At 53.8% G+C, this 62,369-nt stretch overlaps 5 protein-coding genes and 1 long non-coding RNA gene across 8 annotated transcripts in view; 2 read left to right on the forward strand and 4 right to left on the reverse strand.

The window, feature by feature from the left end:
- Positions 1 to 4,349: 4,349 nt before the first annotated feature.
- Positions 4,350 to 14,951, forward strand: LOC116436748 (keratin, type II cytoskeletal cochleal). The gene is made up of 9 exons (XM_032094118.1): positions 4,350 to 5,201; positions 5,927 to 6,135; positions 8,574 to 8,634; positions 9,261 to 9,356; positions 10,038 to 10,202; positions 10,656 to 10,781; positions 12,140 to 12,360; positions 12,872 to 12,906; positions 13,782 to 14,951. The coding sequence occupies exons 1-9, from the start codon at positions 4,815 to 4,817 to the stop codon at positions 13,967 to 13,969; spliced, it is 1,488 nt and encodes a 495-aa protein (XP_031950009.1). The 5' UTR covers positions 4,350 to 4,814; the 3' UTR covers positions 13,970 to 14,951.
- A 2,196-nt stretch (positions 14,952 to 17,147) lies between these two features.
- On the reverse strand, positions 17,148 to 18,983 carry LOC116436778 (keratin, type II cytoskeletal 8-like). The gene is made up of 4 exons (XM_032094166.1): positions 18,795 to 18,983; positions 18,248 to 18,371; positions 17,741 to 18,074; positions 17,148 to 17,479 (listed from the first exon to the last, which is right to left on the reverse strand). The coding sequence occupies exons 2-4, from the start codon at positions 18,338 to 18,340 to the stop codon at positions 17,187 to 17,189; spliced, it is 720 nt and encodes a 239-aa protein (XP_031950057.1). The 5' UTR covers positions 18,341 to 18,371; positions 18,795 to 18,983; the 3' UTR covers positions 17,148 to 17,186.
- A 19,880-nt stretch (positions 18,984 to 38,863) lies between these two features.
- LOC116436736 (keratin, type II cytoskeletal 6A-like) lies at positions 38,864 to 42,773 on the reverse strand. The gene is made up of 9 exons (XM_032094097.1): positions 42,211 to 42,773; positions 41,626 to 41,840; positions 41,285 to 41,345; positions 41,081 to 41,176; positions 40,671 to 40,835; positions 40,278 to 40,403; positions 39,666 to 39,886; positions 39,390 to 39,424; positions 38,864 to 39,270 (listed from the first exon to the last, which is right to left on the reverse strand). The coding sequence occupies exons 1-9, from the start codon at positions 42,694 to 42,696 to the stop codon at positions 39,062 to 39,064; spliced, it is 1,614 nt and encodes a 537-aa protein (XP_031949988.1). The 5' UTR covers positions 42,697 to 42,773; the 3' UTR covers positions 38,864 to 39,061.
- Positions 42,774 to 46,862: 4,089 nt separating this feature from the next.
- LOC116436734 (keratin, type II cytoskeletal 6A-like) lies at positions 46,863 to 51,625 on the reverse strand. Its single transcript, XM_032094094.1, has 9 exons — positions 50,963 to 51,625; positions 49,819 to 50,033; positions 49,245 to 49,305; positions 48,956 to 49,051; positions 48,548 to 48,712; positions 48,243 to 48,368; positions 47,781 to 48,001; positions 47,506 to 47,537; positions 46,863 to 47,394 (listed from the first exon to the last, which is right to left on the reverse strand). Exons 1-9 carry the CDS (start codon positions 51,455 to 51,457, stop codon positions 47,198 to 47,200), a joined length of 1,608 nt encoding a protein of 535 aa, XP_031949985.1. The 5' UTR covers positions 51,458 to 51,625; the 3' UTR covers positions 46,863 to 47,197.
- On the forward strand, positions 49,312 to 56,118 carry LOC116436787. 3 transcript variants are annotated; one of them, XR_004237064.1, is made up of 5 exons: positions 49,312 to 49,790; positions 52,923 to 53,087; positions 54,097 to 54,141; positions 54,497 to 54,610; positions 54,683 to 56,118. It is a non-coding gene; the product is annotated as an uncharacterized LOC116436787 (long non-coding RNA). The 3 variants fall into 3 exon arrangements; XR_004237062.1 differs by having other exon boundaries at positions 54,497 to 56,118; XR_004237063.1 differs by lacking the exon at positions 52,923 to 53,087 and having other exon boundaries at positions 54,497 to 56,118.
- Positions 56,119 to 58,333: 2,215 nt separating this feature from the next.
- Positions 58,334 to 62,369, reverse strand: part of LOC116436737 (keratin, type II cytoskeletal 5-like) — a 6,536-nt gene continuing 2,500 nt past the window's right edge. The window contains 8 exon segments of the mRNA XM_032094098.1: positions 58,334 to 59,181; positions 59,330 to 59,364; positions 59,672 to 59,892; positions 60,090 to 60,215; positions 60,590 to 60,754; positions 61,012 to 61,068; positions 61,070 to 61,108; positions 61,727 to 61,787. Of these exon segments, the coding sequence (XP_031949989.1) occupies positions 58,907 to 59,181; positions 59,330 to 59,364; positions 59,672 to 59,892; positions 60,090 to 60,215; positions 60,590 to 60,754; positions 61,012 to 61,068; positions 61,070 to 61,108; positions 61,727 to 61,787 (979 nt within the window). The 3' untranslated portion in view covers positions 58,334 to 58,906.

The raw sequence follows: 62,369 nt of genomic DNA on the forward strand, positions 1-62,369 counted from the left end.
TCCCTGGGAAGGATCCCAGTCTGGGCTGGGTTTCCTGGTGTGTCCAGGAGCTCCTGGCGGTGGGCAGAGCAGTGGGGGTGGAAAAGCTGCTCTGCAAATAGGGCAGGAGGAACGTGGGGCTCCATCCGCGGGGGAAGGGCAGCCCCATTGCTGCACCGAGCACTGGAAGGGGCTGGGGGGAGAGATTCCAGCAGGAGCAGCTCCTTGGGGGGGTCCAGGTTGTTCACAGAATCATGGAAAAACCTGAGATAAAAGGGACCCATGAGGATCATCGATTCCAACTCCTGACTCTGCACAGGACACCCCAAAATCCCCCCAATCCCAAAATCCCGATCCTGAGAGTGCTGTCCAAATGCTGCTGGAGCTCTGGCAGCCTCGGGGCCGTGCCCATTCCCTGGGGAGCCTGGGCAGTGCCCAGCACCCTCTGGGTGATGAACCTTTTCCCAGTATCCAGCCTGACCCTCCCTGGCGCAGCTCCGGCCGTTCCCTGGGTCCTGTTGCTGCTCCCCAGTTCCTGGCCGTGCTGGTGACTGGTTTTGTGCTGTATCCAAACCTTTGGGATTTTGGCTGATCGCCTTCTTGGGCTGCAGCAAACAGGACAAGTGTGGGCAGCTCTGAGCTCCGGGAGCTCTTCCCCAGGGATGGATTTCAGGGCCAGCAGCTTCCAGGAGTGGCCAAGAGCTGAGCCAAGAACTTCCCAGGCCCAGCAGGGCGGGCAGAGCCAGAGGAGAGGTGAAACGCAGCTCCTGGAGGGAATTTGGAGCTTGTGGGAAGCCTTGGGAACATGGAGCTGGATCTGTCACCCCAGCCAAGCTGAGACAGTGCCCTGGGCACCCTGAGGGGCCTCGGGACTTAGGGAGAATATTGAATGATTTAGGACGAAATTTCTCCCTGTGGGGGTGGGGAAGCCCTGGAATGGATTTCCCAGAGCAGCTGTGGCTGCCCCAACCCTGGAGGTGCCCAAGGCCAGGCTGGACAGGGCTTGGAGCAGCCTGGGACAGTGGGAGGTGCCCCTGCCCCTGGCAGTGGTGGCACTGGATGGGCTTTAATGACCCTTCCCACCCGAACCACTCCACGATTCCATGATCCCATGATTCTGTTCCTAGTGGTCCCTGCGATAATTGATTTTTGGGTTTTGCTGTGTTGCAGCAGAAGGAATTCCCGGATGAAGAGTTCCTGGAAGCCTTGGAGCCGTTTGGGTGAGTCTGGACCTGGCAGAGCCCTGATTCCTGTGCCGGTGCAGGGCTGGAAAAGAGGGGAGGAAAATGTGGTTTCCATGAGTAAATCCGGATGAAGTTGCAGCCTGAACAATCCAAGGGCCTCTGCCAAAGGCACTGGAGCAGGGAGAGGCCATGGCAGGGAACGCGGGTCCTCGGAAAAGGCGCTTCATGGACCGTGAGGGTTTTGGCCGTTCCGTTCCTGCAGGATAAGACCGGGAGGGCGGTGACTGCATGGTGGAAGGTGTCCCTGTCCCTGTCCCTGTCCCTGTCCCTGCCCGTGCCAGGGGATTGCCCTGGATAATCTCTGAGGCCCTTCCAACCCAAAGATTCCATGATTCCCATCACTGGGGGAATCCCACTGGGCTCACAGGAGTCACTGCAGGGCTTGGGGAGCGGCCGGGGCAGAACACGGGATCAGGCCCCAGTTAAAGGACACCCACTGGGACACAGGGCCCCGACTGCCGGCAGGAAGGAGGCACCAACCTTTGGAACAGGTGATCCCTGCGGATCAGCAGCTGTTGCCAGGCTGGAAAGGGCACTCCCTGTTGCTGAGGTCTGGGCTGGAGCTGTGTCATTCCATTGCCTTTATGGCCTGGTGACACAGGAAATGGGCCTGGAGTCAATAAAACCCTGATAAACGGCCACCTCATCCCGATAATCCATGCATCAGGTTGTGCCTCTAGTCGTGGAATATCCAAGCTGGATCCCAAGGGCCACCAAGGCCAACTCCTGCCTGGTGATGTCCAGCGCCTGCCTTTGGGACCCAGGAGAACAAGTTCCCTCTGGACCGGTCTCTATTCACAGGAATTAGGATGAGCTGGAGATTCTGATTAGTGAGGCTGCTTTGATCCTGGGAGAGGGAGCCTTGGGAGATCTTCAGGATCTTGGGAAATGTGCTCTTGTGTTCCCATTGATTTTGGGTGGCTTTAGCAGGAATCAGAGCTTGGCAGTGCCGCTGGACGTCAGGAGAGTTTCGTTGGACATCATGAGGAACTTTTCCATGGAAAGGATGGTCAGGCACTCCAGTGGGGGAGTCCCCATGCCTGGAGCTATCCAAGGAATAATGATGTGGCACTCAGGGCTCTGCTGGGGATCGGTCCCAGGTTGGACTCCATGATCTGGGAGGGCGTCTCCAACCTCCGTCATTCTGGGATTCTGGGATTCCGACAGCCCCGAGGGCCCCATCCAGAGGTCACCATCTCCCAGAGCCTCCTGCTTCCCCTGAGCCTGGAGACTGATCCCCATATCCCACACCCACTCCCCAGCCATGAGCCCGCCCAGACGCTGCGAGGTGTGGGGACAGTGGATGTGGGATCCAGGGCCAGAGCCCTTTGGATCAGGAATCAGAATCACCAGCAGGGCCTGTGCAAACAGAACCTATGGACGCTCCTGCTCCCAAACACTTTCAATCCAAACACAGCAGTCCAGGCAGGCAGCAGGAGGGATCCCCTGGGATAACACAGGAGGTGTGGAAATCCCACCAGAACCCGTTCCCAACACATAATTTCACTCACCTGCAAAGGTTTTCCTCTTCCATGACAATATTTGATTTTGTTAATTTTTTTTTTTGGCACTTTCCAGCTGGAATTGTGAGCCTGGTTTGTTTTCCCAAGGATTCATGGAGGGATTGGTCGTTTGTGGGAGTTTGGCTGCTCTGGGAGCGTCGGAGCCAGTCCTGGGTGTGCAGGGCCAGGCGGGATGTGGCTCCCAGCGTGGCAGGCAGGGAATTCACTCCCCAAAAAAGTCAAAAGTGAGCTCGGTGCCACCAAACCCCAACCCCTGGGGTCACCCACGAGGGCTGGGAGGAATTTACCGGTCAGAGCGGTTGTGGAACAATCCCGGGTTGCCATGGAACAACAACACAACAAAGCCTGGGACACCTCTGGTGGCCACGTCCTGCCCTGCCCCACCTGGCTTCAGCCGGGGCTCAGCCGGGGAAAATCCACCTGGCAGGGGGAAGGGAGCAAAACGGGGAACAGCGGGCAGGGGATGAGGCGCTCTGATCGCACCTGGGTTGCTCGTGGTGCACGGAAGGCAGGTTGGGCTTTGGAGGAAGATGGGCTCACCCTCACCCAAATGCAGGGTGCAGTCCAGCGCCCCAGTGCCGAACTGGGATTCCTGGAGGCTGCTGGGAGCAGCTGTGGGATTCAGGCTGGGATTCACCTGCCTGGATTCACCTGCCTGGATTGATTCACCTGCCCGGACTGCTCCTCCTGTGCCTCTCGTGGTGTGTAAAAGTCCCTGTGTGCTGATCCCGGCTGGAACCCAGCCTGGTAACACCCGGAGCCGGGTGGGAGTTGTTGCCTGACCCTCGGTCCCACGCTCAGCTTCCATCCCTGTTTTCTCGGGACATCCCGGCGCTGTTCCAGGAGCAGCCTGTCCGTGTGAGGCTGGACGCTGCCTCTGTGGATGGACAGAGTGACCCCTGTCCTGTCCCCCAGCCCCAGGAGAGGTGCAGGGCATGTCTGGAACACTCCACTTCTTTTACACTCAGTGGATTATTTTTATAATCCCAGGATCGATCTAGGCTGGAAAAGACCCTGAGATCATCAAGTCCAGCCTGTGATGGGAGCCGAGCCAGGTGCAGGACTGGCAGGAATCCTGCAGGAATCCTGCCCCATCTCTCTCTTCCTGGCTCGAATTCCCCCTTTTCCCTCTTTAAAAAGAGAATTTCCCGTAGCAGCTGGGCTTCTCCTCTCCCCCAGAGCAGGAGGGGTGGATTCTGAGCAGGCTGAGTTTGCAGCCAGCCTTATCTCCCTGTCCTGGGGACAGAAAAGCTGAAGAGTGACACTTTCAGGCCAGACTTTGAAATCTCCTGGGGAATTTACGACCTGATAGCCAAGAGCTGAGGCTTGCTGGGACTATTTGGAAATGCTGAAAGCCCTGAAACCCAATTTTTTCTCTGCTTTTTCTTCACAGAACCCCAGAATTCAAGCAGGGACCCAGAACGTTAAACCAGGATTTTATTCCTGTCTCCGTTTGAGTGTGGACTAAATGTTGGGTGGGATGCAACCCTCCTTACCCCCCTCGGTTTTAAGGGTTTATTTGAGGGTTTAGCAGGAGAGGGAAGGGCGAACAGATCCCCCCGGGCGGGCGGGCGGGCTCTGGTGCCGCTGGCAGGGCCCGGGCAGTGCTCTGGTTTATATTAAACAGGCAGGACCTGGCGCCGGGGCCCCTTTATCAGCTTTGGGCCGTGCCCAGGGGAGAACCCGCCCGCAGCACTTCCAAATCCGTGTGCGTTCCCTGTGTCCCCCCTGCTCGTTGCAACAGCCCCGTCTGGGCACGGGGAATCCGTAGGGAACGGGGGCCAGAGCTCGGCGTTCGCCCCACGGGCGGCACCGAGCGGGGACACGGCGCCAGGTGTGTCCTGTCCCCTCCCGCGGCCCTTCCCCTCTCCTGCCGGAGGGTGGGAATGCAGCCAGGCACACCCAGCTCCGAGCAGTAAAATGATCCCTGCTTTGCCCTTGGGCCAAGCCCAGCTTTTCTAACGGATAAAAGGGGAGGCAGCGGGAGCGCTCTCACTCCCCTGGGCTCCAGCACAGCCTCCCTGAGCTTTGGAAGAGTTGAGGGATCCCGACCGGCCCTTGCAGCACCATGTCCCGCTCCGTGACCTTCAGCTCCCGCTCGGCCGCCGGGCCAGCCCTGAGCCAGGTGCGGGTCAGCTCCGTGTCCACCTCCCGCAGCTCCGGCCTCGGCCGCGCCGGCGGCTTCGGCAGCGCCAGCCTCTACAGCCTGGGCTCTGCCGGCAAGAGGGTCTCCCTGGGAGGGGGCAGCTCCTTCAGCGTCCGCTCGGGCTATGGCTACGGGGGAGCGGGATTCGGGGGCAGCCTCAGCCCCGGCGGCATCCAGGAGGTCACCATCAACCAGAGCCTCCTGACGCCCCTGAACCTGGAGATCGACCCCACCATCCAGAGGGTCCGCAAGGAGGAGAAGGAGCAGATCAAGACCCTGAACAACAAATTCGCCTCCTTCATTGACAAGGTGAGGACTTGGGCTGGCTCAGAGCTCTGGGGGTGCTGAACGGCAGCTGGGACCCAGAACTGGTTGAATCACGAACGGGCTCAGGATCAGTCCTGGAGAACGGGGTGGGATTTGCCCACTGCAGCCAAATAATTCTTATTATTCGATGTATTAAAGGCCTGCTGGCATCGCCAACAGAACAGCTATTTGCCCTGCTCGGGCTGCCTTTGCAGCCCTGATTCACCTGGGATTGCCCAAATGGGGGTGCAGGCTCTGCACCCCCACCCCAGCACCCAACCCGGGGAGGAAGAGGCTCCTGGAGGGAGCTGTCCCCGGAGAGCAGCTGGAACCAGGGCCTGCCCTGGGTGTTTATGCTGCCCTGCACAACCTGGCTCTCTTGCACTAATTGACCTTGTGTAAATCCCGCTCTGGCATCCCCAAAATGTGAGGAATCCAGCCCTGGAGTTGGAGCAATTGGAGGCTTTGAGATCTGGAGCCGGTTTCTGTCAAGTGTCAGCCCAGCAGAATCTGCTTTTCTTTAATTCTTCCAAAGCCTCAGGGTCACAGGCCAGGTCCCAGAGCAGCCAGCCTCTTCCCCATGGTCTCCATGACCCTCCTCTGGTGCTTCCCACGAGCACCCCAATTCCTGGGATAGGGTTACCACCTGCAGCCCAGTCCTTCCATCCCCTGTAGTGTAAGCTCCCCTCTCTCCCACCATCCCAAATGATCCCTGCGCTCCCTCCCAGGTGCGGTTCCTGGAGCAGCAGAACAAGATGCTGGAGACCAAGTGGAGCCTCCTCCAGGAGCAGAAGACGACGCGAAGCAACATCGCTCCCATGTTCGAGGCCTACATCAGCAACCTGCGGCGGCAGCTGGACGGGCTCCTGGCGGACAAGGGGCGCCTCGAGGGAGAGCTCAAGAACATGCAGGACCTTGTGGAGGACTTCAAGACCAAGTAAAGTATCAGTGTCCCCCTGGCAGGGTGGTGAAGCTGCCAGCAGCGCTGGGCACGGATGTCCCCGGCTCCCCTGCCAGGGAGGGAGATGTTTCCTGGCCAGGAATGAGGTGTTTCGTCCAGGGGAGCTGCCTGGATTCTTCTTGCTCGTTGTTTCTGGCACCTTGTTCCTGCCTGGGCCAGTGCCCCCGTCCCCTTGGCTTTGCTTTGGGGCCTCGTCAGGGTTGGAAGTGGTGTTTTGGGGCCTCCTCAGGGTCACACGTGGCTCTTCGGGGCGGCCGGAGCCCCGAGAGTTCCGCAGGAGCTCCTGGCTCATTCCCTGGGCAGGGAATGGAGCAGCTGCCCTGCAATTCTTCAGTGACTTTTCAGTGTCACCTGGGAGGAGCCCCAGAAGAAAGGTGGCCTTTGTCCCAGCCCAGCGGGAAATGCCTCTGAGGAGGGAAGGGAAGAATAGGACGGAGCTGGCAAACTGGATCAGGCAGGAACTGCAAACAAACAGAGCTGATAATCCCGGGGTGTGTTTAGGGAGAGGCAACACCCAGAGATTCCTGAGGAGCTGCTCGGGAACGATGCTCCCCCAGCCCTGCCCGGTTATTGCATCTCCGTTATTTCATCCGCAGCTGGCCTTGGGATCTCTGCAAGGAGCTGGTTTGCACCCAGAGGGATGAAACCCCAAAGCTTGGTTACATTTCCCATGGATTCAATCCATGGACTCATGGATTTATTCCTTCAGCCTACAGATCCATGGGAAGCCAAACCCTCTGTGTGCTGAGAGAAGGGAAGCAGGAATTAGGAGCAGAATTAGGATGCAATAACTGGAATGCAGAACCTGCTTCTCCCCATTTATATGGAGAAAATCTCATTTATAAATGGAAAACCTAAACCGTGATGTGCTCTGGGGGTGCTTGTGGCCTCTTTTACGTAGGTCTGGTTTCCACAGGAATTCCCAGGGGATATTTAGGGGAGGAAAGGCTCCAGGGATGAGACCCAGCCCCTCACTCAGGAATTGCAGTGGGAGAGGGTGTGGTGCCAGCCGGGATTGTGCTGCCCACGGGGCTCAGTGCCGAGGGCTGAGAGTGTCCTGGGCTTCCAGAGGGGTCTCAGGACAATATTGGATGATTTAGGAAGGAAATTCCTCCCTGTGAGGGTGGGGAGGCCCTGCAATGGATTTCCCAGAGCAGCTGTGGCTGCCCCTGGATCCCTGGCAGTGCCCAAGGCCAGGGCTTGGAGCAGTCTGGGATAGCAGAAGGTGTCCCTGCCCTGGCAGGGGTGGGATGGGATGGTCCCTACAAACCCAAATCATTCCATGATTCCATGGTTTACCAGTTCATTGACCAGCTTGACCCCAGGAAATGAGGAATTTGATGATCCATTCCAGAAGAATTCAGTGTTTTTACCTCTCTCTGCTGATCCCTCGTGTGCGGAGGTGGTGCCTCTGCGTCATTTCCCGGGATTTATTCCTCTGGAATAGCACTGGCACCTCACTGACCTCCAAAGGGGCAACGTCCATTGATCCCGGTGTGGACGGGCACGATTCCAGGTCGGAGCAGGAGGGAGGGGCAGGGAGGCCGGGAAGGTGAAGCACCTCCTGCTTTGGAAGGCAAATTCCAGCTCTGGCCATGCAGGGCCCATGTAAATAAAGAGCCTTAACCTGGCAACAACAATTCCCAAACAGCCCAAGTGCCTCCTGCTCTGCTCTTGGGTTCCAGGTCCCCAGAGCAGGGTGGGGCTGGAGGTTTGGGCTGGTTGGGAGTGCACAGACAGGTCCAGGTGGGCTCCAAGATCCAGGTTTGCAAATCAATGCTGGTCCTGTTAAGTCCATGGAGAGGGATTTTTATCTGCTGGAGACCTTTAGGTGAAGTCTTGGAGATTTCAGGCGAACCCCTCATCTGAGGCTGAGCTCCTAAAGAAGGGGACTCAGCAAGACTGGAATTTGGTGAGGCTTTGGAGAAGAACGAGGGTAATTGATCACCTTTGGCTCTTCCCAGGACAGTGCCGTGTGTTCAACACCTGCAAAATGTTCCCAGCAGTCTGGAATAGGGAAGTGCAGAGTGGAAGCAGCTCCAGCAGGTGCTGGGATCAGCCCAGAGGAGTTTGTGGGATCTGTTTGTGTCTCTCCTGCTTTGTACTGGCTCCCTGAAGGGTTGGTGGGGGCACAGCCTGGGCCCTCCCCGAAGGAGGAGCAGGAATCTTCTGAAGCACAGGAATTTCCGGGGTTACGGAAGGCAGGGAGGGGATGCTCTCCAGGTGGTGGTGGTGGTGGGGAGCAGCTCCTCCAGAGCGGACCTGGGGCACCTCCGGCACACCGGCCTTGGGGAATTGCTGGGCTGGCTCCCAAGAAATGGAGGGATGGGGAAGAGAACTGGGATAACGTTCCACTGGCATGTTTTTCCTTTTATCCAGGCTCTAACTTCACAAAAATCCCTCTTTTTTGGCAGGTACGAAGATGAGATCAACAAGCGCACGGCGGCCGAGAATGAGTTCGTGGTGCTCAAGAAGGTACCGTGGGTCAGGGAATCCTCAGAGGGCTTGGGTGGGAAGGGACCTTAAAGTCCATCCCCTGCCCACCCCTGCAGGGACACCTTCTGTGGGCCCAGGGTGCTCCAAGCCCCGTCCAGCTTTGGACACTTCCAGGCACGGGGCAGCCACAGCTTTTCCCTGGGATTGATCATCAGCCCTTCCTCCCCATTTCCCCAACTCGCAGTTCGCTCTTTGCCCTACTCGCAGTTTCCTCCAGCTCTGCTGAAGCTCTGAGGGGCAGAATTCCATCCCACACCTGCCAAAGGCAGCTCAGGGGAGGCCCTGAGGTCTCCACACACGCAGGGAAGCGGTGTTGGATGCCAGAGGAGTTGGAGATGATGCCAGATCTTTCTTTAGGATCTTTCCTGAGGTCTCCATGTCCAACCTGACACTGAACTGACGATCAGGGATCCAGGGGATCCCCAGGACTCTCAGGACCTGCGCTCCAGCAGCGTTCAGTGGCCTGGGAGATGAATTGTTGCCCCTGGGGTGTCACTGGGACACCGGAGCTGGTTTGGGGACTCTCCTGTGGAAGCCACCAGAGGCTGGGTGGGCTCAGACATCCAAGCTCCCCAGTCTCAGTGGGTTATCCCTTGTTTTTCCAGGATGTGGATGCTGCCTACATGAACAAGGTGGAGCTGGAGGCCAAGGTGGATGCGCTGACGGATGAGATCAACTTCCTGAGGGCTTTCCATGAGGCGGTGAGGACCCTTCTGCTCCTTCAGAGGGGGAGAACAGGGAATGCTGGCTGGGAAAATGAACGTGGGACATGCGATGGGTTCATGGAGTCTTTCCTTCCATGAGCAAAACTAAACCTGCAAGTGAAGCGATTCCTCTGAATCCCCATGGATTGTCACACGGACTTCTCCCTGTCTGGGATGTGGGGTGGATGGATTGCAGACATAACGGGACAGACGTTCTATTTGGGATGCTGTTTGTATGAAAACAAGGAAAACGAGTGGTTAGCGGGGATTTGGTGCTGGGGGAGGTGGTGCTGTGGGAGAGGAATGAAGGAAAGCGGCTGTTCCAGGCTCCTTCCTCCGCCCCGTTGTTGGCAAGATCAGGGATTGCCTGAGCTGGACACATCCTTGGGAGAGGTGCTGGAATTTGGCCCCTCCAGGTTCTGCAGCCAGCTGGGCTGTTGTCTAAGGAATGGGGTGACAGTGGGATAAGCAGCTAAAGCAGGGATAAGCAGTTCCAGCTCTGCTGTTGGTTGTTGCTCTGGGCTTTGCAAGGTTGGTTCTCTCCTAATTAATGATTATATTGATAAAATTCCTCTTATCTGCCTCCCTTTCCCTTCTCTCCTTGGTTTCCCTTTTTAATTGGCTTCCAAAAGAGGAGCCCTGAAACCTCGCTGATTAATGGGCTTGGTTTTCCTGCAGGAACTTAACGAGCTGCAGGCCCAGATCTCCGACACCTCGGTGGTGCTGTCCATGGACAACAGCCGGAACCTGGACCTGGACAGCATCATCGCTGAGGTGAAGGCGCAGTACGAGGAGATCGCCAACCGGAGCCGTGCCGAGGCCGAGTCCTGGTACCAGAGCAAGGTGAGCTTTGGGAGGGGAGAAGGCTCCAGGGAGACCTTGGAGCCCCTTGCAGCACCTAAAGGGGCTCCAGGAGAGCTGGAGAGGGCCTGAAGTGATGAGACACAGGGAATGGCGTCCCACTGCCAGAGGGAATGAATTCCTCCCTGTGAGGGTGGGGAGGCCCTGGAATGGATTTCCCAGAGCAGCTGTGGCTGCCCCTGGATCCCTGGCAGTGCCCAAGGTCAGGCTGGACATTGGGCCTTGGAGCAGCCTGGGGCAGTGGAAGGTGCCCGTGCCATGGCAGGGGTGGCACTGGATGGGCTTTAAGGTCCCTTCCCACCCAAACCATTCCATGATTCCCTGATCTCCAGCTCTGTAAGCACCTGTGGCCCCTGTGCCATGGGGGGGGGCTCTCTCCCGTTCGTTCACTGCCATCCTGACCCCATCACGCTGTGTCCCGCTGCTCTGTCCCAGTATGAGGCGCTGCAGGTGACAGCCGGGAAACACGGGGACGACCTGAGGAACACCAAGAACGAGATCACGGAGATCAACAGGGCCATCCAGAGGCTCCAGGGGGAGATCGAGAATGCCAAGGCCCAGGTGAGGAGCGGCCCCTCTCCTGCCCTTCTCCAGCCCCGGAACTGGGATCCCTCTGGGGACCAGGGACAGCATCTGAGGGAGCAGCTGGAGCTGTGCCAGGGGAGGTTTAGGTTGGAGATCAGGAAAGGTTCTTCCCCAGAGGGTGCTGGGCACTGCCCAGGCTCCCCAGGGAATGGGCACGGCCCTGAGGCTGCCGGAGCTCCAGGAGCGTTGGGACAGCGCTGCCAGGTGTTGAATTTCGGGGTTAGGGGGATTTTTAGGGCTGTCATGTGCCGAGCCATGATGGTCCTTGTGCGTCCCTTCCAAATCCAGACCTTCTGTGATGTTAGGAACGTGTCAGGGCTCTGGGTGTCACACAACACCTTGAACGCGGTGATTTCGGAGATCTTTCCCAACCTTTGCAATTCCATGGTCTGTAAGAACCATTCCAGGGTGGCTGCACTGCTCGTCCTGAAGGGTTTCAGTTCTGCTGGGGAGGAGGAGCACTGGGAGCAGGGTGACCCTGCCAGGAAGGTGGATTTGGGGGAGGACAAGTGGAAATCGCCCCTGGAACACAGAGGGGCCCCCGCACAATCCTCGTGCCCTGCTGTTCCTGGGATCACTGTCCACTCCCTTTGCCCAGCAGAGAACACCATCTTTGGGCACACACAGGGATTTGGGGAGCTCTGTTTGCTTTCACTGGGGTTTTATCGCTTTATCAGGGCCGTGGCTCAGGCCTGGCCTGGAGCTCCCAGCGCTCCAGATAAGCCCAGTGATTCATCCCGGAATATTTGGTTTCAGGGCAGGGAGGCTCTGGCAGAAGCCAAGAGCTGCCCGGCAGCAGCTCCCGTGGACAATGGATGGGAGCACAAAGCCTCTTTGGAGCCCTTCCTGCCAAGCACGGCGGCTTGGGAGCTGTGGGGGCACAGATGGGGGCTCCCTGGGGCCCCACAGGGCTGGTCTTGGGCTGGGTCTGGGTGTTTGGTAGCTCCAGGTGTGGTCCAGTCCACACCCGCCCACATCTCAGTTGGCCGGAGACTGCCCGGCTCTCAACAAGCTCCAGGGAAATCGGGAGAGAAAACCTGAGCTTTGGTGAACCCCAAGGGATCTGTGGGATGTGGGGGACCGGGAAGCTGAGGATCACCTGAAAAAAGCGTAGCCAGTGGACAGAAACCTGGTCTTCCTTCTGGGAGACCTGGAAGGAGATGAGTTTCCATCTCCATCCAGTGCCCAAAAAGCCAGGCAGGGATGAAGTCCCAGGGATCCAGTTGGGCTCCAGATCCACGAAGGGGGGCTGGGCAGCAGAGCCAGAGGTTTGGGGTGCAGGATCCTCCTCCAGGGATCAGGAGCCCCCTGACGTGGCCGCTCCATCCCCGCAGCGAGCGAAGCTGGAGGCGGCCGTGGCCGAGGCCGAGGAGCGCGGGGAGTTGGCCCTCAAGGACGCCAGGGCCAAGCTGGAGGAACTGGAGGCCGCTCTGCAGAAAGCCAAGGCCGACATGGCCCGGCAGCTCCGGGAATACCAGGAGCTCATGAACGTCAAGCTGGCCCTGGACATTGAGATCGCGACCTACAGGAAGCTGCTGGAGGGCGAGGAGAGCAGGTGAGGATGGGTGGGGTGGTGGTGAGCAAAGATTCCCTGTGTTCCCCCCAGGAAGGATCCAGCCCTTTGCTGCCTTTGCCTGGGGACTCTGTGAGAGCCCAATTCCCATTTCCACAAGGAAATGCAGGCAAGGAAGCCTTTGAAAAACTGAGTTCTGGTCCTGGAAACGCTTTGGCTGAAGAGCCAAACTGGCAAATTCTGAGGAAAAAAAACCAGGGAAAATAAGCAAAGAAGGAAAAAGTTGGTTTCCATCATGTTTTGTGCTATGGCAGAACATTTCCAAGTGGAAATCCCTGTGGAGTTAGGACAGAACTTCTGTGCTCTGTCCCCCCCGCCGTGGGGATAACAGAGCTGGTCAATGCAGGGCTGGACAAAGCCTGGGGGCCCAGGGCTCTTCCTGGGATTAGGTACAGCTGGAGTAGTAAATCCCAGCCTTTGTCCTCCTCCTGAACCCCGAGGCCCAAGGAAAGCTGGGTCTGATCCCTCCTTTTCCCTTCGTCTTTTCCAACAGGTTGGCTGGGGATGGAGTTGGCAACGTCAACATCTGTGAGTGGATTTTGTTGTTTGTAGCGGTTCCGCCTCATTCTAAACCCATGGAAAAGGGGGCTCAGTGTGCCCCAGTTCACCCAGTTCAGCCCCTCCTTAGTGGGAGCACCCTGAAGCTGGGGGTGGTGCTGGGGCTCCATCCCGAGCTCAGCCTCGACTCATCCGGGCGGAATTGCGCTTGGGGCAGCGCTGATCGTCCTTTCCCCCATTTGGACACGGATAGAAAAGCACTGCTGGGAAATGCATTCCCTGCCTTGGGAATTGGTGATGGCAGAGGGTGTTTGTGCAGCTTGGGAAGTGTTGGATCCTCACCTGGGCAGGAGCTGCTCTCTCAGGGATGCTCCAAACCAGCGGCTCCGATTTCCAGCCACTTAATTCCTGCTGGGAAGTGGGGAACCACGTTCCCACAGCTTTGGGGCACCAGGAGATGAGCTGAGGGTGTTTGTGAAATGGGATTCTCCATGGATTTTCTAGGGGTTCTCCATGTGTTCTCCAAGCTCAGGGGATCCTGAGCCAGGTTGGGTGATGGAGTGGGAAGACAAGAAGGAAGGACTTTAAACTGAAAAAGGGGAGGTTTAGATGGGATATTGGGAAGAAATTCTTCCCTGTGAGGGTGGGGAAGCCCTGGAATGGATTTCCAAGACATCCAAGAGGATGCCCCATCCCTGGAAGTGCCCAAGGGCAGGCTGGATGGGACTTGGAGCAGCCTGGGATGGTGGGAGGTGTCCCTGCCCATGGCAGGGGTGGCTCTGATGGGCTTTAGGGTCCCTTCACCCCCAAACCGTTCCATGATCCCATGGGAGCCTTTCCTGAGGGTGCCCAGCTGGGTGCAGGTTCCAGGTGCTCACGTTCCCTTTGCTCCTCTCCCATCCCAGCCATGGTCAGCTCCAGTGGCGGGGGCGGATATTCCAGCTCCAGCGCGCTCCTGGGAGGAGGGATCGGAGGCGGCCTCAGCCTGGGATCGGGAATGGGCAGCGGGGCGCTCGGATTCTCCTCTGGAGGCTCCTCCAAGTCCTACACCATCACCACCACCTCGTCCAGCCGGAGAAGCGTCAGGAAGTAACTCCAAGGATGGAGCTCGGCACTCCCAGCACCCGAGAGAGGGAAACGATGGAAAAAAAGTCTTGGTGCCTTTTGTAGGATGAATTGGCTGCAAAACTCCTGCAGTGCTGAGGCCCTGCCCCTGCCCTGCCTGGGCTTGATCCTGCACTCCTGGAGTTGAACCATTCCTCTGGGAGCAGGATCAAGCCTGAAGGGGTGAAATTTATCCCGGGATGCAGGTGGGGTATCCCTGCTGTTACCCTTGTGCTTCGTACCCCCCTGCTCCGGGCTGGATTTCACCCTTGGAAAGGCAAATCCCACGTTTCTGCAAAAGACCAGAAGATTCTCTCCCTCCTGACAGGATTTGGAAGACTCCAATCCCTCAGGCTCCTCAGCCCCCACCGAGGGCTCACCCTGGGTTGGGTTTTTTAAATATACCAGGAAGAAAACAGGTTTGGGTCTGCCCTTATTTTCTGTGGAGATGGGCTCAGGGTGGGGGTTCAACATTCTCCTCTGACTGGAGCTGTTTCTGACCAAAGGCAGCACTGACAGATTGATTCCCAGCTGTTTGTAGCAAAATAACTCCTCAAGAACCTCCCCCACCCTTTCCCTCTCCTTAAATGAAGCCCAAAGCTTGAGGGATCTAAAACTGCTTCAAATTCCACGTGTCCCACTGAAATGGGAGATCAATTCCCTATTTTTGGATGTCTCTGTTTACCACCCCCTGTTTAAGGGTATTTAGTGATATCTGGAGTCTCCTGCAGTGAGGGTTCAGTTGATGCCCCATTCCAAAAACTCCTTGTTCCTGCCAAAATGGGTCTTCAACATGCCAGGGAAATTGTTGTTACTGCAGTAGGAAGAGTTTTTAGGGCAATAACTCCAAGGACCTGCTCCCAGTTGTTGTGCTGATGTTCAGCCCTGTCCTGGCAGTGTGGTTTGGGTTGGATTTTTATGCTTTTTGTGTCTCTCATGAGTCCTTTAATAAAGTTTCCCTTTTAGCTGCATGTCCAGTCTTAGCCAAGTTCTTCGTGCTGCCCTGGATGCTCAGGAGCTCTGGAAAATATCCAGGGATCACTTCCTGTCGTGTCTGGAGCCCGCCCCAGCTCTGTCACCTGGAGCAGGCCCTGGGCACAGTTTGGGGTTTGGGGTTTGGGGTTTGCTGCTGCACATCTCATTCCGGGCTGGATTTTGCCTGCCTGAAGTCTGGGCAGAGGGACGGGGGGAGTTTTCTCAGTCGTGGTTTGAGCTCAGGTCTGAAATGGAATCTGGTTTTAATGGGAGGGAGGAGAGGGATTTTAGCCCTTCTTGCTCCTGGATTCCCTGGAAAAACCCAACAAAAATCCTGAGCTTGGAGAAGACCCTTTTGTGTCCCAGGGAAATGTGGGGAGCTTTGTTTCCAGCTTTGCCATGATCCTGTGTCCCTCTCCCAGCCCCGGCTCCCTCATGGGAATGTTTGAGCCTCCTTGGAGCTGGGAGAGGGGATCTGGGTCATCCGGAACAAGGACACAATTCCTTGTGGGGCTCCGGGGGAGCTGGGCCCATCCCAGGCCCATCCCAGGCCCTCTCCCAGCCCAGGGGGGACAAACCCTGGCTGGAGCCGCAGCTCTGTGGAGCTGGGGCCAGAGGCTTTGGGGTCACTTGGGAATGCTGATTCCTCTGGGATGGGATGAATCCTTGATGGATTCTGCCACTGCCTCTCACCCAGCCCCCCACGGCCCAGCACCCCCCACCTGATCTGTTCTGAGCCAGTTTGGGGAGAAGGTGCCACCGATTGTCATCCTTTGGGTGGCTTTGGGACGCTTGGGCAGGAACTGTGTGGTTTTGGGTACTTGTGGGGGGAATTGTGGTCTCTGCGCGTTACCAGGGATTCCCAAGGGCTCCAGTGCTGCTCCTTGAATTTTTGGGTGCCAGGACCTGGGAAGGGCGGTTGGTCTGGGGGGCTGCAGGTGACACCTCTGAAGGACGGGGCCATCCCGAGGGACCTGCGCAGGTGACACCGAGCTGAGGGTCAGGGACACCCCTGAAGGACGGGGCCATCCCGAGGGACCGGGACAAGCTGGAGCAGGGCCCTGTGGGGATCTCCCGAGGTTTAACAGGGCCGAGGGCAGGGGCTGCTCCTGGGCCGGGACAGCCCCCGGGATGGATCCAGGGGGATGAGCAGATGGAGCAGCCCTGGGAGAAGGAGCTGGGGGTGCCGGGGCTGAGAGCTGGACCTGCCCCAGCCCAGAGACCCCCGAGCCTGGGCTGAGCCCCAGCGTGGGCAGGGGGGAGGGGGGGTTCTGCCCCTCTGCCCCTGTGCTCAGGTGAGACCCCACCTGCAGAGCTGCCCCAGCCCTGGGGCCCAGCACAGGGAGGACCTGGAGCTGCTGCAGAGATCCAGAGGAGGCCCCGGAGCTGCTCCAGGGCTGGAGCCCCTCTGGAGCCAGGCTGGGAGAGCTGAGGGCGTTCACCTCACTCTGGGGAGAGCTCAGAGGCCCTTGCAGGGCCTAAAGGGGCTCCAGGAGAGCTGGGGAGGGACTGGGGACAAGGGATGGAGGGACAGGACACAGGGAATGGCTTCCTGAGGGCAGGGCTGGATGGGAGATTGGGAACCCTGCTCCAAGGTTGACTCAGGGAATTGTTAAAGATCATCAAGTCCTGGCTGACACTTTCATCTGATGCTTCAAAGGAATGAAATGGCCTGAAAGCAGCAGGGCCTGGGCTCAGCTCCCCTGAGCAGGGGAGAGTGAGGTGTGGGAAGGGGGAAACTCACATCCTGGGAAGCCTGATTGGCTGGGTGAGGTTATAAAGGGCAGCACCGCAAGGAGAGGACCTTTCCCAGCCTCTTGCTGGAGATGGTGGGATCTGGAGCTCTTGTCCTCATCCTGGGAAGAGGTGAGTGGAATGGGCTGGGGTGGGGTGGGGTGGGATGGGGTGGGGTGGGTTGGGATGGGATGGGATGGGATAGGGTGGGATGGGATGGGATGGGGTGGGGTGGGATGGGGTGGGGTGGGGTGGGATGGGGTGGGATGGGATGGGGTGGGTTGGGTTGGGATGGGATGGGATGGGGGTTGGGATGCCTTTGCTGGGGGATCACCCCAATGAGCTGAGCAGGACCGGGTCAGGTCCTGGGACAAGGAGCTGCCTCCCCTCCCTCCCACCTCATTGCAATCCCTGCTCTTGTGGGAATGGAAGGACAAGGGAACTACACCGAAGGATCTGGTTTTAATGGGAGTGACGAGGGATTTTAGCCTTTCTTTCTACTGGATTCCCCAGAAGAAATAACAAAAATCTTGAGCATGGAAAAGACCTTTTTGTGTGTCCATGCAATGGGAAATGTGGGGCTTTGTTCCCAGCACTGCCATGAGCCACAGTTCTTCCTGGACACCCTTCCCGTGGGAGCTGCTGCTGCTCCTGCTGCTCAGATTCCACTGCTCCAACCCCAGCCCTGCTGGTCCAGTGGGAATTTCTGGGTGCTGATCCTGGGGCACTTCCAAATCCAAATTCCAAACCTTTGGGACGTAGGAGAGACCTCGCTGGGAGTGGAAAGTGGCTGCAAAAGGCAGAGAAAAGGAATCCAGCTTAGGAAATTCCTTGGAGAAGAGGCGGATTTTGGTAGGTGAATCCTCCAGCTTACGGGTGTTGATGAGAATGCACCTTCCCCAAGGAGCAGTGGGAACAGGGTCCCGTTATTGTCTGAAAATTCCAACCCCTTTGGCCTCCAGTGGGAGCCTGATCCTGTATTGCACGGTCGGGACAGTGGGATTGGCTCCTGGGGTGCGTTTGCAGCTCTGTTGGGATGGGATGAGCTGACCTGTGCAGGACTGCCTGGTGGATTCACAGCTCTGGGACTGCTCTGTGCAGGAGTTTTCCCTCCCAGCCCACGGAACGGAAGCAGCTGAGGAGTCCTGGAGTCCTGTCCCCCGTCTGCTCTCTGCGCCCTCCAGCAGCTCCCTGAAGGTGACAATCTCCATGGCCAGGGCCAGCTTGAGGTTCCTCAGCTCCCGGAACTCACAGAGCTGCAGAGCCAGGTCAGCCTCGGCCTTTTCCAGAGCCGCTTCCAGCTCGGAGAGTTTGTCCTTTGCATCCATGACGGTGCTTTCCCCAAACTGCTCCGTGTTGGCCGCGGCGGCCCCAAGCTCGGCACTCTGCATGGAATGGGACACGGCCGGTCCTGGCCGTCAGGGATGGCAGGAGTGGGGCTGTCTCAGCCCTGGGTGCAGCAGCAGCTCCTGAAGAGCCTTTACAAGTTGCTCCAGCACCAGGAGCGATGGCTGTGGAATTCTCAGGAGCAGCAATTCCCACACATGGCTGTGCTCACCTGGCCCTTGGTGATCCTGATTTCTCCCTCCAGTCTCTGGACCATCTGTGCCAGCTCAGCTGTCCTGGATTTTGCCTCTCTCAAGCTCTCCATGTTTCTGCCTGTGACGACTGAGCTCCTCCAACTCAAATCACGATCATGGAATGGTTTGGGTTGGAAGCTCATCCTGTCCCCCCCCTGCCATGGCAGGGGCACCTCCCACTGCCCCAGGCTGCTCCAAGCCCCAATGTCCAGCCTGGCCGTGGGCACTGCCAGGGATCCAGGGGCAGCCGCAGCTGCTCTGGGAAATCCATTCCAGGGCCTCCCCACCCTCACAGGTGTGGAATGGGAGGAATTCCTGCCCAATATCCCATCTAAATCTTCCCTCCCTCTGCTTAAGGCTGTTCTTTGTCTCATGGACAAAACAGCTCAAAAGGTGCTGTTGCATAGCCCAAAAGACATCTTGAGTTAAACCAGAGCAGATCTGGGAGGACGGGGGTGTTTCTGTGGGGTTGAAGTTGTTCTGAGGAGAGCTGGGCCCCACCCCGCCCTTTCCAGGTGTTCTCACCTTGTTTTCCTGCCGGGCCAGGGCTCGTGCCCAGCTCCTGCAGGCGATGTCCCTGTGCCGAGCCCTCATGTCCTCGATGGTTCCATCCAGGTGTGGATCTTGGCTGTTGCCCCTCTGCAGGACCACAGACGTGTCCGGGATCTGGGCCTGCAGCCGGTGGAGCTCCTGGTGGGGACATGGGCTGCTCGTGCTGCGCAGCCAGTCCAGCCCCAAACTGGTGCCTCCCCCACCATCCAGCCAGGTCCCCCTTTGCGGTGATGGTTTCACAATGAATCACCCGTGAGCCCTGGGTCACGCCCTGTTTCCCCAGGATAATCTGCTTCTAAACCCAGCTGGGAAATGGGAATTACTGCTGGAGCCCTGGCGAGGCCGCTCACCTCTTTGTAGAACATTCTCAGGAATTCACCCTCTTCTTTCAGCCTTCCCCCCTTGGCTTCCAGCCCGGCTTTGTCCAAGAGAACTCTCTCTGTGTCCTGGAGACACACTGGGGATGGAAAGAGGAATTCTGGAGGGAGAGCAGACTCGGGGCTGCCCTCAGGGTCGGTGCCGTGACCACGCTCCAGCTCCTGGGATTCGGGGTCTGGAGTTTGAGCAAACCCAGCTTCTGCTTGTACTTGTTTCCTGTGCTGCCTCGGGGAAAGAAGTCACCACAACCACCCAAAAACCCGAACCAGGAGGGGAAAGTTCAGCCAGTGAGTCCCTCACTCACCTTCCACAGGACAAGTAGCTCCTCCTGGGCATGTGTCCGCAGGCTCTGCTCATCCCCGGACCTGTGTGGGAAAATGGGAGGTTTTGCTGGAGTTCAGCACAATTCCCTCTTTCTCTGAGTTCCTTCAGGCCACATGTGAAACAAATGAAGCTGATTTTTTTCCCTCTCCCCAGACAGTGTTTTGGGATACTTCGCTCGTTTTGTAGCTCATGGGAAAACAAATGTGTTTTCAGAGAGGTTTCTGCAGCAGAACTACTTTTGTGAGACCTCAAATAGCTGCTGAACACTTGGAAATCTGAATTTCTGAGTCAGGAAGGTGAGAAAGCAAATGTGGAACAGGGATATTCTGCTTCCTCCATGTATCTTTAAATATGGATGTTGCTTTCTGTACTGAGATCCTGGGAGATCTTTCCATCTTCTTCACTCCACCGTGGAATCTACTGGAGGTGAATCTACTTCATCTCCACCTACAAGTTCTCTGGGAACCATTTACTACCCTAAAAATCCTGTGTTTCTGCCTGTTAACAAATTTCAAGCAACATTTTGAGCCCTGAACTTGCATTTTTCCGGTTTTTACTCACATTTTCCTGTTGATTTCCAAACCCTGCTTTGCTGCTCTCAGGCCTGTTTGTAACTGGGCTCTGCTGTTCCTGAGGGCTCCCAGTTTCTCCCTCAAATTCCAGATACAAGCCCTGAGCATCCCCTTGTGACTCTGCAGGAAGCTCCACTTGGTCTCCAGCACCTACTTCTGCTGCTCCAGGATCCAAACCTGAATCCCAGAAAGGAAAATGGGAAATGGGATGAGGATTGTGAAGATGATGGTGAAGGGTCTGGAGGACCCACGTGAGGAGCAGCTGAGGTCACTTGGTTTGCCCAGCTGGGGAAGAGGAGACTGAGGGGAGACTCATCGGGCACAGTGGCTTCATCCCAAGGGACAGCTCCCATCTCTACTCCAGGGACCAGGGACAGGACCCAGGGAGCAGCTGGAGCTGTGCCAGGGGAGGGTCAGCCTGGAGATCAGGGTGGTTGGGCACTGAACAGGCTCCCCAGGGAATGGGCACAGCCCCGAGGCTGCCACAGCTCGAGGAATGTCTGGACAATGCCCTTGGGCATGGAGTGGGATTTTGGGGTGTCTGTGCAGGGCCAGGGGTTGGACTGGATGGTCCCTGTGGGTCCTTTCCCAGGTATCCCATGGTGAAGTGCTTGTGGAAGCCAGTGCTGATGCCCCAGCAGTGGGACACGTTCCTGCTCTTGGCACACCTGGCAGCGTTTCCCAATTCAGCAGCTTTTGTTTGGGGGCACCTGTGTGGAAATGCACAAAAAGGCAAAGAAATTCCTGAAACCAGCTCTGCAACAAATTTGGGCTGTGCAGAGAGGGCTGAGAGGGGACTGGAGGGCGGCTGGAACTGGTTTTAGCTTGTTCCCTGCCACAGTCAGGCCCAGAGGTCAGAACAGCTCTGCCTGGACACTGAGGCCTCGTAAACCCCAAGGTTCTCCCTGGCAGCTTGTGCAAGTTCCCTCGATATCTCTAATGAGTTGTTCTGCCAGGATTCCGTGCCCTTTCCGTGCCCTTTCCATGCCCAGCTCTTCCCTTGGACTCCAGACCCTGGAAACTGGAGCTGGGGGGGTTCTCAGCTCACCTGGCCAGTGAGGGAAGGAATTCATTGTTGGGGCTCTTGAGCTGCTCCTTCTCTTGGTACTTCACCGTCTGCACACCGGGATCGAGCTCAGGCCAGAGCAGCTGCTCTGGGGCCGTGCAGGGGGCGATTGGTGGAGAGGATGAAAGTTGGGTAAGAAAGTTCCACAGATATGTAGGTGTTACAGTGGGGATACTGCAGCACAGCGTATCAGACAGCGAGGCCCGTGGAAAAGAAATAGATATGGACCGATTCTTGATAGATGCTTCAGAGATGTTTATTTCTCTAGCCGCATGGCCGGGACCTGCCGAGGAACTGCGGCAATCACGGGACCTGAGGGTCCTTCCCGCGCAGGGGAACACAAAACAACCAATGGGGAACGAGGTTGACCAGGGTCAGGGAAAACCCGGGTCTCCCCCCAGGGCCCGTCTCCCAGGACCCCACAGCAGGGGGAAGGGACCCCGACATTTCACCCATTTATTTTTTACAAAAAGAGATTTAAAACTTAACATTGAAAACAACTGGATAAACACAACAAGAACAGTTTCAAAACAAAACAAGCCACCCTCCTGAGTCCTTAAATGTCCAGACAGCTCCTCTGGAACATCTTAAGGCTGGCAGAAGGGAGACAGGACTCTCCGGGCATGCTTTGTGGGGAAACTGAGGCAGGAGAGGGTTTAATTTCTTCCCTCCCCCTTTTCATCTCCCACTCAGCATTGGAAAGGGATTTTTGGGGAAACACTGGGCAAAGGTATGGTTTTGTGAGGGAAACCATGGGTGAAAAAATGGATTGGGAATACACTGGGGTTAATAGGATATAGGATAAAGGGGAAAGGTGGGATTAGGAAAGGGAGACTGTAGGGGAGATACTGTCTAACATGACTACAATTTTTAGCATATATATTGCCTTTTACAGAAATACCATCAGGCCCAGTGACCTCTACTGCTTGTAACCCTCTTCTACCTTGCACAAATTTGAACTCTACCACTTCTCCATCTCCTAAACTTGGGACGTATTTTTCAGGGTTATTCTTTTTAATGGCAGTTCTATGAATGAGTATGTCTTCTTGGTTGTCACATCTCGTTATAAAACCATAATTTTGTTCAACATTATACCATTTTACTATTCCTAAAACCTTAGCTACGATGATATTTTCCTTTTTCCGAGTGGCTGCTGTTTTCTGTCTCTCTGCATTTTTGCTTTCTCTTTCGCTCGCTCCCGTGTTGGAACTGCCAGGGTTGTCAGTGCTGCTGGGGCTGTTGGAGCTGCTGGTGCCTGCGCGCTCTTCCCGGGGTTGCATTCGGGGCCGCACGGGCCAGGCTGGGCCGCGCCTCTCAGCTCTCTGTGCGTCGCCTCCTCTGCTCTCAGCTGCGCTGCCGCTGCCTGCATCTCGGCCGGGCCCCCGAGCGACGGCCCCCCTGTGCCCTGCTCCAACGCGCGTCTCAGCTGGGCGCGGCTCCGCTCCACCGCCACCGCCGCCAGCCGCTGCCCGTGCGCTGTTCCTCTCACAGGACTCGCTCCACCACGCGCTGCACGGGGCCAGGCGGGCACCGCCGCTCCTCGCTCTGCCGCCGACACTGCGGCTCGCGTCGCTCCTCCCACGCGCGGGAACTGCCTCGCTGCTGCTCGCAGAGCGCTCAGTCCACGTGGCCTGGGTTGCACGGACTCTGAGGCACACTTCCCTTTGCCAAGACACAGCTGATATTGCTCAACAGTCTCGGTAATTAAACAATATTCACGAAAATATTCTTCCATCGGCATATATTTTGACTCAAAAATTAACTGGGTCCAAATGGTGTTCCAAAAGTCTTTGGTAAGAATCAAATCCCAAGAAACGTAGAAAAAGTTCTTAAACAACCATGCCAGGAAGTGTTTCAGTTCCTTTTGAGCTTGAATTAAGCTAAAATTTACAAATCGTTGTTCAAGAATATTTTCAAGTTTAAGATACATGTCCATATGTGGCTCTGAGAGCCAGGAGTCTTTCCACGGTTCCTCCATAGTTTAGAGATGGAACAGCAAAATAAAAACAAGAAGAGAAATCCAGAGTTTACTCACAAATCAGTTGCTGTTCTTAGAGATTGGGGATCATTCTGCTCACATAATCCACCATTTGTTACAGTGCGGGGATTACTGCAACGTGTATCAAACCAGGAGTCCCGTGGAAAAGAAATAGATATGGACTGATTCTTGATAGATGCTTCAGAGAGATGTTTATTTTCCCAGCCGCATGCCCGGGCTCTGCCGAGGAACTGCGGCAATCACGGGACCTGAGGGTCCTTGCCCGTGCAGGGGAACACAAAACAACCAATGGGGAACGAGGCTGACCAGGGGCAGGGAAATCCTGTGCCTCCCCCCCAGGGCCTCTCTCCCAGGACCACACGGCCGGGGGGAAGGGACCCCGACATGTAAGCTTGGCATAAAGATCTCTGGATGTAGAAACTGAGGATGAGATAGAAATGAAAGCAAGTTTTGATATAGAGTAAAAGATGTTTTGCTGAACCAGTGAGCACTGAATAGCTGAGAAGGCAAAGGTCGGAGATGAGTTGGAAGGAGATTTTTATGATTAGGACAAAGGTATGTGACTAAAAGATATGTTTTTCACCAAGTAAATATGTCTCAAGAAGAGCATAAGTAAGTAGAAAACATGTTTTCACCAAAAAGAGAGATATCGCAGGCAAACAAGAAATGTCGATGCAGCAAGAAGAAAAGAGGTTTTAGAATTTTCCACTGTAAGCTTAAATCGTAACTTACTTACTCCTGTGATTGGATAATAATGATTATAATATGGGATGGTAGTAGTTATGATAGGCTATAGGCAAATGTAAAGGTATTGTGTGTGGTGCTTATTGGTTGTTACGTATTAAGATACTCTGCAAAGAAAGGTATAAAATGCTTTGTAACTTGAACAGAAAGCGGCTTCAGGTATGCCTACAAGCTGGAGCTGGCAGCTGTAGGGCTGGCTCTGGATACCGACTCCCTGAAATGCTGTAACTTCGCCTATGCAAGAAACAGCTTTCAAGAGAGCCGCCTGAAGTCCAGACATCCTTCGTGAGCCTTTCTCCTATAGCGATGGTGATGGGGCGATGGTGATGGGGAGGATGGTGATGGGGGCGATGGTGCAGGGGATGATGGTGATGGGGCGATGGTGATGGGGTGATGGTGATGGGGCGATGGTGATGGGAAGATGGTGATGGGGCAATGGTGATGGGGATGATGGTGATGGGGCGATGGTGATGGGAAGATGGTGATGGGGATGATGGTGATGGGGGCGATGGTGATGGGAAGATGGTGATGGGGATGATGGTGATGGGGATGATGGTGATGGGATGATGGTGATGGGGATGATGGTGATGGGGCGATGGTGATGGGGATGATGGTGATGGGGATGATGGTGATGGGGCGATGGTGATGGGGATGATGGTGATGGGGGCGATGGTGATGGGGGTGATGGGGATGATGGTGATGGGGCGATGGTGATGGGGATGATGATGATGGGGGCGATGGTGATGGGGGCGATGGTGATGGGGATGATGGTGATGGGGGTGATGGGGATGATGGTGATGGGGCAATGGTGATGGGGGCGATGGTGATGGGGATGATGGTGATGGGATGATGGTGATGGGGGCGATGGTGATGGGGCGATGGTGATGGGGATGATGGTGATGGGGCGATGGTGATGGGGATGATGATGATGGGGGCGATGGTGATGGGGACGATGGTGATGGGGGCAATGGTGCAGGGCTGGGAGGCTCCGCCCAGCCTGGAACCAAAGTTGGCACTGCTGTAACCGAACCCTGCTCTGGCTGCACCAAAACCATGTCCACGTCTTGGAGAAGGACAACTTCCACCAGCCCTTCTGGGCCCAGACCATGGACCATCACAGCTTCTGCTGCTGGAGCAGCCCAGAGCACCCCAGGGACACAGGGCAGTGCTGAAGGCGCACCAGTTCCTGGGAAGAGCTACAGAGGAAGAGACAAAATTCCTTTTGGCATGGCCGGAGCTGGTGCAGTAGGAGCAGCAGGACATGGTGAGTGCTGGGAGAGGGGTTGGTGCTGGCAGCAGATTCCTGGGTGCTGTTCCCTCTGCAGGGCACCTTTTCCTTTTATTTATGTGGAAAACAGGGCGAGGCTGCATGAAACTTCCACAAAATGTTTGTGATGCAAAGAATGGGGACTAATTAACATTTATTGTGCTTGGCAGCCAGAGCAGCACCTGGTCTGTCCCATTCAGGTTTGAGGAATGCTTTAAAAACACAGGGGCCATAGTTAGGCCTTGTGTCAGGACAACAAAAATTAGGGAATTTGGGTCAGGTGAATTATTTTCAGGTGAAAATTCCCCTTTTTTACTGGTTGGGTAAACTGAAATTGAGACTTTGAAGGTGTAAAATGCTTTTTATCCAAGGAGATCCTGATTTTTTGCTGATCCCTCTGCTTTCGAGAGAGATTTGAAGGAGAGAGTGACTCAACCTACTGGTTAATAAAACTCTCAGCAATAAATGTGAATTTCCTGGGAATTAAGAAAGTCTGACTGGCAGGTTAAGGGTAAATGACCATTTTGTTGTTGGTTCTACCTAGAAAAACATAGAACGCTGCGTTTTAATGCTGGGAAACATCTGCAGGGCCAAATCTATTTTGCAAGATGGTTTTCCTGCAAGTTGCTGATCGGGGTGTTTTCCAACATGTTCATTAATTTGAGGAAATTGCTGATTAGTTGAAACTGAAACCAATGCCTGGAACATTGGTGGCTTTTTCTGGACCCTCATTGGCCAAATCCTTGGAAAAGCAGCATCTCCTTGTCCCTCACTTGAAGCTTGGTCCCACCTGATTTGGGGTAGGGCCTTCCCCTCTTCCCTTTTGCCCTCATTGTGGTGTCGGGATTGGGTTCTTCCTGCTGCTCCTGCGCGTGTTGGGTCCCTGGAAGGACCAGATGGCGTTGGAGCCATGTCCCTGCATGGAAGGGTGGTGTTTTGTAGGGAAAGGTGAAGTTTCAGATGAAGGGTTTGGTTTTGTTCCACATGTTTCTTTCCTCTTCCCTGTCCCGTGGTTGGTTGGGATTGGAGCCACAATCCCCAGCTTTGTTGGAGGTATTTGGGAGCTCTTGGATGCTCCGGCTCCAGGGCTCTTGGACATGCTGAGGGGATCTGGGCAGGAAAAGATCCTGAGCTAACCTCATGGTTCTCCTCAATCCTCGTGTTGCTCCAGACTTTGGTTGTGTTTTGGGGCTCTGGCTGCAGCTCCTTTCTCCACATTTTCATTCTCAGGAACTCCTGCTTTGGATGAGCCAACCAACACAGCCATGCCTGGGAATGGTTTGGGGCAGGAATCCCAGGGAGGGGTTGTGGGAGGAGGGGTCTGCAGAGGTCTGATCCCAGAGGAGAAGGGGGCAGTGGGTGAAGCTGCAGCTTCTCCAATGCAACAGGGAAATGTGTTGGAAATGTTGTCGAATAGACTCCAAAGAAACCCCGCCCAAACCTGAAATGTTTTGAGTGAATAAAGCCAAATAGAATTGTGGAATCATGGAATGGTTTGGGTTAGGAGGGACCTTAAAGCTCATCCTGTTCCACCCCTGCCATGGGCACCTTCCACTATCCCAGCTTACTCCAGGCCCCATCCAACCTGGCCTTGGACACTTCCAGGGATGGGGAATGTTCCAATTCATCTTGGCTGGGGTGGCGAAGGCGCTGGACACAGCTGTGGCTGAGCCTGCAGTTGGATGAGACCTGAGGCTGCACAAAACCTCATCTTCATTCATGGGAGGTCTCCCATTTGGGGAAAACCCTGGGGATTTAGGATCTTGTGATTGGAGAGGCATTTGGGTCCTCAAATGCCTGGATTAAATGCTGGAAAGTGCTTTGGAAAATGCTTTGGAAAGTGTCACACCCTGGGACGCGGGGTGTCGGTGGGATTTGCTGCAGCTCCAGAGGTGATGGTCTCTGCTGTGCCCTCACTGATGTTACAGCTGGTGGTAGCTCAGCCATTGGCTGTACCAGACCCTTTACTCGGTGCTCAGGTTACTCACAAGCCTGAGAGGGGCAGCTCAACCCAATCCCATCAGAACTGCCTTTATTGTTCCCATGCTCTGGAAGAGGTTTGGAAAACCACAACTTGGGCTTGTGATGGACACCTCAGTGTCCTGAGTCACCTTCCCTGGGCTTCGGTGGTTCCCTGTTCTGGGCAGTCTCTGGATCACCTCTGCAGTTCAGTCTTTGTGCTCAAGGAGCTGCCAGCATTCCAGTGGTTTCTCTCAGTTCCTCACATCGAGGAGAGCAGGAACATGAGGAATACAAACAGAGTGAGGAGATGAGTCACTGATCAAACCTTCAGGGGGATTTTGGGGCCGCAGTCCCGGATCTGGAGCTTTAAGGCCAAACCTTTGTTTCTTGGGACACGAGTGACTCAGCAGCAGCAAGGAGTGGACAGAGGATGTGTTGCACACAGGGAGACCTGGCAGGGGCTGGGAAAACCAACCTTTAAAAAGCCTTTTGAACTCAGATCTGGAAATCTGAAGAATGGAGCCCCAGGCATCTCTCTTCCCCATCAGGACGGAACAGATTCCTTGGGATCTTGCCCAAACAGCGCAGGAGTAACACCTTTGAAATCCAGAGCAATCGACTGACATGCGCTTGGAACACCAAAAACCTCTGGGATTTAGTGATGGGTTGTGGGAGCCCAATTCCACAGAGGCCCTGGCAGGGAGGAAAAGCAAAGGAAAAGCTGCTACCACTTTACCGAGACTCTTCAGTGCCCTTGGATGAGGCACTCCACCTTGGCTTTCAGCTCAGCTTTGCTCACGGAGGCACAACCCATGTCCTGGAGCATGTAAAGGATTTGGGAAATGGAAGAGAAAAGTGTTTAATGCCAGCAGATAATGAGGTTACAAACTCCCAGGGCTGCTCTCTTCAAGGACACACATTTTCCTACGCTATTAAAGCCTTTTACTCCCTTATCCTCTCAGGAAGATGACAAATGTCACTGGACACAGAGAGGAGAAGGAAGGGTTTGGGCCAGCTGGGGTGTCCAAACATCCTAAATGAACACACTCGGCTAAAGTTGATCCATTGAAGGTGGGATTCTACTCTAATTAAAATCTGCCCAAAAGTTGGCCTTTAGGTCCCTCTAGAGTCTCTGGAGAGGGAGAGGCCTCACCTTCCTTCTGACAACATTGGCTGCTGTTCTCCATAAAAGCCTGGAATAAATGTTATGTTTGGTTTATAGAGCTCAGAGCACAACAAACTCCTCCTCTGCACAGGCCTGGGGCGGGGGGGCTGCTCCTCATGGCTGTGAGAGGAGGAGAAAACATCACTTTGCTCCTCATCATTCAGCTTAAACATAGGCACATGGTGGGATCCTTGGGACTGTCCTGGGCAGGGCCAGGAGCTGGACCAGATGATCCTTTGGGTCCCTTCCAGCTCAGGATATTCCATGATTAAACAGGAACATTAATCTAATCCCCCTCTTCCACCTCCAAGTGCCCAACCCCAGCAGCTGCTGATGGAAGTCACCCATGAGCACCTGGAGCAGATCCTGATCCTTGTGCAGCCTTTGCCATCCCAAAATCAGCTGAGATCCGTTCCATAGAGTGACACCTCTCATCACCTGCAGAAGTGTCTTCCACGGGGAATTGCTGCCAGGAAAACCAGACCTGGGCATTCTTTCAGCTGGAATTGTGGGGCAAATCCCTGTGAGTTTGGACTGTGCATGTATTTATTTTTCAGTGGAAGAGGTGGGTTCAGAGGGACAAAAATGCAGGAAAGGCAGGTAAATCTTTCCTGTGGAAATGAAATAGGTGATTTTCAGTCCCACCCTTGCTGGAATATCAACAGGGCTCTGTGCCATGGGTGGGAACACTCTTAATTCCTTTGGCTGCAATGGGATAAGGCTTAGCCCTGGAAATCCCTCTTCTAAAGGTGCTTTTATGTGATTTTCTTGGCATTCCCATGGCCTGGGAACGTGTTCTGCTCCATGGAGGAGAAGTTCCTGCACGCAGCCCCAAAAGGCACTGATGTTTTAGGGTGAAGCTGTGTGGGAGTTCTGAGAGTTGAGCACGTTTTTTGGGATCCAGCCTAAAAGGAGCTCAGAGAGCTCAGCATTTTCCTGGTTGGGCCCTGGGTGCCTGGGAGAGTTGGCATCTCCTGGGAAGCGGAAGGAGCGGGGTTGGCTCGTTGTCTCCGGGTGTTTAATTGTGGAGCTGGGCTGATCTCGGCACCTCCAGCCGGGCTGACCCAGCCCAAACCTTGGCTCAGGAGCTTCTCCCTGCCCTGGAATCACATCCTTGGCAACTCCTGGCCTGGTGGCTCTGCCAGCCGCTCCAGAGAGGGGATGAAGATAAAGCCCAACTGCTTTCCTTTGTCTGGAATGAGCCTTTCCAAAAGTTTAGCTCTGATCCATGGGATCCATCTTCCTTGGTTTTAAACCCCCTTGGAGCATTCCTGCTGTTCTGGCATCTCCAGGGGCTGCCTGAAGCGCTCTCAGTCCACGACAGAGGGAGATGCTTCTGGGGAACAACTTTTGATCCCAAACTGTCTTTCTGCTCTTTGGCTGGTTGGGGTGGTGGTGTTTCTGGCCAGGTGAAAGCAGCCCCACCTTCTGGGCTCTGTGGCTGTTAAACGTGGAAAACCTGCCAAGGTGCTGCTTTGGGATCCCTCTCCCGATGCTCCAGTGCTCCCCCTCCTCTCAGGACACAGACAGGGAGGAGCAGGGGATGGGAAGGCTCTGAGCAACAGCCGGTGATGAGACCAAATCTTCTAAAATGACTCTAAAATGACACTTGTAGGGGGATTCCGTGGTGGCACAGAAACCCCACACTGCTCGTGGTTTGATTGCAGTTTATTGAAGAAATTTCATAAAATCCATATAAAAAGTTCAGCAGGAGCAGAAAATGGGAGGAACGAGCTGGTTACATTTTGGCACAGAATTTCCCAACCCTCTTCTTTGCCTCCCTCCACTTCCCATAAAAAGAGAAGGAAAAAGAAAAAAAAAAAAAGAAAGAAGCTAAACCAGAGATGTTTTTCCAAGTTATGTAAAATTTATGGTTTGGGTTCAACAATTGTTGTTCCTTCTTTCTTTTTTTCCCCCGCTGGGTTTCTAACCCGTCTCCAGCTTCTGGGAAGGGGAATGACTTTCTGCTGGGACACCTGTGGGTCACATGGGCTTTGGGCTTGAAATTATCCCTTCTGGGTGGGTGAGGAACTAATTGGACATTAGAGAGAGCCCTTTCACCTATGGAAAATTAAGGCTGAATTTTCAGATGTAGGTAGAGCAGGAGAGCCCTGGAGTGAGCCGGCAACGCCAGAGGAACTGGGGAATGGAGAAACTGCCCGTGGGAAGACGTTTTGTTTTCAATTCCTTAGGAATGTGGGGAGTGAGGGAGGGGTAGCAGGGAGGGAGCACCACGGGCTCAACTCTCCCGGAGCAGGTGAAGGAACAGGCTCTGCTTCCATGGACCAGAGGTAAACCGAATTCTTGCCCCTCCTCTGGATTGGCACCGGGGCACTGGGAAGGTGCTAGCTGAGCCCTGACGTTAATGAGACTCGTTAATGAGACAGCTGATTAATCACTGACAAGCTGCACTGGCCAGCTGGGGGAGGGATCGCTCCCAAGCCGAGAAATAGCGCTGGGAAGGTTTTCCCTTAATGGCAAAGTGACAAGCGGGGATTTTGAGATGATTCCAGGCTTTGTGCTGGCAGGTGACGGCGCTGCTCGCCCTCCCCCGCTCCAGGTGAGTGGCTCAGCTCCGGTGGCTCTTCAGGGTGGTGCTTTTCGACACAAACCTGACGCTGGAGCTGCTTCCTGCTCCGGAGCCGAATCCCCCGGCCCGGCAGCTGGAGCCGGCGCCGCTTCCCCCGGTCCAAGCCCGTTGTTGAAAGCCGAGCCCAGCCCCAGCGTGTTCCCACCTATGCCGCTGCTCCCAGATGAGACCACGGCTGCGAAGGGCAAGCAGGGGCACTGGGTTTGTTTGAAAGAGTACAAAGGAACTTCAAGCTTTAGTTTCACACATTCCAGTTATTTCTCGGACGGTCTGTCACTGCCTGGATTTCACACATCTTATTCTCCAGCCTTTCTTCCTGGTCTCAGACATCGGAGTCTCCCAAGGGACAATCTCAATGTACAAATCCCTTCAAATCAAGATCAAGGAAAATGTGCCTCAGGCTCTTTGGTGTCCCTAGTCCCACCTAAAGGGCTGAAAAAATTAGGCAGCAAAACCTAATTATATTAATTTTTGTGCCGATAACTACAAGCTGCATCTTCCTTGTCTTATCCTCAATTCCAGGTACAATCAAGGAATCACTTCATATACTGTTTGTGAGATGAACTACTTACAAATATTCACGGCACCAAGGCCTTCTCCAGCCAGCCTGGAAGAAAGAGAGGATGGAGAAGTCAGGGCTCATTATTTAGGATAATTTCAAGCAAGATTTTGGCACCAGGGACCTTGGAAAACAGACCCAAGGGGGGCTGGGTCTGATGGGGAGCATCCAAGAGGATTTGGAATGCCCCCTGTAACTGTGTAGGATGGGGGTGAGTTTTCTCTGCAAGATTTGGTGGCACTTTCAGTTCCTTGCAAGGCAAAGGTGAGAACATTTCTGGATTTGGACATGATTTGGTTTGCAGGGGCAGCTCCCACGTGCTCTCCTCGCCCTCCAGCAGCTTCCTGTAGGTCGCGATCTCGATGTCCAGGGCCAGCTTGATGTTCATGAGCTCCTGGTATTCCCGGAGCTGCCGGGCCAGGTCAGCCTTGGCTTTCTGCAGGGCTGTCTCCAGTTCCTCCAGCTTGGCCCTGGTGTCCTTGAGGGCCAACTCCCCGCGCTGCTCCGCGTCAGGGGTGGCCGTCTGCAGCCCGGCCACCTACAGGGACGGGAACAAGTCCAGTGATCATGTGGTGGGTTTGGATACCGATTCCCAGGCCCCCTCCAGCCAGGGGTGGAGACGGGAGTGCCCCACGTTTGGGGAGGTCCTGTGCCTGTACCTGTTTCTTCACGCTGTCCATGTCCGAGTGGAGCCGCTGGACCAGGCTGTTCATCTGTGAGATCTCCACCCTCGTGTTCTGGAGGTCATCCCTGTGCCGGCCGGCTGAGAGCTGCAGCTCCTCGTACTGGGTGGGCGGGGAGGTGGCTTACGGGGACAGGCAGAGACTCTGATCCTCTCTTGACCAGGACCACACTCATCCCCTTGAGCTTCAGCGCATTTCCTTCCTCCTTCTGTCTCCTTCTGCTCCTCCATCTCTCATTATCAAAGCAGCATTTTCACATGGAATTGTGAAGGATCAGGGATTCGTTAAGGTTGGCAATCAAGTCTAACTGCCAAACATCTCCAAGGAACTATTTGAACTCCTCTCAAATCCACTTCATTTTACACCTTTTCCCCCTGTTCTCGCTGTTTGTTCTCTCCAGTATAAATCACCCTCTGGGAAATGCTCAACAAAAATCTCATGCTTGTTTTCACCTCCTCACTTTCTTCTGGTACCAGGACTCGGCCTCGGTGCAGCTCCGGTTGGTGATGTCCTCGTACTGCGCCTTCACCTCGGCGATGATGCTGTCCAGGTCCAGGTTCCGGTTGTTGTCCATGGACAGGATGACAGAGGTGTCAGAGATCTGGGAGTGCAGCTGGGACAGCTCCTGTAAGTCAAACAAATTCATTTTCTGTCCCAAATGCTTTGCTGTTTGTTTGTCCTGGACCAAGGTGTAGAAGAGGGATGGGGAGGAGCTGCAGCACTGACTGGCTCTTGGGCTCTTCGAGCCTCTGGACACCAGGAAAATGGGGGAATAGCAGACTGGGAAATTTGGGATACTCTTACTGCTTCATAGAGGGCTCACAGGAAGTTTGTCTCCTCTGCCAGGGCATCCACCTTGGTCCCTAGATCCACCTTGTTCACTTAGGCAGCATCTGCATCCTGGAACGGTGACAACGGAGGTTGGACCAGGCCTTCTCTGGGTCCTTGGATGAAGTCTTTGTATCTAACACAAACCTTTGGATTTTCAGATTAAATTAAGAACTGAAATTCCATATTAAACCAGAAATTGAGGATTTCTTGATCTCTGTGCCTTTAAACAGAGCCAAGAGCAAACTGATTTCTCCCCTCCACCTTTTTTTGGGAGGGGAGGAGGGAGGGTGTCCATGGATCCAAGCACTGAATTTCCCTTTCCTTGCCAGGGCCCAGACAGATATTTTGCATGATACTTGAAGCAGCAGAAGCTTCTTATTGTCTCCTGCAGGTGGGACCAGGGGGCTGTGGGGGTCGGGGACGGACACAGACAGGCTGAGGACTGGAGGAGCATCTGGTGAAGCGACAAGGTCTGGATGACCCAGAGCTGATCTGGAGGACCAGGACACCCCTGAGTTTGGGATGAGGGACCTGAAACAAGGAGGAATTATGGCCCAGCACTGCCCCACTGGCACAGCCGGGCGTTTCTGCTTTCTGGGATGACTCCACTTGTCTTGGTGCTCTGGGCCTGGCATTGCTGGGTACAAAGGGTGATTTGAATGTGGTTTGCCTTTCCAAAGCTGTCCCTGCTTTGGTGGCGGTGCCTTCTCACCTTTTTGAGCACGACAAAGTTGTTCTCCGCTGTTGTGCGCTTGTTGATCTCCTCCTCGCACCTGTGGGGAGGGAGAGCTCAGAATCCCTTCACAGCCTCCCCCAGGGGCTGTGCAAACCCCCTCTTCACACGAGGAGAGACCAAAGGGTCTCCTCCTGGGGGCGTTTACCACCAATCCACAGATTTTTGGAGGGAACAGCGCTGGACCAGAGTCCTTGGTGGAGCTTTATTGTTTCTACTTCTATGTCACTGATCATGATGGACAAGGCAGCACCCCTGGGGAGGCGTCTAGAAAAGCTGCAGGCCCTCATTAAAGGCACCTTTTGTCCCATGAATGGGAGCCTGGTGCTCCCGAAACATTCTGGGTGGAGCCGGGGGTGAGCTCATCGCCACACCTGGTTAGTCAGGAGAGCCGGGATCTCGCCGCGGCTCCCGCGGGATGGCCGGGGAGGAGGGCGGGGTGGCCTGGGCAGGGAGAGCCAAGGCTGCGCTCTTGGGAAAGGTCAAAACCCAGCGGGAGCCTGGACTGATGCCCAGCTCCCATGTAATGATTAAATGGGGGAGATGAAAGAGAGAAAGAGAGAAAGAGAGGAGTTCAAAGGAAGGAGTCCGTGCAAGTAATAAACCATCGGCCTCTCCTGGCCCTTTCATGGGGGAAGATTTATTCCCATCAGGAATATCCATCCCTGAAAATCATTTCCATTAAGCAGAGCCTCAGCTTTGCAGCAGTTTGTGGGTCTCGAAGCTCTTGGCCACGTGGAAGAGGAAATGAAATGCTTATTGTCCAGATGCTGGAAAATGTTTGGCCCAGAGGAATCAGAGGTTTGGGTTGGAAGGGACCCTAAAGATCATCTCATTCCAATTCCCATATTAGGAAGAAAATCTGGGAGCCAAGAAGTTTAAAATAGATAAAGGTGGGAAGGACAAATTCCTAGGAAGTGGGGCAGGAGCCTGATGTCCTTTTGTAGGTGTAGATGCAAGAGGGTGGTCCCTGCCCAGCAACGTGTGTGACGTCATTGAGCTTTCCCCCCAAATCCCCTGATCCCGAAGGAATATTTGCCACTTCCTCAGGCACAAGCAGAGCTCTAAAGTCTAAGCCGCTTCTCTGACGTGGCCTTTGACTGTCCAGGGATTTCGTGTGCGCACTGATTTCCTTTCCCAAGGCAGTCAAGGATGTTCCGATGCTGCTTTGGGGCTGGAGGGAACTGTTCCTGTTGGGAAAGGTGGCACAGAGTGTCAGGCATGTGATCTCCTGGGGAAGGCAGAGCAGAGGGTTCTGGCAGGGTGCGTGTGCCCTTGCTGGGAGCTGGGGTGAGCACCTCTCTCCCACCTCTCGTTTTTCTGGTTCCCCATTGACAATTTAAGCTCCTCATTTATTCCCATCCATTCGCAGTGGATCCCTCGTGGCCATGGGAGCAGACACAAGTACTGGATGGATGTTTTCCCCAAGTGCAAAGAGCAGAGGAGAGAGGGAACTCCTGCTCCCAGCAGCCCAAAGAGTTGCTGAGCTGAAACTCTCGCTCAGGCGACTTTCCCTGGGGTGGGAGGTAACTCCTCGCTTTCCAAAGTGCTCAAACTCTCCAATACATTGAACGAATTCTGATTTAAGCTAAAAAAGGAGGGATTTAGATGGGATATTGGGAAGGAATTCCTCCCTGTGAGGGTGGGGAGGGCCTGGAATGGATTTCCCAGAGCAGCTGTGGCTGCCCCTGGATCCCTGGCAGTGCCCAAGGCCAGGCTGGACATTGGGGCTTGGAGCAGCCTGGGGCAGTGGGAGGTGTCCCTGCCCACGGCAGGGGTGGGAGGGGATGATCTTTAATGTCCCTTCCCATCTAAACCTTTCCATGATTCTGAGGTCACATTTTTTGGGCTGTCTTGGGCCTTTTCACTGACACAGGAAGAACAGAGTGAAGGAAAACTGTAGTTTTTCTGGGGGTTGCCTACCTGACCTTGAAGTCCTCCACCGTGTCCTGCATGGCCTTGAGCTCGGAGCTGAGCTGCAGCCTCTCCCCGCCTCACATTGCTGATGTACAGCTCAAACATGGGCTCCAGGTTATTCTGCACCATTTTCTGGTCTTTCAAGAGGGTCCATTTGGTCTCCAGAACTTTGTTTTGTTGCTCCAGGAACCGCACCTGAAACCCATCAGAACAATATAAATAATTCAGCATCCTCAACTCAAAACTTGCCTTGCTTTTCATGGAATGGAGGTTTAATATGACAGGGATTGTAAATATTTTCTGTAATTTAAAGCATGATTAGATGGGTGTGTCACCAAAAGATCATTGGTAGGAAGATTCGGGAGCCAGGGGAAATATTCAACTGCAAGGAAACCTGGAAAAATAATTTGCTCCGCATCTAGGTTGTCAAAAAGAGCTGTAGGGACAGTCTGGATATGGAACAAAATCCTGAACAAAACCCTTTACCCTGCTTTAATGATTAAGAATTAAATTTCTAACATTGAGAACTCCCTGACCCCATCTCCAGGCAATGCCAGAGCTGGAGGAGCAGAACGTGCCTCACCTTGTCGAGGAAGGAGGCAAATTTGTTGTTGAGGGATTTGATCTGGTCCTTCTCCTCCTGCTGCACCTGCTGCATGTTGGGGTCGACTCCAGTTCAGGGGCACCAAGAGGCGCTGGTTGACCTTGACCTCTTGGATCCCTCCAGGGCCGCATCCAAGCCCTGCTCCTCCAGCTCTGCCTCCTGCCCTTGGGCTGTGTCCTGGTCTGGCAGCCCAGGGCCCTCTGCTCATGGCCATCCTCGTGCTCGCCCCGAGGTTGTGAAGGCTCCTCCTGCTGAAGGCTCCAGTGGCCCTTCCCACACCTCCAGCAGTGCCGTGGGACACGGACACACAGCCGAAGCTGCTGCGCTGGGCGGGCGTGGCGGCGGGAGCAGCACCCAGCTCCAAGAGATGCAACATTGGAAGAGGACAATGAGGTGAGGTGGAAGAGGAGCAGGAATCTTTGGGAGTTGGGATCAGTGATGCCATGAAGATTTTTTGCCTTTTCTTTTATACCCCTGTTATACCTTTTTACAACTTCTGTATTCTCAGTGCTTTTTCCCTACATTCTTGGACTTGTTTGTCAAGCTAAGAGACTCAACATTTTAGAAGCTTCGTAGCCAGGGATCAGTGTGCCCCAGACCCCAAGGTCCTCTCCAGAACACATTCTGTAAACCGAGATAGAACCATCCAGGGGAAGGTTCCTTGGGGAGGGGAGCTCACTTGAGCCTCTCACTGGGGAATATTTGATAGATCTGCTAATTAGTAAAACCTAAAATGTTATACCCAATGTTGGGGGGGGACACTCTTACTCACACACACACACAGAGATACTCTCGGCGGGGTGCATCTCGATGCATGTGACCTGGACGTGTGCACCTAAGGATCCTTAAAATAAATACCAAGGTAAAATCCCTTTTCCCCTTCTAACCGTGTATGACTCTTGATTTTAAGACCAAGAAAAGGCATCATCAGGAGTCCCCTCAGCCTTTTATTCTTTTGGAGAGCTGGGCTTGACCACAGCTCAAGGGAGTGAGCTCACGGGTTCGGTATCTGGCACCCAGGCACCCCCACCCGCTCCAATGCCGCGGGCTGGCAGCGACAGCTCGTAAAACTTTCTAACCTGTGTTTTCTAAGCTGTTTTTCAAAGAGGAGATTACTGGTGGGGCAAAAAAAAAAAAATCCATTTCCATCCACAAGTTGCCTTTGGGTTTGGTTTTAGCTTGGTTAAAGTGGTTCCTGTTCAGTTTAAAGCTGATGAGACCGAAGTTGCTGCCAGAGGGAATCCAGAGGTGGGGAAAATGCCAGTTCGATGTGCTTTGCTAAAGAAAGAAACCTGACTGCCCCCAGATTTCCAGCCATGGTGGGGTAGTGACAACCTCTGCTGATCCAGGCAAGAAGTTCCTGTCTTGGTCTGCACTCCTGAGCTTTGCAGGCAGAACTTCACCTGCACTGAGGTGCTGCTGGTAAAGGTGAGGATTTGGGACACACCAGCGCCTTTCTGGGAGCCCGGGTGCTTTGAGGCAAAATGATGAGAATTCTCAAAGTCCAGGGTCCCCTGAGAGAAAACAGCCTGAGGTATGAAAGTCCTGCTCATCAGATGAGTCACAGAACGCCCTGGGCTGGAAGGCACCCACAGGTACCATCGAGTCCAACCCCTGGCCCTGCACAGACACCCCAAAATCCCGCCCTGTGCCCAAGGGCATTGTCCAAACGCTCCTGGAGCTCTGGCAGCCTCGGGGCCGTGCCCATTCCCTGGGGAGCCTGGGCAGTGCCCAACCACCCTCTGGGGAAGAACCTTTCCCTGATCCCCAGCCTGAGCCTGCCCTGGCCCAGCCCCAGCCGCTCCCTGGGTCCTGTCCCTGGTCCCCAGAGCAGAGATCGCAGAGATGCCCCTCAGGATGAAGCTGCAGCCCTGAGGAGTCTCCCCTCAGTCTCCTCTTTTCCAAGGTGGACAAACCAAGCGCCCTCAGCTGCTCCTTGTGGGTCCCCTGCAGACCCTTCCCCATCCCTGTAGCTCTGGATGGAGCCTTGATGCTGGACAGCGCTGAAATAACAAAGCAAACTCCAGCTCTGCTGCTGCCAGTGGGATGTGGACCAGAGAGGCTGGAGAAAGATGGGGGGGGGGGGGTGCTGAAGAGGACGACCCACTTCCTTTCCAGTGCCCTGAGGGTCTTTCACTGTCTCACAGCCTCCTCTGGGGACATTATTCCTCCCAAAGAGGGTTACTTTGGGGGTTTAATGGGTCCTTTCCATTTCTCATTATGGTAAGGGCGGTGTTTTATCAGTCCCTGCAGGAGGTTTGTGTGCAGAACAGATGAGCTGCAGCACTCATTTTCTTGGGAAACACAGATTTATATCCCTCCGTGACTCACCCCGTTTGGTTACAGAGGTGTGGGCACAACCACCGTGGCATAAAAGGCTGAGATGTCGTAACGTAGGAATTAAGATAGAAGGACTTTCTCTAGTGCCAAGTAGGAAGGGTAGATATCTTCCAATCCTCACGGAAATGGAACATCCAAATGTTCTATTCCTGTTGGATATGAGGTCCATGGAGTTGGAGAGGAAGGAGCTGTCTCAACTTGTGTGTGACTTTTTTTACCTTCAAAGCAGCAAAGTTACTCTGCTGCACCAACCGCTCTTTGCCCCAGGGTATGAGAAAAGAATTGGAATTAAAAAGAGGATGCGACAATTAATTCCACGTGCCTTTTATTAGACAAGCACTGGGAAATGAGGAATCTGGAGGGTCAAAGGACAAATGGGAGCGCAGCATCTTTTCTATAAATAATGACAGATGGGTTTGATTTCCAAATCTTTTGAAGGAGCTGGGTGAGGACTGGACCCAAGAGAAGCCTCGGCACTGGTGGCACTGGGGCCTGGAGTCAGCTCCTCAGTAACATCTCCTGGTGGAAGAGCTGGTAGAGATGGACTTGAAGCTGGAGCTGCTCCCTCCGACCATGCACGAGCCATCTGTGCCGTGTCCGCTTGCGGAGCTGGAGCCCATTCCCAGTCCAGCACAGACCCCACCTCCAGCCCCGCCACTGAAGGTCAGGCAGTTCCCGCTTCCATATCCCATTCCTGAAGTGGTTCTGGTCATGGCTGCCAGAGGAAAACGCCCTTGTGAGAGACATCCACTGGCAGTGGATGAGTGGGATGGGCTCTGAGCAGGGGTGGGAGGTAAATGAGAAAGTGCCAAACTCTCTCTAAAAGTTACTTACAGATGTTCACTGAGCCAGCACCTTCCCCAGAGAGCCTGTCAGGGAGCAAAAGAGAGCCAGTGAGGGTTCAAGGGGAACCTGTCAGCAGGACCTGCTCACAAAGGCAGGAAGATTTCCTTGGAATATTTTTGAAAGGTGGGAAGTTTGTATGATAGGCTGCTCTTCCCAAACAGCTCCTCTTCACAGGCACTCCCAGGTCTGAATGTGGGTCTAAACCTGACCAGGGTCCGCAACTGCACCGTACCTCTGAAAACTGGAATATAAAATCCCACCCACCTGCTCTCCTCGCCCTCCAGCAGCTTCCTGTAGGTCGTGATCTCGATGTCCAGGGCCAGCTTGACGTTCATGAGCTCCTGGTATTCCCGGAGCTGCCGGGCCAGGTCAGCCTTGGCTTTCTGCAGGGCTGTCTCCAGTTCCTCCAGCTTGGCCCTGGCGTCCTTGAGGGCCATCTCCCCGCGCTGCTCCGCGTCGGCGATGGCCGTCTGCAGCCCAGTGACCTGCAGGGGAAAATCCAGGTTTTCATTCCTTATTGAGAGCATAATCCAGCTTTTTGTGTCCTGAGGTCCCGATCCCAGGTCTGATATTTGGGTTAACATCAATAGGTCTTAACTATCACTGATCTATGAATTGAATTCAATCCATTGACCTGATCCATGTTCTGAGCCAGGTCACAATCTGGATTTACCTCCACAACTCTCAGCATCTCCTTGGGTTCATCGATATTACACTGAGCAACTCTTGGTGATGTCACTGCTCTGATATAAGTCCTGTCATGTTCATTCCTGATTCAGCAGAACTCCCTTGGATGAATTTATTTTTATTCCCTGGACAACCCAGCGGTCAGGTCACAGTAAGAGTTACATTTGATGCACTGGCGGTGCCCTTTACCTGTTTTTTCACGCTGTCGATCTCAGATCGGAGCCGCTGGACGTGGCGATTGAGCTCCGAGATCTCCTGCTTGGTGTTCCGGAGGTCGTCCCCGTGCCTGCCAGCCGTGGCCTGCAGCTCCTCGTACTGTCACAGAGAGGAACAATCAGTCAAGGGAAAATAAGCGGGATTTAGAGCCCAATAATAAGCTGGATTTAGAGTGTGGGTTTGGGGGTGTTTGCACTCCAAAATGTGTGCGTGTTCCCAATCCCAAATTAACGCTTCCAAATTTCATAGGGTTATTAAATCTGAAGACATTCTGTGTTTCAGAATCACAGTGGGACCCATCTCCCCGGGGCAATTTGAGGATGTGAGGGTGGTTTTCCCACTGCAGAAGCCTTCCCAGGCACTTACCCTGGACTGGTACCAGGACTCAGCCTCGGCACGGCTCCGGTTGGCGATGTCCTCGTACTGCGCCTTCACCTCGGCGATGACGCTCTCCATGTCCAGGCTCCGGTTGTTGTCCATGGTCAGGATGACGGAGGTGTCAGAGATCTGGGTCTGCATCTGTGACAGCTCCTGCAAAAGCAGCAAATATTCCCAGGAGTCACAGGGTGAGACACAAACGTTGCTCAGAGGATGGAAAGCCCCGAGGTTAGAGGGGTGAACAAAAGGATGTTTCCAGGACAGCTTCATGCAGAAATGTGAAATGGAAAAAACAGTGAATTATTTAGTGCAAGAGAAGGGAAAATAATCAGCCCTGAGGCTCTGAAATGGGAAGGGAAGGCAAGGACTGGGAGAAGAATGCAAGCGCTGGTGCTCACAGCTTCGTAGAGGGCTCTGAGGAAGTCGATCTCCTCCGTGAGGGAATCCAGCCTGGCCTGCAGCTCTGTCTTGTCCAGGTAGGCAGTGTCCACCTCCTAGGAGAGGAAACACATCAGCAGAATCAGGTGAGTTTCAGAGAAGCAGAGGAAAAGCTGGAGAAGGGATTTCTTGCTGGGCCGGGAAGCCGTGTGGGTCCCACCCACCTTCTTCAGGGTCACGAACTCGCTCTCGACGGCCGCTCGCTTGTTGAGCTCCTCTTCGTATCTGTGGAATGGAGGTGGAGGGGTGGTATAGGCTTGTTTAAAAATAATTTCATCATTTCTAATGGACTAATTAGAGGACCTCTAATTTTTTTTTTTTTTTATGTACAGTTCGGCGCCTTGGTCTTTTTGTCCTGTAATTTTCTGCCTGTGACTTTTCAGCAATATTTTATATTAAGCTCAGGCCTTACTCAGAAGATTAAATCAGCACAAAGGCTTTTTTCCCTTGTTTTCTGCATCTGTTGCAGTCCACCCAGGCCCAGGCAGACCATGAAGAGACTCACTTGTTCTTGAAGTCCTCAGCGAGACTCTGCACCTTGCTCAGCTCCCCTTCCAGGTTCTCCCTGTCTGTCATTAGGCTGCTCAGGTGCCTCCTGAGGTTGTTCAGGTAGGTCTCAAAAAGGGGCTCAATGTTCTTTCTCACTGTTTTGTTCTCCTGCTCTTGCAGAAGGGCCCACTTGGTCTCCAGGACCTTGTTTTGTTGTTCAAGGAATCTGACCTGCAGAGAGAAGGGTGTTTTAGGATGGTCTTCCTTGGAGACGTGAGGGACATCCTGCGAGGATTCACTTGCTGGAAGGTGGGAGCTCTCAGCCCTTGGGGAGCAGCTGATGATTTAAACACTCCTGCTCTCTTTCCCAACTCTGCTTCCTTACGTCCTTACACCACTTTGTCCCTGTTTTCTGGTCTCAGCATTCCTGAAAGATGTAAATGGTCTCCAAGCTGGAAACCCTCAGGATTTGTTCCCAAGCTGCTGATGTTAGAACTGCAGTACAGGGGCAGCAAAATTATGGATAAAGATAAAATTCACCCTTGTTTGTGCTTCCCCACAAAAGAATCACCACAGCACAACTGGGAATCTCAGGTCTCACCTTGTCGATGAAGGAGGCAAATTTATTGTTGAGATTTTGAATCTGATCCTTCTCGTCCTTACGGATACTCTGGATGTTGGGGTCAATCTCCAGGCTGAGCGGCTTCAGAAGGCTCTGGTTGACTGACACTTCATGGATGCCCCCGACTGGGACAGCAGGGAATCCAGGGCCACCACCAAACCCAAAGGGACCAGCAACTGCCCCACCAAACCCACAGGAGATCCCAGTGCCAGCACCAAAACCTGCAAGTCCATAGAAGCCACCACCTCTTCCAGCCACGGAGATCCTCTGGCATCCGCCAAGGCTGTGGAGGCTCCTGCTTCCAAACCCTCCAGGGAACCTTCCATAGCCAGTGGTGGCACCGCAGCTTCCAGCTTGGGATGCAGGGCGCAGGCAGAGGCTGGAGCTGCTGGTGTTTGGGATGAAGGCAGAAGCAGCGCTGAAGCCGGTTCTGCCCTGGCTCCTCACGGTGCACTGGCGGGACATGGCAGCTGCCAGGAGTGATGCAAGGAATGAAGGAATGAGAGGAAGTGGCTGGAAGTGAAGCTGTGCTCCCCCAGCCTGGGACTGGCCCTTTATACCCTCATGAGGAGGGGACGGCTCCAGTGTGGAGCTCATTCCGCTGATTAACCAGGCCCGGCACACCCACAGTGAGTTCACCATGAGCACCTATAGCGCTTTCAAAAAAGTGCAGGGGTTGCATTTTTTTGGTGTTGAAATATCTGGGAAAACCTCGATAGTGGCTGCTCAGCTCCTGTTTGCAGCCACCCCTTTCCCACTCCCTCCTTCCACTGCTGCGGGAGATGGTTCCTTGTTGGGCAAGTGCTCGCTCATCTCCAGTCCATGGATGAATCAACCCGAGTTGTGTAAGGTTGATTTGGTTGATTTTGGAATGTTGGTTCCTGGTGTAAGGTCCGAGCTCTGAGAAGTCTCTGATCATGGTTTGTGGTTTTGAGCAAACTCCAGAGTGGCATCAGCACCTCAGGCCCCAACCTGATGGAAATTTTTCTCTTGTTCTCGTGCCCAAACGAGAGTTCTTTAAAGCAGAACTGGTACAGGAGAGGGAAAGAGGTGATGGAGGGAGAGCCAGGGTGGTGATGAGGGAGTCTTGGAGCATCCGCCACCAAAATCCAGCTGGGGAGTGGGAAGGAAGTGGAGGGAATTTTATGAACAGTGTTCTCAGACCTTTTCTGCCTGTGAAAACTGTCCATGTTCCACAGAATCATCAGGGCTGCAAGAGACCTTCAGGATGACCCAGCCCAGCACCACCATGACCACCCTAAACCGTGTCCCCAAATGTGTCGAATCACCCTGATTTGGGCTGGCAACAGATGGTGAAATACCAGAACCTGCCCCAGACGGGAGTTCCCATCACCTGTGATGCCACAAACCCTGACTCGGCGATTTCTCAGGGCTTCACCTACACGGATTTTTGAGCTGTTTCCTGACTCATGGGACAACCTTGTCTCTACACGGTGTTACCAGGCTGCCCTCCCCACGCCTGTTGTCTTCCTCCTCTGATATCCCTTACTCACCAGGAAATTCAGTGCTTACGACATTGCTCATGGACACCTCTCTTCACTCCTATGCCCTGTGGCTTCCAAGAAAAGCCAAACAGGGCACTGCCCTGGTGAAGGACACGGGGATTCTCCTAGAGCAGGGGATTCTCCTAGAGCAGGCAAGATGCTCCCAGGTCTCTCCCAGTGCCTTGTCCGGATGCCCAGGGGTGGACGCGCTTTTCCCAGCCCCTGCAGCCCCTGGGGTTTGTCAAGGTTTGTCTCCACTGCGGATGCCCAAGCTGAGCAGCCACCCCTTGGAGGAGCTCCCACAGAGCATTCCTGGGAATCCATGGCTTTTCCCAGCCATGTCCAGGCACTGGGATGTGCTGCAGGTGTTTGCAGGTGCATCTTTCAGGAGCTTGTCCTGGCACACGTGGCAGCTGGACAGAAAAGTGAGGGTGACCAGAAGCTCTCAGGAGGGAAATAGGCGGTTTCCCATCGTCTGTTTTTGCCTTTCAGCCAAGCTTTTTGATTTTTATTTCTATTTTACTCCCTGTTCTCGTAACATTTCCATTACACAACCTGGAATGACAGTAACTGTCTTGGGAGTGTTTCAGCTCCTGTGTGTTACAACAAGCAGCCGTTTTTAAGAGAGAGGAGCTCCTGTGACTGAGCCTTGGGCTGTGCTAAAGAACTCTGTAAAACCCTTAGTGGCACCAACCTGCAATCAGCTCCCTCCACACACTGCAAATCCAGGCCCCTGAGAGCCAGCATCATCCGTGTCATTATGACTAAGGCTTTAATCTGGGTTGGGCTGGAATTAATGGGGATCATCTTCTCCTGCTGAAACACCGGCCCCAGGTCATGGCTGCAATCTGACGGGATGCAGGAGGTGACCGCCTGGTGACCAGGGCCCTGCTTTTGAGCTGTAGGCTCAGCTGGAGGCTGGTTGAGTATCCAGAGGTGTGATGCCCAAGAAGAACAAAATATTCCGGCCCTGGCTGGATCAAAGGCTTTGTCCTCTCTGCCGTGACCCAGGTGTGCATGCAGGGGGTGGTACCTTCTGATGTCCCTGTTGGATGTGGGACTGAGTGTTGTGTTGGTGTCACAGGTGATGGGAACTCCCGTCTGGGGCAGGTTCTGGTATTTCACCATCTGTTGCCAGCCCAAATCAGGGTGATTCGCCACATTTGGGGACACGGTTTAGGGTGGTCATGGTGGTGCTGGGCTGGGTCATCCTGAAGGTCTCTTGCAGCCCTGATGATTCTGTGGAATATGGACAGTTTTCACAGGCAGAAAAGGTCTGAGAACACCGTTCATAAAATTCCCTCCACTTCCTTCCCACTCCCCAGCTGGATTTTGGTGGCGGATGCTCCAAGACTCCCACTAATGCCCTGTGTATTGACCCCTCACAGCATGAGGGGCTGGAGTGGGTCCAGAGATGGGAACGGAGCTGGGGAAGGGGCTGGAGCACCAGGGAAGGGTCTGGTCCCTCCTCCTGAGGAAGCTGGACAAAGGAGGCCCAAGGGAATTCCCTGAAGGAGGGGGCAGCCAGGGAAGAGTCAGGCTCTGCTCCCAGAGAACAATGGGACAAGAGGAAGCAGCCTCAGGCTGTGCCAGGGTAGGTTTAGGTTGGACATCAGGAGGAATTTCTCCATGGCCATTGGCAGGAGCTGCCCAGGGAGGTTTGGAGTCCCCATCCCTGGAGGTGTCCAAGGAAGGATTGAAGGTGGCACTCAGTGCTCTGGGCTGGGGACAAGGTGGGGATCAGGCACAGGTTGGACTCGATGGGCTGGGAAGGCTTTTCCCACCTCAGGGATTCTGGGGTTGCACAATTCCGTATCCTCGTGGTTAGAGAGGCTGTGTTTGGGCAGCAGCGGGAAGGCCATTGGCTGACCTGGCCCGGGCTGCTGCTCCAAGGGAGGATATTGCTCCTTCCCTGGAGGCTGCTGAGAGAGCTGGTGCAGCAGGAGTGGGGACCCACAGCAGATCCACAACCAAGCCTGCAAGATTTCGGGAAGGAGATTTCCTCAGGGATACACCTGCAGAGCGCAGGGCATCCGGGAAAATTGTGAGAGACTACTGGTCCTGAAGGAAACCCTGAATCCAGTCTGTCATTCCAGCACTGCCAATTCCCTTCTATTTCCCCAAACTCGTGAGTATTTTCCTACGAGGGCCTCTCTACTCCTTACTTGGACCTATTAAAATCCAGGGAGTGAGGGCTGGGGTATTTTTTCCAGTCTCATCTCTCCATTCAAGTGACCTTCCAGCGGTGAGATCTGTCACTGCGGATGTTTCTCTGCTTTTACTTCTCCGTTAATTTCTCCCAATTAGTCAGAACCACATCTGAAATCCCTACACCTCCTCTGCTTTTTCTTCCACCTTCTCAAAACATATCCTAAAAACATGAAGAAATGCTGCATCTTGAAGACCTTCACTTTTCAACAGTGAAAAAGATCCCTTTCTTGGGTGTTTGTGTAGCTACTGGATAAGTGACATTTAGTTCAGTGTAGGACCATATCTGGTTCATGATTCCTATTGCCCAGAGTATGGTCCTGATCCTGCCCCTCCGTGTGGTTAGAGGAGAGGGAACATCAGCACCAGGCCCCAAACTGAGCACCTGAGCCAGGGAGGGCTCTCAGCCCGCTCAGGCAGATGTTGGCACTGCTGGCTCCAAGGCGTGGGTGAGACCAGGGCTTTGGGATGCGTGATTCACCTGAACAGGCCAGGGGGTTACTCTGGCTCCCTGGGAATTAATTTCCTCTTGTTCAAGGTTTGTGCGAGTACATCACACACCTGGCACTGGGATCCCACCCCCAGGATCCAGGCTCTTGGATGCTGAATGGGCTGGGAGCTGGAAGCAAATGAAGCTCAGGCCTTTTCCCCTTATACCTGACGCCTGCCTTGGCGTGTCCTGGTGTTTGGCTTCCAGGTGTTTTCCCTTCATGGTGGGGAGGGAATGTCGAAATCAACCCCAAGCCTCCCTCTGAGGCTCTGCTGGGCTGGGGTGTTCTGGCTGCTGACAGTGAAATTCAGTAAATCTGAGTGAGGAGCAAAAACCCGAGCCTTTAACTGGTCAGGGCCTGAGGAAAAGTTCTTGCTACCTGTGTTTGCATTTGCTCTTGCACCTCTTTAATTAAAAGGACCACAAAATAGAATAAATTACATGTGCATTTTTATTAGACAAACCCCAGAAAGTGAAGAGAGACAAACAGTCATGGGACACATTTTATATACAAAATCCGGCCAAAAAACTGCTGAGCTGGAGCAAGCGAGCTGCAAATTTAACCCAGTGAGACTCAGGTTCCAGGGCTGAGCCCAACACGACATGTGCGAGACAACACAGCTGAGAGAGACTTCCTAAAGTAGGGCTCCTGTGGGACAGGACTTGGGGTGCAGGTGGCCCTGGTCGTGCCGACCCCGCCACGCTCCAGTAAAGGACCAGTTATGGTGTTTTCTGGTGCGTGGCACTGACTGGAAGGAGAACTTTAGCTCCTGTAACTTCTTCTGGTGGAGGAGCTGGAGACAAACTTCATGCTGGAGCTGCTGCCAGCTCCGAGGGTGGTGCTGCTCACCCCGGGAACACTCCCACAGTTGAAGCTGTTCCCCAAATTGCAGATCCCCCCTCCCATGCTGAGGTTGCTCCCTCCGCCGTATCCCGTTCCCACCGTTGTTCTGGTGACGGCTGCAAGAAGGAGAAGGAAATGTTTCAGTATCTCTGGGCATTGGGTTCTTGGTGCAGAGACAAGAACAATTTATGTTTAAATAAGGTAATTATTATATTTTAGAGACTTACAGATATTCACTGGGACTCCATCTCCAGCCAGCCTGTTCAGGGATGGAACACAAGGAAGAGGATTAGAAGTCTGCTGATATTGGGGGGGAACAATAAGATACATTTCCCAGAGGCCTTTGGGGAGAACAATAAAATCACAGCATCATTTGCAGATTTTTGTTATTTCCATTATCTGGGACAATCTGCCCAGCTCTGTGCCCCCTGTTCAGCATTCCAGCAATGCTGAGCTTCTCCAGTGCCATCCCCAGCCCCAGGGCTGGATGTTTCCCACCCACCTGCACTCCTCCCCCTCCAGCAGCTTCCTGTAGGTCGCGATCTCGATGTCCAGGGCCAGCTTGACGTTCATGAGCTCCTGGTATTCCCGGAGCTGCCGGGCCAGGTCAGCCTTGGCCTGTTGCAGAGCATCCTCCAGCTCGGCCAGTTTGGCCCTGGCATCCTTGAGGGTCAGCTCCCCGCGCTCCTCAGCATCGGCGATGGCGGCTTTCAGGTTTGCACACTACGGAACACAGAGCCCTGTTTAAAGTCCCCACCCCAGACCCAGGCTGTTCTTCACCTCCCCTGCAACCACAAGGTTTTATCCCAGCACCATCAGCTCCACCAGTTTCAGTGACAGTTTTCGTTTTGAGCCAAAAAGGGTCAAACTGAGCAGAACTGCCCAGGTTGCTCCGATCTTTTCCTTCCCCTCCCTTGCAAGTCCGGGGGTAAATTGGTTAAAAGTGGGGTTTGCTGCCCTTTACCTGTTTTTTCACGCTGTCGATCTCAGATCGGAGCCGCTGGACGTGGCGATTGAGCTCCGAGATCTCCTGCTTGGTGTTCCGGAGGTCGTCCCCGTGCCTGCCAGCCGTGGCCTGCAGCTCCTCGTACTGTCACGGAGAGGAACCATCAGTCAAGGGAAAATCCACCATTTTCAGAACTACCAGGAACCTGAGAGCCCCTCCTTAAGCCCAGGCCAGCAGCTGGGAAGGTTTTCTTGGAAGAGTCAGTCTTTATCAGTTCCAGACAAGATATGAAGATAAGAGCATGGAAACCCCAGATCCTTCACCTTGGTCTGGTACCAGGACTCGGCCTCGGCGCGGCTCCGGTTGGCGATGTCCTCGTACTGCGCCTTCACCTCAGAGATGATGCTGTCCAGGTCCAGGTTCCGGTTGTTGTCCATGGTGAGAACCACAGAGGTGTCAGAGATCTGGGTCTGCATCTGGGACAGCTCCTGCAAAGAGCACAGGGAATGAGGTAATTCCCTTGGGAGATGCCTTTTCACCCTTCCAGGTGAGCTGCAGACCTGGGAGAGGCTGGTACAGATCATTATCTGAACAGCTCAGGTGGTGGTGCAACTCTACAGAGGGGAAGGATTTAGCATCTCCCGGGGGAAGGAATTAGAGGCTCTCAGAGGAATGGAGGGAGAGAAGCTCTTCACTGAGGGCCGGGATGTTTTGGAGCTGGTTGTACTCACTGCTTCGTAAAGCGCTCTCAGGAAATTAATTTCTTCGCTCAGCGCATCTGCCCTGGCTTGGAGTTCCACCTTGTTCATGTAGGAAGCATCTACATCCTGGGGGATGAGAGATTTTTGGGTGGTTTGCACCGCTATCAGTAAATCAGGAACATGCATTGTGATAACAGTGCAGGGAAGGAACCATAAAAAAACTAAAGGGGTTGGAATTGTAATGGACGGATTTGTGGCTGAGTAGGTGATCAGAGCTCTACAATGAGCCATCCCACAGTGCCCTGGAATTTGCTCTCACCTTCTTGAGCGTCACAAATTCGTTCTCTGCGATGGTCCTTCTGTTGATCTCATCTTCATACCTAAAGGAGGACGGCACAGGGAGCTTTTGTTTGGGCAGGCAACAGAGAGAGGTGATTTGAGTTTGCTGGAATGAGTTTCCTTCAGAGCATTTTGCATACGATGCTCTTTTCCCTCAATGAGAGATCAGGAGCTGAACCAGTTAAAACAAGTACATCAAAACAATTTGAACGAATCCATTATTTTTTACTTATTTCTGGCCATTAGTCATCCTCCTTCTGCTGTTTTAAGCAAATGAAATGTGCTGCCCTGAAACTTTCAGACCTACTGTGTAATTTTTCCCTCTCAGTAGGTAATTTAGTCAGTAAGTCTTTGATCATGCTCCAAATCATTCCCTAAGTGTTGGTGCACTCGGATCTGCTACTCCGTTACTGAGAAAATTTCTCCTTGAGAAAATGTCATTGCCGGGAATTCCAGGCTCCTGGACTCTCCTGGGTTCCCCAGTTGGTTTAAGGATGTTGAGAGGAGAAAGGCTGCACCTGCCGAGGTGAGTAGAGCATTAGCTCAAGACTTACTTCTTCTTGAAGTCCTCGACCAGGTACTGGGTGTTGACGAGTTCTCCCTCCAGTCTCCCCTTGTCGCTCAGCAGTGAGTTCAGCTGCACACGCAGGTTGTTGATGTAGGTCTCGAAAAGCGGCTCCAGGTTGTTCCTCACTGTTTTCATTCCCTGCTCCTGCAGCAAACTCCACTTGGTTTCCAGAACTTTGTTTTGTTGCTCAAGGAATCGGACCTGGAAGGAGAAATATCCTGAAGGGGCTTGGAAAGGACAGAGACTGGGGAGACTCTCCCCACAAATAGAAGGGTCTCAGAACTGGCTGAGAGGGTGAAATGCTCCTTCCAGCTGGTTGTCAGAGCCAAATTCTCATCTGTTGGGAGATTTGAGTGCAGGGACCCTGTTCAGTGTTACAAACTCTGGAACAACCCTTGATTTTCTGGCTTCCCATTCGTTGTTTAAATTGAGACCAGGTACAGGGATTTTGTGTGAAAAGTGCGAGCAAAATCAGATAAGGAGCAAAGCAGGGCTTGCTTTTTAATTAAAATAACGTTGTTAAGGTGCTGTTTCTCCTTCCCTTCAGTAGAGCTCCCCTACCCCACTAAATGTCCAAAATACTGCAGCGTTTTCCTTGAAACCAAGGAGGGGCTACTTGACCAGAGCAGGAACTGAGCAGATGTTCTTGTGCATCAGTGAAATGTGGTGGACAGACAGAGTTGGATCAGATTTTGATATTTTGAACTAAAACCCCAAACATTCTGGTGCCAGATTTAAATGCCTTTGAGGGAATTCGAGCAGTGAGAAGCTGCTTCTCCCTTGTGCCAATTTCTTGGTCATTTTAGGTGGGTTTCTGGATTTCATTTAATCATCTACAAAGCTGTTCCTAAGGCTCCTGAAATGCTCCTGAAAGTCTCCAGAAGGGTGGGATTGTTTCTTTCCTCATTGCCTGTGAGATGTGGAGTAGCAAACGAGGAGGAACTCAAACACTGGGTGATTAATTCATGGCAACCGCTATGGAACAGGTGCCATTCCCTGGAGCTTCCAGGGCATCTTCAAGTCTCATTCCTCACTTCTATTCCTCCTCGATCAGCTTTTGTCCTCATCAACCAGCAAAGAAAAGTGTCCCTGCCAAAAAAATCAGATATTTAGGAAAGCTCAGATCTCACCTTGTCGATGAAGGAGGCGAATTTGTTGTTGAGGGTTTTAATTTGTTCCTTCTCCTCTTTCCGGATCCGTTGGATGTTGGGGTCAATCTCCAAGTTGAGAGGTTTCAGAAGGCTCTGATTGACGGAGACTTCGTGGATGCCCCCAGCTGGGAATCCAGGGCCGCCCCCAAAGGCCCCGTATCCGTAGCCAAGGTTGGCTGGAACACCAAAGCCACCCCCGTACATACTCCCAGCGCCACCACCGAACCCTGCGGAGCCATAGAAGCTGCCACCCCTTCCAGCCACAGAGATCCTCTTGCAGCCACCAACGTTGTAGAGGCTTTTGCTTCCAAAGCCCCCCCCGACCCTGGCAAAGCCACTGCCAGCATTGCAGCTGCCCAGGCGGGTGACGGAGCAGGAGCTGAAGCTGGTCCGGCAGGTGTTGGGGACCACGGCCGAAGCAGCGCTGAAGCCACTTCTCCCCCTCTGAATCCTCACGGTGGACTGGCGAGACATTGCTGGGGCTTTTTGGGTTGGGATGGATGCTACAGCTAGAATCAAGGAGCAAAGGTGCTGGCCTGGAGCAAGGAGTAGGAGGGAAAGGAGAGAGGTGAACCTGTGCTCTGCAAGGGCTGGGGAGAGCCCTTTTATGCATGTATGAGCCTGGATGGTTGGATGAGGTGGATCATCTTTCTGATGAATTAGGCTTGGCATGTCCAACAGCATTCTGGAGAGTGAACTCACTCTGCACACACGCCCAGCTGAAATAATACAGCCCAGGTTCTCAGCAACAGGGAATTGTTTGGGAATAACTGTCGCCGGTCTTTGTAGACAGCCAGACTCGTCCCCATTTCAAAGCTGGAAAGTGCTGATGAGTCACGTTGGGCACCAGCAGCAAAACACTGCTCAAGTGCCTGTCACTCAACACCTGTGTCATTGGAAAACTTCACCCCTCGGGATTGCTTTCACCCCTTCTTTTGTTCACAAGCAGGGCTTGGGAAAGTTTAAATCCCTGTGCTTTAGGAGTGGGATTGGTGCCGGCTCCGCAGCCAGCCCTGCAGTCAATAGTTTCATCCCGGCCTTTTGGGATAGCTTTGCAATAAAGTTCTTGTGAAATTTGCCCAGAGAGGTTGCGGACTCCCCATCCCTGGAAGTGCCCTAGGCCAGGCTGGATGGGACTTGGGGCAACCTGGTCTGTGGAAGGTGTCCCTGCCCATGGGACAAGATGATCTTTAAAGTCCCTTCCCACCGAAACCATCCTGAGATTCCATGGTCCCTTCTGAGCCACCACAGGGATCAGCAGATCCAGTTTTGCTGCCATCCCTACAAACCTCATCTCCCTTTGGAAATCCTGCTGGAAATCCTGCTTCTCCAGGCTTATTCCATTGTTTTTAGAAATATAATTACACAAATAAAAATGGAATATTTTGACAAGATCCTTTTGTTCCTGTGTGGATTTTGACAGCTGCCACTGAGCTCTGTCACAAACATGTACTGCTACCTCGGGTTTGAGGGTTTGGACTTTATTTTAGCAGGATGAAAACAAACAAACAAACAAACAACTCAGAAATAAATACGTAGGAGGAAAGATTGTGGGAATGGGAACTGCTTTGACTCCACTGGCTCTGTGGAAATGGAGCGCTCCGGGGCTGTTCCCAACGCACACTTAATAAACACAATGTCATTTCCCAAGGATTTAATCAGCTCCTTCAGCACATCTGGAAGTGTGATCCTGCCTGCTTGAATCCAGTGGAAACTGCTCCACAGGGTTCCCTCTGCCCAGATCCACAGGACACTGTAGGACATCCTTGATCTTTCCTTTCCCACCACAGGTACCAACACAGCCCTTTGCATTTAACAGGTGGCTTGAGTAAAAATCAAAGATGAAAATGTGAAAAATAATTCATTCTGAGGGACAAAAAGGGCTTGTGGTGTTTTGTGTTCTTCGGGAAAAGAGGATTTGTGTTTAATTTATTTACAGAAGAGGTTGAAATTGAGCAGCTTCCCCTCATGCTGGCTGCAGCAGCACAAGAAGAATGGAATAACGAGGAATCAACGGAATAACGAGGAATCGATGGAATAATGAGGAATCACCATGGTAGGGGCAGTTGTGCTTCCATCTGCCCCTGCCTGGCGACACACGCAGGTGCAGGAAACACCCAGAAATCCTTTGTGTCCCCATTGCTTCCGGATGTCTGAGGGACGATTTTTGCCACGGAGGTTTTTAATGAAATGTTATTCTTAGATGGGGATTGTCAGGTTGGTTTTGTGTTTATTGCCAGACTGAGCTTTTATTGCAAGGAAGGGCTGAATGCTGCAGGTTTTGCCCAGTGGGGCTTTGTTGCTGGGTCTGACTCTGCACCCCTGGGAGCTGGAAGCAAACAGATTGTGAGCAAAGTCTGTGTCCAAAGGGCATTTTTCGAAGGATTGTTGATCAGTCTGGGGGCTTTGCCCACCAACAGACAGACTTGAAGTCATGAGATTCATTCCCACATACAAAAGGTGTGCTGGCTTCCACTCCCAGGCAGAAAGATTTCCAACTGAAAGAGGGGAAAATTAGTTTGGATACTGGGAAGAAATTCCTCCCTGTGAGTGTGGCGAGGCCCTGGCACAGGGTGCCCAGAGAAGCTGTGGCTGCCCCATCCCTGGAAGTGTCCAAGGCCAGGTTGGAGCAACCTGGGACAGTGGAAGGTGCCCATGGCAGGGATGGGATGGGATGGGGTTTTGAGGTCCCTTCCCACCCAAACCACATGACCATAAGATACCCCAAAGCAGCTGGAAGTTGCCAGCCCATGGTTCCTTTGGGGATTGCTCTCTCAGTTCTCTCCATCTCCCCTAACACTGAGTACCTGAAAGAAGCTTTATTCCAATTTTTCCAGTGGAGATCAGCACCAAAGGGCAGATCCTCCCTCCCGAGGGAGATGCACAACGTGGGGAGTCTGGCTGTGTAGGGCAGAGCCCCCCCAGTTCTCCCAGTGGGATGTGTCAGTGCTTTCCTTTTCCCCCTCGGGCTCCTTCACATCTGAAACTTGTCTTTTTTTGGCTAAGGAATCCACTGAGTGCGTTGGAGCCCATGGTTAATAACAGTAATAATAAAGCAGCTCCTCCAAGCAACTGAGAAGGAATTAATTTCTTTCCATTCCACGTTCTGCCAGGGTGGAGGTGATGCGGTTGTCATTCATCCGGAAGGAATGTCAGAGGTAATTACAAAAGGCAGAACTGGGAGCACAAGGAGCTGTAGCTACAGGTTTGGGGTATGGGCTGATGGAAAGGGGGGTCCCCACCCTGCTCTGTTGATGAAACACAGAGTTTCCAGGTAGCTCCCGGGGGAGTGTCTCCCATGCTCCTGCAGCTCCAGGCACGGAGCAGATTTGCTGCTCTGGTGCAGGGACCTCCTGATGCAGAGGATGGTGCTGGAGCTCACCCACTGCTCGGGAGCTTTTCCTGATATCACCTCAGGAGCTGTGTCTGTGCCAGAGCCCCCCTGGTGTGAGAGAGGCTGGGCAGGCTCTGGAGCCTTTCCCTTCCCTCCCTCTCCTCGTTTCTTCCCACCAGGATGAGCAGTCGCTGCAAGCCCAGAGCAAGAGGCAGGAGAACACTTTACCAACGCTGTAAACCTGGGAGTAAAGTCTTGGCTGAATTTGTGTCTGGCACCATGCTGCTGTCAAGGTAAAAACTCTCCTCTGAGATCAGGGAGTTCTGCCTCTGTCAGGGCAATCAATGCAACTCTGGTCCCTTTAGTGAGAAATCTGAGCCATTTTCCTGTGGCTGAGTGAACAGGGATGTCTCCAACAGCTTTTCATCACCTCCTCTCCGTCCCTCTGCTCCACTGCTCCTGTCCAGAATCCACCTCGGAATCCTTCTTCTGATGCAGCTTCTCAGGCTGAAATATTTGGATGTTCCTCTGTGTTTTGTTTGCAAAAATAACCATATTTGTAAAACAGGAGTGTGTCAAAGTACCTTGCGTTGGTTCACCTGTGCTACCTAATCTCAGTTTAATTATCAGCAAAGTCAAGGCTGTAATTTAAGTTAATTGCTTAAATTAAAGCCTTTGGGTTAAACTTGGGCTTCCAAGCTAAATTCAAACCCGACTCATTTTGGCTGTAATTTACTATTTTATCCCACGTTAATGAAGACCAGCAGGACTGAGGTTTTTCCACAGGAGACCACTGAACTCACAGCATCCCTGTGCTGTGGGGCCGGGCCCCTCTGGGTGGGAGGTGAGTGTCCATGAATCCCATTTCCCGAAGGGATGAATTAGGATGAGCTCCTCAGAAGTTTTCCCATAGGTGTTGCCCTGTGCTGGGTCCTTTGAGCCTGTTCCCAGCAGTATCTGGAGGCCAGGCAGCTCCAGCTCCTGGGTGACTTTGAAGTGTAGGTGTGACCTGCTTTCCCCAGATAATTGTTTTCTGTGCCAGCACGGAGACTCCACTGCAGCCCAGGCTTTGGGAAGTTCGTCTCCATCATTGCTGCCTTGCACACACCTGGGAGGGCTCGTTCTCCCTCAGGCTTTCAGAGGGGTCTGGTACCTCCTTTATCCTGTTCTGGTGTCTGGCTGGTGGCACCTGAAGGAACCTGGATCCTCCACATCTCCTTGAAATGCCTTTGGGGAATCCCCCGCCCCAGGCTGGGCTGAAGGCGGCCACAGGGTATTTGTCCCACGCCGTCCTTTCTCCTGGCCCTTGGGCACGTCTTTCCTTCCCAGTAAAGAACGCAGAGCCCTGGAATGGTGTCGCTGGGGAGTCCCACAGTTTTGGCAAGCTCTGTGCACATTCCACATCGCTCAGCTCCATCCTGCTCCTGGCTTGATTTTCCTTCTGAAGATCCAGAGCGCTGGCACGGAGTTTAATTTCTCCCTGTTAAAACAAACCTGGTGGGACAAGGAACTGGGAAGATAAACAAGGATTATACGTGTGTCCTGGCAAGTGGATCCAATCACAGGACAGCAATTCCAGGGGTGTCATGTTTATTTACCACTCTGCTGATCCTTGGGATTGGATCCATTTCTGACCTCCAACTGCTTTGGGCAGCGGGATGTTGCTCCAGCTGAGCAGATGGCAGCTGGGAATATTGTTCCACTCTGGATTTGCTGCATCCTGTGTTGCCTTCCCTGCAGCCATTTCATGTCTTATTTCATTTGCAGCCTGTGCAAATAAACAATTTGCAAATTAAAATAATTTTCCTTGATGGAAATTCTGCTTTTGAGTCAAAAAAGATGCAAAGTTTCATTTTGGAATTCATTTAAGGGGAGTTGTTTTAAGTTCAGTGTTTCAGGACAGGATCATTCCCATAGAAAATGTTGAAATTAAATGTTTAGTTTCAAGAAATGTTTCACCCAGTGTTTCAGTGCCAGCTAAAATCACGTGTCGTGTTTGACTTGAGTGTGTCAAATTTTTCTCTGCAGATCAGGAGGAGGGAACTTGCATACAGCTTTTTGCAGCTGCTCTGCAAATTCCCAAAGTTGTGCCGGGATGGGCTCTTAGAACACTTCATTGGCAACAGAGGACACAGAGACCTGCTCAGGGCTCTTTTGGCTGCATCTTCAGCCTCAGAGTGCAGGAGATGGACTCAGCACTGGCTCATGGACGCTCAGGAGCTGTCCTGGTGCCATGGGGATGGGTAAGGATTTGGCAAAGATATTTCATGGAGAATTCATTGGTGGTGGAGCCATGTGTTGATGTGGCCCATGGTCCAATGTGTTGTGCACACTGGGGTTAAAAACCAAAAACCATCAGATTTGACATTTTCAATAATAAAACCCAACAAATTGGGCTGCTCTGCCTCCAGCCACCACCTTGGCTCTGGGAGCTTGTCCCTATTCCCTCAAACCAGTCCGAGAAACAAGGCCAGATGCTTGAAAAGTGGAGAAAACTCTTCAATTAATGGAGCCCAACCATTCCCCCTCCATAAAACCTCCCCTTGTGCAAATGGGTTGCCCCAGCTCTCCCAAGACATTATTCCAGGCCCTTCCCAGGTGCTGGAGTGGAGCCTCGGGATGCTCATCCCACCACAGGACCATTGGGCGGGACTGTCCCTTTCCCTGCTCTGGGTCCCCACCTGCTGGAGATGCTTGCCTGGCTTGGCCAGGGCTCTCACACCTGGGCCAGGTGATGGACGAGGGGGTCCCGTTGGTGTGGGAGCTCGGAGGCGTTTCCCTGGAAAGCTGCTCTGGGGCAGAAAGTTGCACGAGGAGCTTTTTCTGGCAGACCCGGCTGATGCCTCCTCTCCTCTGCAGCCCCAGCTGGAGTTTGCAGGGATTGAGGGATAGGTCGATGGGCACCGACCATCTCCTTTTGGGACCAGCATTCCCAAAGGGCTGTGGGTCCTTCCTCATCTGCTCCCTCCTGCCCTGGCTCTTGCCTTGCCCATGGTTCTTGTCTTGCCATTGGGGCTGGATTCCCACCTTGCCTGGTGCTGCCCCATTCCTGCCGGGATCCCCACCTGGCCCTGCCGGGGAGCGGGATCAGGAGGTGCCTGTGGAGCCATGGGAGGGAGCCTGGGATTGGTGGGGAATCTTGGCTGAAACCCCCCATCCAGGCAGGTCATGGAAACCTCCCAGGGGCTGGGTGGGAACTGGGAGACCGAGTACTGTGGACACCTTGGAGGACTCCAAATGAACCTGAGGCCCTGAAGCTGCCCTTGCGGAGGAGCAGCCAGGATGTTTCATGGGATATTTGCTCGTCCCAGGGAAAGCTCGGTGTGCAAAGGCTGTGTGTGCAGATTTTGGGTGCCTTGTCCTGTGCCTGCCCCTCCGGCTGCTCTTCCCAATCAGGGCAATGCCCACCTGCTCTGTCCCCTTCCTGCTGCGATGCCAATCTCGCTGTGTCCTCGTCGTGGTGCTGATTCCAGAGGTGGGCTCCACTGATGTACAAGTTACTCCTGCTTGTACAAACTAATGGCAGAGCCATGCCCTGCATGAGCCGGCTCATGAATCCCAAATAAACCTTTGGGAATCACCGTCTTTTTTCCCACTTCCCTGCACTTCCTTCCTCCTGCAGTCACAGGCAGAAAGGGCAACTTTGGAGGTAACCACCACAGTGGGATTCATCCAGCTTTTGGCTCAGTTCTGAGGCAGTTTTTCCTTCCTGTGCCTCAGTTCTACATCCATAGAATCATGGAATGGTTTGGGTTGGAAGGAACCTTAAAGCCCATCCAGTTCCACCCACGTGCCATGGGCAGGGCCATCTTCCATAAACCAGGTTGCTCATCCCACCCTCCTTTCCACTTGCCCCGACTTGTCCTAGAGCCCAAGTCCTAAAACTGAGTTTTGTTTCCTCAAGGAGCCAATCCTGTCTCAGGAACTGCCTTCAGGGCATCCCCAGTGCAGCAGGGCCACGACACAGACCAACACCTGCAGCAGGAGGAGGGAAGAAAAGGCAAAACCCAGCAGAGTTTAAAAATGACAAATGCTCTTTTATTGGACCTTACAGTAGGTTAGGCCTGGAAGTGAGGAGGCTGCAGCCACGAGGACGAGGAGTTAGAAATCTTATACACACAAAGCAAAAACCTTTCCCACAAGTGCCGGAGAAAACAGAAGGGGCTGGAAGAAATCTTGAATTGCAGACAAAACCTTTGGAGGTTGTAACACATGTTGTGGACAGAGGCTTTTAGAGCCTCTTGGAGATGTTTTCAGTGCTGAGGACCCGGGACTGTGGTTCCACAAGGCTGTGATTCACCCTTGGTATGGGATGAACGAAATGGTTGTCCCCGTTCCACACAGTGCTTCCATTTTGCTTTAAACGCCTGACTTTGAGGAGAGACCGATGGGCGCCGCAGGGTCCATGCCCAGCCAGTTACAACCTGTGCTTCAGCCAAAGGTGCTCCAGATTCTCACGGAGGGGTCCTGGTCCCCCCCGCTGCCCCAGAGGTGAAGGACGGAGGAAGGAGAGGCTCTAGCGCAGCTATTTACACCATGATCTGCAGGGCAGGAGGCCGCAATTGCCGACGGTCATGCACTTGCCAGCCTTATCTGATGGTCTTTTTGCTGGTGGTGGTCTTGGAAACGATCCTGACGCTGCCTCCCGTGCTGGAGCTGATGCCCCGGCTGCTCCCAGAGCTGAAGGAGCTGCCTCCGCCGTAGCTGAGCCCCCCAGAGCCGCCTCCAAAGCCTCCGCTACCGCCTCCGAAACCGCTGCTGCTCATGGTGTAGCCGCCGCTGCCGCCACCCAGGCCGAGCCCCCCGCCCAAGCCCAGGCTGCTCCCGCCGCCGTAGCCCATCCCGCTGGAGCTGCTGACCACAGCTGGGAATGAACCAGAAACACCCACGTGAGGGGACGGCTGGAGCCCCGAGGTGGGGAGACCTGCAGTGTCACCCCCTTGGTGAGGGGTGGGTGGGAAGAGGTGGAAGGGGAGGAGATACAAAGAGGTGGACGTGGGGGTGATACTCACAGACACTGACAGCTCCGACTCCTTCTCCAGCGAGCCTGTTGGGAAAGGGGGAAGTGAGCAATGATGCCAAAACCTTGTCCATGGCACCATCTAATTAGGCTTTCATGGCCTTCAGCAGGGCCTCTGCTCTGGTGGGGTGTGTCTGTGTTACAGGTGAGAGGTGACAATGCTCATTTTTATCAGTATCGGGTGCCGAGAGCTGGAGAAACAAAACTCTGCCTACACAGTTCACAGTTTCAACCATCCCTCTGTCCACCCTGGTGCTCCAGCCCCTTGGGAAGAGCTGTTTGACCCCAAGGAGATGGTCCCTGGCCAGCACACAGCAGGTCCACCTGTCCTCACCTGCTCTCCTCGCCCTCCAGCAGCTTCCTGTAGGTCGCGATCTCGATGTCCAGGGCCAGCTTGACGTTCATGAGCTCCTGGTATTCCCGGAGCTGCCGGGCCAGGTCAGCCTTGGCTTTCTGCAGGGCATCCTCCAGCTCGGCCAGCTTAGCCTTGGCATCCTTGAGGGCCATCTCCCCGCGCTCCTCGGCCTCAGCAATGGCTGCTTGGAGGTTGGCACACTGGGAGTGGGGAGAACAGGCAGTTGTTTCATTTGGACCCCCCAAACCACTCTCCCAAGCATTGCTGGGGGGTTGTGGACACTGGCTGGTGGTTCCCAGGATGGCACTGAGGGCTCCTGATGGCTCTTCCTGCTGTGCCTGACCACCATCGCCTTCCACCCACCTCCTCCTGTTCAGCAGGACCATCCCCTTCCTACCTGTTTCTTCACGCTGTCGATCTCATTCCGCAGCCTCTGGACCATCCGGTTGATCTCTGAAATCTCAATCTTGGTGTTCCTCAGGTCGTCCCCGTGTCTCCCGGCAGAGACCTGGAGCTCCTCGTACTGGTACACGGAAAGGAGGAGAGCACTGGTGAGCACCGGGAGCTCAGGGAAGGGTGAGGGGACTTCAGGGAACAAAGTGCAGGTCTGGATGTGGGTGGGGGACAAGATTCCTCTGAAATCTGCCCATGCAATAATGGCACTTGCCCTTAGCTCTCAATATGTGCCAGGAAGGCAGTGCCTAATGGCACAGGGGACCGGAGCATTGTCACCTACAAGAACCTGGAAGGGCAAGTGTTTAAGGCCAGTTCTACCAGTGACTCTGCAAGCCCAAGGTCAAAACATTCGAATATCTCATCCCTGTCTCCCCTCAGCTGATGGGAAATAATTTCTGATCATTTCTGACCACAGAAATCAGTGTCACCCCGGTTACTCACCTTGTTCTGGTACCAAGCCTCAGCCTCGGCACGGCTCCGGTTGGCGATGTCCTCGTACTGCGCCTTCACCTCAGCGATGATGCTGTTGAGGTCCAGGTTCCGGTTGTTGTCCATGGACAGGACCACGGAGGTGTCGGACACTTGCTGCTGCATCTGGGACAGCTCCTGCAAAAGATGCAAAAAATGAAGTTAATGGTTTGGCGTCCATGGTGAAAACCACAGAGACGAGGTGGTTTGGGAGTGCTCCCTGCCAAGCTGTTTTCTTGCATTTCCCCTGCTCCATCTCCATTTGCCCTTTTCTAACTTATTCCTGCATTATCATTTCCAAAAGGCTCGGACCACCTTTTCCTGTGCTCCCATAGAGCCCCGGGTGTGGGATCCACGGGGCAGGAGCAGGGGGATGCTCTCCAGGAACCACTCACCGCCTCGTACAGAGCTCTCAGGAAGTTGATTTCCTCTGCCAGCGCATCGGCCTTGCCCCTGGAGCTCAACCTTGTTCATGTAAGCACCATCCACGTCCTAAAGAGAAGATACCAATGGTTTCTGATGAAACCAGAACCCAAAGGGGCTTCAGGACACCAATAGGACCATGTCTGCTTCCAGGTCTGTTATGCATAGAGTCGTGGAATCATGGAATGATTTGGGCTGGAAGGGACCTGAGAGCTCATCCAATTCCCGCCTCTGCCATGGGCAGAGACACCTTCCATAGACCAGATTGCCTTGGACTCTTCCAAGGACGGGGCAGCCACAGCTTCCCTGGGCAACCTGTGCCAGTGCCAGCAGCTCCTTAGGCTCATTTTTATGTCCCTGTGATCAAGGTATATTTTTAATGTAATGTTGGACATCAACTGTGAGCCAGAACCAGGTTCTTGGGCAGAAGGCAAAGCTCTGACTCACAAGGATGTGACCAGAGACTGAGTTGAGCTGAGCTACAAGAGACCAGAAAGCAGGGCAGCTCTGTCAGCACAGAGAAGGTTGTGCCCGTTCCTGGCCTCAGGAGGACCCAGCCCAGGATGTGCTGATCTCATGGCTCGACCCAGCCATGAGCGTGCAGGACCCCAACTCCCACCGGCTTTGCTTGAACTCTGCAAGGTGAGTTAATTCCAGTTCCTGGCCCATAATTCCCAACCCACTCACCTTCTTGAGAACCACGAACTCGTTCTCAGCACCTGTGCGCCGGTTGATCTCATCTTCATATCTGCCAGGATAAAAGAGTGAGGGGGTTTGGATGGAATGAAGAGGTGGGAGCACCCCGTTCCCAAATCATCAGTTGTGGCTCATGGATATATTCCCTACTCCCACATGTTTATCCAGAGCAGACACAGAGCAAATATTGCTGTCTTTGAACTGTGGGACTCCATGGTGTGAGTAGTCCCAGTTAAATTAACATATTTTAATCACTGCCCATAAAGTCAAGCTCATACACAAATGTGCAGATTCAGAGCCCGTTTTGGCAGGCAGCAGGAGCAGCCATTCCCCGTGACCTTCGCTCCAAGCAAAGTTATGCAAAAGGCTTTCAACAAAGCTGCTCTGCAATGCCTACAAATGTATAATAAAGCAGTCATTTGATATTTGATATTATAATAATGCTAATGGCTCTGAAGAACCCACTGCAGCGTTTAATTAAAACAAAAACTCCATGGTTATGCAAGAGAGGATCATTACAGCTCTCATAGCGTTTCTGTGGAACTTTTTATGGCTCTGAGCAACATCCTCTCATCAGATAATCAGGGCAGGGCTTAGCTAGAAAGTAGACAAAACATGCAGGCTCTTGAGACAA

Source organism: Corvus moneduloides, chromosome 30, assembly GCF_009650955.1.
Source record: "Corvus moneduloides isolate bCorMon1 chromosome 30, bCorMon1.pri, whole genome shotgun sequence".
Classification (NCBI taxonomy): Eukaryota; Metazoa; Chordata; class Aves; order Passeriformes; family Corvidae; genus Corvus; species Corvus moneduloides.

Coding starts and splice junctions, on each gene's coding strand:
- LOC116436748 (XM_032094118.1), top strand. CDS start 4,815: ATGTCCCGCTCCGTGACCTTCAGCTCCCGCTCGGCCGCCGGGCCAGCC. Junction 5,202..5,926: donor TCGCCTCCTTCATTGACAAG/GTGAGGACTTGG, acceptor GCTCCCTCCCAG/GTGCGGTTCCTGGAGCAGCA. Junction 10,782..12,139: donor TCGAGAATGCCAAGGCCCAG/GTGAGGAGCGGC, acceptor CCATCCCCGCAG/CGAGCGAAGCTGGAGGCGGC.
- LOC116436778 (XM_032094166.1), bottom strand. CDS start 18,340: ATGGAGAGCTTGAGAGAGGCAAAATCCAGGACAGCTGAGCTGGCACAG. Junction 18,075..18,247: donor TCAGGATCACCAAGGGCCAG/GTGAGCACAGCC, acceptor CATTCCATGCAG/AGTGCCGAGCTTGGGGCCGC. Junction 17,480..17,740: donor CACCAGGCAGTCCTGCACAG/GTCAGCTCATCC, acceptor TGCCTTTTGCAG/CCACTTTCCACTCCCAGCGA.
- LOC116436736 (XM_032094097.1), bottom strand. CDS start 42,696: ATGTCCCGCCAGTGCACCGTGAGGAGCCAGGGCAGAACCGGCTTCAGC. Junction 40,836..41,080: donor TCAGAGCCCTCTACGAAGCT/GTGAGCACCAGC, acceptor CTGCTTTTGCAG/GAGCTGTCACAGATGCAGAC. Junction 39,887..40,277: donor TCGACAGCGTGAAAAAACAG/GTAAAGGGCACC, acceptor TTTCCCCTGCAG/GTCACTGGGCTGCAGACGGC.
- LOC116436734 (XM_032094094.1), bottom strand. CDS start 51,457: ATGTCTCGCCAGTCCACCGTGAGGATTCAGAGGGGGAGAAGTGGCTTC. Junction 49,052..49,244: donor AATTTGTGACGCTCAAGAAG/GTGAGAGCAAAT, acceptor CTCATCCCCCAG/GATGTAGATGCTTCCTACAT. Junction 47,395..47,505: donor TGGAGTCCCAGTGAATATCT/GTAAGTCTCTAA, acceptor TCCTTCTTGCAG/CCGTCACCAGAACAACGGTG.